Below are 66,609 nucleotides of genomic sequence, written 5' to 3'. Positions count from 1 at the left end.
GGAGAATGAGTGCGCTTCCCTGAACCTGCAGGTTCCCAGGGGTCCGAACCCCTCTCTTCCATGAGGGGTCTCGAGCTAAGTCGCTAACTAGCCAACTCAATTCGGACCACAATCACCGCACAAGAGTAAGAAGCCACGTGGGGGTTAGCGCAAACAGAATGCGTAGATCGAAATTGGAATGTAACATCCTTAGAGGCGAACTGAGAATAAACTTTTCCTTTATAACTAGATGTACATGAGATGTGCGATGTAAGCCAGAACACGGGTTTATGAGGCCGGAGCTGTCCGGACCTCCGGGCCCCCAGTCTTAGGTACTACGGTACTCACCCTAGGGAGGTAGAGCATGCAGGCTTAGGGTACGGAACCAGGCTAAGCGGCTACACGGCTCCGGACCTCCCCGGAGGGTGAATACGCTTCCCTGAACCTGGTTCGCAGAGGTCCGGACCCCTCCACGGGGGAGGCTCACCGGACTGGACCACACGGAAGTACTACATAGTTACAAAGGAAAAGATTTTATTCCCTGCTGGGCCTCTAAGAGTAGGACTTACAGAGATGTAGAGTCGGGGGTACGACCGGAGTCGGCTTTCCGCCGGAGAGAGCCACTAGAGCCGGCTTTCCGCCGGAGCGGGCTTGGTGCGACCGGAGTCGGCTTTCCGCCGGAGCGGCTTGGTGCGACCGGAGTCGGCTTTCCGCCGGAGCGGGCTTGGTGCGACCGGAGTCGGCAGTCCGCCGGAGCGGGCTTGGTGCGACTGGAGTCGGCTTTCCGCCGGAGCGGGCTTCCTCTCATGAGTGAGGTATGCTGTGAGCTGGGATTTGTCGCTCCGCCGCTCGCAGCTTGTGAGGGGGCCCTTGACGGGTGCCCTGACTCTTGCCGGCGGGCGGCGCGCGCCGCCGCCAACGGTGGCTGCTCCACAGGCACAGTTGCCCCTGGAGCAGGAACGCGAGAGGCATGTGGCGTGGAGGACGCCACCCCCCTCCGTCATCTCCACGTCGTCCACGCGAACCATGGGGACGAAGAAGATGATGAAATGCGACCAGCTAGCGCCCCTACCTGGCGCGCCAAATGTCGTGGTGCTGCAAACCACGGCCGGGTGGCGGAAGGCACCCGCCCTAGCCCAGAGGGTGTGTACTCAGGGGGTAGCTAGTCTTAGATCGATCTCCCTCAAGAACACGATGAACACAGCAGGATTTAGAGTGGTTCGGGCCGCCGGAGCGTAATACCCTACATCCACTGTGTGTTGTATTGCCTTCCCACGAGAGTGAGAAGTTCGCTAGAGCTTGAGTCTGTATTGTGGAGATGATGTGTGTACCTCTCGTGTTCTAGCGGGCGTGCTCTCCCTTTTATATGTCCAAGGGGAGCACGTACACTGAGCGGGGCCCCGACATGTGGACCCGGCGATGTATTATAAACTACACTTTGGCCTTCAATGGCTCAGATCCGGAGATCTTGTCGTCGGCTTCTGTGCGTAGCTTCTGACCAGGGATGGTCTTGAGTTGTCCTGTCAGAGTAGAGTCTAGCCCTTGCAGTCGCGCGTCGAGGTCACGATGAAGCGCCGAACTACTGACTCAGTCTACTGTAGCAGCGTGCACTGTTGCTTCAGTCGGTAGCTGGTCATCATGACTCGTCGCTCATGCGCGCAGCGCTGAGTCTTTAATGCTTGTCTCGGTATCTGGCGATCCACAGTGTGGACTGACAAAAGCTGCCCCGTGCCCAGAGGCAGCAGATCCCGCCTCAACCACTCGCACTTAATGCGGGTGGGTGAGGGAGCTTCCAGCGGAAGGCTGGCGCCCGCGCCCGCGTCTGCGTGACACGTGGCGGCTCCGGACCCCACCCGAGCAGCTTGCTGAGCCGAGAGCTCATGGGGGTCCGGGTAGGCACGTGGAGGTCCCGGACCCGCCTGCGGGGGTCCGGGTCCGCGGCCACAGGTGCTGAGCATTTCCACCTCTGGGACACGTGGTGACACCGGACCCGTCCCCAAACGGGAAGCGGGTCCGGGACCGTTGGTCCGGTGAGATGGAGTCGGAACCCAGGAGTCCGGCTGCTCAGCTCCTTAGGGCGTAGTTACGGATAACTACGCGAGTCTTGGCACAGTAGGAGTGGGTACCCCAATTGTAGGGTACCGACAGTGTTTTTGGCTCCGCAACGGATAGGGGAGCCGAGGAGGCGTACACCTCACATATGCGATTGGAAGTCATCACACAGCACTCCCTAAACTGCTAGAATATTTTCCATCTTTGAAACATTTCTTAACAGAGCTTTAAAAGAAAAGTTATTCTAGCTGGAAACATTGGCCTTGTTTTGGTTTGTTCTAGGGTTCCTAGAACATGCAAGTCGAGAAAGGTATCTTGCATGCATGTAGTACTAAATAAAATTTATTTGCAAAATCTCTTCAGGGATGGGTGTAACTTTTCACGGCGAATCTAATGATGGTAATTAATCGATGATTAGCTACAGTAACCATCTTCTAATCACGCGGTCAAAGACCTTATTAGATTCGTCAGGGTTCCTAGCACAGGGGTTCTAAAGTTGGTTTTATAAACTGCCTTTGTTTGACACCTCTAATGGACGCTCAAACCCATTCAAGGATTCCTAGAATGGAAACCAAACAAGGCCTATAAGAGAAAAGAAATGTTCCAATAACAAATTGTACTTGTTATTAGGAAAACATTTTCACATAAAAATATTACATTAGAATGTATACATGTCAAAATAGCTTCTATTCGTGTTGATCCTATGAGCCTATTTGGTAGGTAGAGCTCCTCCTGCTTCTGATTTACTGTAAAAAGTGATTTTTTAATGATTCTATAGCTAAATTTTAAGTAGATTCCGGTTCCCACCCCTTTACTTTCTCCAAATAATCAATTGAAAAGATTATATAATCACTATAGAAAACTGTTTTATAGAGTTTCTTCTAAATTCAGTCCGTAAGCTGCTCTATGGCCACAATCGTTCCGACAATATAAAGATAAATATTCCGTCTTACGTGATAGTTTAACTAACAGTCACACGTGTGACTTCTAGTATTTCTAATTTTTTTTAGTACACCTAGTATTTCCAGTTGTATGAGCTCTATCGAACAAACCATTAAATCTATCAATGGCCCAAGTCTCTGAGCCTTTCAAAAAAAAAAAATGCTGCAAACAGGCTTTAAAATTATCATGGCCCAAGTTCCCTAAGCCTTTTATTTAATTAATGTGTTCCAAACGGGCTTTAAACTTATTGTGGCCCAATTCCCCTAAGCCCGCCACACATTTTCTTTTTCGTGAGGCTCGTCGACAATGAACTAAAATCCGAAAAACCAGCCTGGCAGGGTGAAATTTATAACACTTGCCGGCCCATGCATGTTGCCGAGCGTCAAACATGCACTCTTCAGCAAACAATCACACGAAGCCCAATAATTATTATTTTTTATTTCAGAACAAATATTTTGTATTATTAGAATAATTAAAAAATTGTTTCAGAATAAAAAAATTATTTTAAAATAAATTTGACTATGGGCCAATTTGTTAGACTAGTTTAGGCCTAGAACACACAATTTGAGGTGGGGAGGGAGTGTTGCTATGGATTAGCTGGGGTAACACACGTTACCCTCGACAGCCCCCGATATTAACCCTAACGTAAGTTCAAGCAAACCTGAAAAAACGGAATCGCTCGAGTAACCAGCAATCAAACCATCGCAAAAGGTCCAATAACTATTTTTTTGCTGGGAGTCACACGGATGACCACAACAGCGCCCAAATAATTTAGATTGCGCGTGACCTCGATACGAAGCATCGCGGAAGGCTTCTCATATTTTCATAATTTACTTATTTAATGTGTTAGATATTAATATTTTTCTTTATAAATTTGGTTAATCATATTTTTGTAACATCCCGAAAATTTACCAAATCAAATCACGCGCTAAATAATTTCAATCGTTGAGCTCAGTCCATCCAAAATCATTCCCCGCCCGATCTCCCGAAAATCTGGTCCCGATATCCAACCGCTGTCCCGTCTCCCTGTTCCTCCTTGTCCCGTGCGCCACGCCCGACCGGCGCACGTGCGCGACCGGCCGCGGTTGCCGCCGCGGAATCCGCCGAACGATATCTCTTTTCTCTCTCTTTTCCTCTTTTTTTTTTCCCTCCCCTTTTCTTTTTCCTTTTTCCTTTTTCTTTTCTTTTTCTCCCTCCCTCTCCCCTGCCGTGCGCCACCGAGCGCCGCTCGGCTCGAAGCTTGCCCCCGCGCGCCTCCCCCTGGCTGTGCACCCCGCCGCGCCGAGCACGCCTCCCCCTCGGGCCGTGCACACGGGCTCGCACACCGCGGCTGCCCCCTCCGCTCGCGCCGCGCGAGCCGCTGCTGCGCGCGCACGCGCTAGCCGCGCTCGGCATGCCGAGCCGCGCACGCCGCGCCGACCCTGCTCCCCGCACACGCGCGCGCCCGCACCCAGCTGCCTCCATGCGCTCCACGCGCACCACGCGGCCGCGTCGCTCGCCGAATCGCTCGCCGACTCGTCTCGTCGCCTGGTCGCCTCGCCGCGCCGTCCGCCGAGCCGCACAGCACGCACATCACCTCGCCTCGACGCTCGCACTTGCACAACTCGACGCCGAGCTCCACAGCCTGCCACCCCACGTGCCCGCTGCCCGAGACGTCGCGTCGCCGCCGCGAATCGCGCCGCCGACACCCGCAAGCGGCCGAGCGCCATTAATAGCACCCCGCCGAGCTCGCCGGCCGCCACCACCGCCTCGCTCCTCCTCCACCGCCTCTCCCGACCTATAAGTAGAACCTCCGCGCCGCTCATTCCCCCCACAACCGCACTCGCCACCCCTAGCCCTCCTTCCAAGCTCCCAGTGCCGCCGCCACACACAACCATGCCCGCCGCTCGCCGGCCACCGTGGGCGCACCTCCTCGCTCCACCCCAGCCCAAGGTGAGAAGAGCAGCAGGCTGTCCTCACTCCCCTCACCGTTTTCCCCAACCCCTAGCCTCCGCCGGGGCCCTGCAGCGCCGCCGCCGCACCGGCCAGGACCGGCCGCCGCCCGCCGCCGTGGCGCCGCCTCTACGGGCCGCCACCCCTCAAATCGAGGAGGGGAATCAATGCCCCACGCCGCCCTCCTCCTTTCCCCCTTGTTCCCGGCCGCCGGCCCAAGGACGCCGGCCCAAGGCCGCCGGCGCCCAGCGCCCTTCCTCCTCTGTTTCCCGTGGAGGGAGGAGGAAGAAGAGGGCATTTTGCCCAAAAACCCCCTGGCCTTCCCTCTATTTCCTAAAGAACCCTTCCACTCTCTAGTTCTTTTACAAAAGAAACCCTGCCTACTTTCCTATTCACAAATAAACCCTCCACCATATAAACATATTTATAAATAAAACCCTACTCTTTTTGCAGAATGACCCAAACATTCCCCAGAATTCTAATCAGGTCCTTTCACTAATTACAAACAAGTCCCTGGACCCTTGTTTAGACCCTAAACACCCCGTTAACTTATCATTTCATGTGCCAAACAATCTCCGATCGACCTGAAACTTTACCACGCCAATCCTAACATAGTTTTGGCCATGCCATTAGGAAACCGCCCAAAAATATTACTTCTATCTCCATATCTTAATGGTTTCCGAATCGAGCTCAGTGATAAAACTTTTATTTCTTTTTCTTGATTGTGTGTTTGTTTGTATGCGTCGTAGATCACGGTGTGAACGAGGGAGAACCCGTCGACGAGCAGTATTGCGAGCAAGTGAACGAGGACCAGTTCCGCGACCCCGAACCCGAAGGACAGTACCTCGATTAGGACCTCCCAGAAGGCTTTGAAGACGGCAAGTTCAATCCCGCTCTTTGATGCATGTTTTGTCCTAGTTTTTATAAACACAACCTATTGGCCTATTTTATAAAATTTCATATGTTTTGCCTGCTGAAAATATGGTTGGATAGCCATCCCTTGATTTTTTATAACCATTCCTTGACTACCTAGATTAATGTCTGAATGTGAGGTGTTTGGACGTTAATCGCTGCTAGAACGCTTAGGACCTTAAACACGATACGACTTGTTTTATAAAAAGAAAATGTGTGAGTATGTGGGAAGGGAAAAATGTGGAATTTTCGAAAGATAAATTTAGACGGGATGGATGACACTTCTGTGTGATTTGCCAAATGGTGTGCTCGTGCCTGTGTGGTAGAGTAAGGAAGGGAGATATCCATCTTGTCACAACTAAGGACCGAGTTGGTGTGTCATCTCACCTAACTCCATTATCGTGCAAACCACTCGACCGTTGTATGGGCAACGGCTTAGCATAAACCCCACTAGTTAGTCTGATAGCCATCAGGAGAGCTGAGAGCAACGGGTGATCAAAGAGAAGGGATTAGCTCTGTGTGACTTATGCCCCGGTTACAACCTCTGTGATAGGTCAATGACCTCTTGGTGGATCCCGTGATGGCTAGTCAGGTTTAGCTAAGGTGTGTAATGGCTTTGTTGGGATATGCACCGACACTACGGTGATCGAGCTGTGGTACCCCGCTTGTGGGTAAAGTTGCACACCTCTGCAGACTTAAAATCTATTCGAATAGCCGTGCCCACGGTACTGGGCGAGTTACGGTGTGGTCACATAACTAGTGTTTCTTCTGAGATTAGATGGGTTGGCGTGATTTGTTTTGGAAAAATGTCCGGCAGTTGTGCCGTGTATTACGGCGGATGAGGAGTCCGGTAGCAACTTAAAACTTGGATCCTGTGTTACTCGAAAAACTTGCTTTGAAAATTATTTCTTTTAAATAAACCCTTGCATAAAAATCAGCTTTCCGCAAATTAAACCATAACCTTATCCTTGATTTATCCTGTGCATTATATTCTGTTTATACCCCCTCCGTGGGTGTGGTTGGACTTGCTGAGTACGTTTGTACTCACCCCATTCTTAATTTTTACAGAGGGAGACCCAGACTTCGTTCCCGATGACGTCGAGTAGAGGTTCCGTCCTGCACCCAACCTTGCCTGTGAATAGGGTCACCCGCAGGAAGTTCCGTATAGCGCAAGACTCTGATGATCCCCTCTTCGTAGTTAATATCGTTGTGTGGGTGTTAGTTGTTATCCTCGCGATAGTAGCGCTTCACTTCCTACTTCCGCGTAGAGTTGTACGGTGATGTACCATCTGATGTAATAAAAATGTTATCAGCCTCCTGAGACTGATATTGTCACTTTTAAGTCTTCTCTTATGAGGGGACGCTTCAATTTTCTTAATGTACTTATTTAATGTGTTAGATATTAATATTTTTTTCTATAAATTGGTTAAACCTAGACTGCGTTGACTTAGAACAAATTAAAATGGCTTATATTTCAGGACATGGGGAGTATGCAAGAACCGACTTCAATCAGCAACAGAATATGTACAGCACTTGCATATTTTACAGAGCCTATAGCACAATGATGTGTGATCGCATTTGCACAAGCGCACAAAAAAGGTAGGCTTGGTGACAAATCTTCACAAAGATTCAATCTGAACTCAGATCACCTATCTATATTCCTCTGGTCAGCCTTCTCTTGACCTGAAAGTTTCGGGCTTTGTGCTATCTCGTCTTTCGATGAAGCAGCAGCATCTACGGTGTCTGGCTCAGTCTCAGATAGTGATAGATAAGGGTTTCCTTCTTCCATAGGCAGTGTCCTCTTGGAGCCCTCAAGAGCAATGCCCAGAACAATGTTGTCTTCGAAAGCAGGTCTAGATTCTTTCTTCGGATTAGCCATGGCCACGGAACCATCCTGGCGTTCAGTGGCCTCAGGTTCATGTGTCTTCCCTTTACCAGTTTTAGAAATTGAAGTAACAGGATCTGAAGATGATGTTACTGGCATCACATTATCACTCTTGCTGTTCTTCACCACAGCATCTTCAGGTACAGATTTTTTCTGATCATGCTTTTCAGAGTTGTTTAAACTAGCGTTTTCAGGTGAAGCAGACTTGACCTCTGCCGAACCATTTGTCTTGACTTTCTGCTCCTCACGTGATGATACCGGTTGAGGTTTGGCCTTATCATCACTGACCCTTGCAGATGTATCAATCAGAAGTGGACGCCCGCCAACACGACTATACATGCCCTCTCCAAAAGGAATGTTATCGAAGTATGCATTGCCATATGACTTCTGAACCGTTCGAATTTGGGTAGCAAGCCTTGCTTTGTGATGGCCAACTATTCTAAGAAGATCCAACATAACAGTTTCCTGTGTAATTTGGAACATAGAAAAAAAATCTTATTAATTAATTTTTAGTATGGCATGACACCTAGTTTATATTAAATTCAGCTTAAAGTCCCGCTGAAATACTTTGATTTAAATGCATGACATGCTGAAATGGCATCATAAGCTTCTAGCCTTCTACAAGGAAGTTTAGTCAAGATTTAAAAAAAGGCACAGCCCAAGAATAATTTGAAGAACAGGTGCTAGAAAATAATGGTTATGAGTGACAGAACATATTTGTTCAGCATATACCATAAGCATATGACTATAGAACATATCCTAGTATTTCTTGCAAGAAAAATATGTTGCAATGCATAGACTTAATACCTGGACATTGAGATACTCCTCAAAACGTGATGTCTTCACAAAACAGGATATGTAAATCTACAAGAAACACAGCAAAAATGAAATGAACCGAGTTGGTGGTGAATGTGAAACATTGAAACTCAAAGCAATAGAATGAAAGATATAGTATTTAAAGAATTTATAAAGATAGATAAATGTGCATGAAACTAGGATATTGACACCATTTGCATGGAAGCAAGCAAACAATTTAATTGGAACCAAAAGGAAAGCAAAAAAATGTCGATAGGATGGTGGTTTTAATGCTATTATTCCATAAAGCAGGCCAACTAAAATATCAGAGCTGACTGGATTTCATGCTAAGGACCTATTTGGACAAGGAGGATATCATAAAGCAGGCCAACTTAAATATCCGAACATGGTCAGATTTTGATAATGCAAAATATTTGCTGAAAAGATAAGGACCTGTTTGTACAGGAAGGGTTTGGAGCAAATTTGCAGATTCAGTTTTAACATGCACTAAATACCAATCTTTTAAAAATCAGTAAAAAGTCCAAAGATAACAATAAGGAGAGGGAAGTCTTTTGCAGACAGCTCAATATAAGGCTATTATGCCTAAAAAGATGTACCAATGCTGACCACACAGTTCTTAGTGAGAACTGATCGTGTGATACTGTGATAGTACTTAAACCAAAAGATGGAATTACTCATTGTAAGGAATTACCATAAGTGCTTGATTTTTTGGATCAATTTTCTCAAAGAATACTCTTCTATGCAGCTTCTGTTGTTCTATATGTGGATTTTTCGCCAACACTTTCCTCATGTCTGCAACAATAATCTGAAGAAAATAAAGCATGGCTAAGATAGAGTATATTTAATACACTGGAAAAAGGTTGAATAGACAAGAGATATGGATTATGCCAAGTAATCCATAGTGGTGCTTACCCCAATTTTTCCAGCATCCATGTGGCTTATAGCAAGATAGGTCTTAATACGCCAATGGGTCCTCTGAGTGTTATTCCTTAATATAGAAACTGTAAACTTATGATTAGGAATGTATATAGCTTCTCGATCATCACCTCTAATGATTGTTGGAGACCACCAACCAACATGCTGAAAATCAAATCACTTTAAGTTAGTAATCTTTTTCCTCAAACATGCAAGAGAGATGTGTATCATTATATTAAAGAAGAAAGGGTAAGACAACCTTGACCTAGCACCTAGTCTCCTCCTGGAGCTAAGGTAATCAGGTAAGAAATGTCATTTTGCTAACATCTCCGATATACAAGTTAGATTAAATGAAGATGTTAGAGAGACATGTATAGGCTGGCCCACGGGCCTCTAGCTTAGCCGGCCTGCTGGCCATCGAGGCTGGGCGCCACACCTGTGTCCAGGTGCGCCCCCCCCCCCCCCCCCCCAGGATATGCGTTGGTTAGGATAGGCAAGGATCCCTCTGATTGGGTTGTTACCATACGTGGCGGCATCCTTGTCTATATGTATCTGTACTGTGCTCCGCACCCTAATTAATCTAATCATCTTCCGGCAATACTCGCTTACAGAAGAATTGACAAGATCTTTTATGGGGATACAACTGATATTAGTACAAACAAATAATACCTTAAATAATGCTACAGATAATATCATAAATAGATGGTGTAGTTTTAGCCATACAATACAAAAAATAGAACCAAATATTTTATATTTACACAAAAGATTGAAAACTTGAAACAAGGCATGATAATACTGACCTCGACAATGCCAGAGAATTCAACACCATCTATCTTTGCATTGATCCATTCATTGACTACAAATGGGCGTGTGGCATTGATCATGACACTCGAGAGGAAGTTAGTGAAAATCTGCAACAAATTATGATTGCTATTAGCACAGTAGCACAAAGTAATCCTATCAGCAGAATGTGTTGTAGTACCTCACGACCAGCAAGTGTAAGCAGTACTGTCCCAAAACCTCCAGCAGTTATCCACTTCTGGGTATTGAAACCCAGCAACTCCATAAAGAGAGAAACAGCAGCAATCCAAATACCAGTATAAAGAGCTTTCATGGTAAAATCAAATCCCATCTGCCAGAAACAATCTCACATAAGTAATACTGCAACATGAGAAAAAGTGCAATATGTGATAAAAATATTACGAATACGAATACCTTGTCTTTGTTACTTATTCAGATTTGGTAAGGTTAAATACCATACAGAATGCCCAGAAGTATAGCAAATCGAGATTAAGGATGCTAGCAAGTAAATGTTGGACATCAAAATTATGTGATCGGAATACACAATTCATTCAGTAAAATTTCAATCACTAATTCTATATTATTATCAAAAGGAATCAGTGTCATCTCTCTATAATCATACCCCCCACTGAGTTTACCTCCACTCGGCCCCTCCCATTTCTGTTACAGAATTGTGGACTGAAGAAAAGAGGGTTCAATAACTTCTAAAAATATACTCTCATCCTTATATCTGTCAATCCAAACAAACCCTGTATACTGCACTAAATTTATAACAAATCTATGATATGCTTATAGGTTGCCCCTTTGGATGCAATGTGATGGGGTAAGAGTCAGGATGCAAGTGGGTCAGATTTGGTCCAACCATTTTACTACCCACTCTACCCCAATAAGCAAAATTTAAGTATGGGTTGACCCAGAAAAGAACATCACCCAGAAACCCACTGGTTTACCCAAAATGAATACTCGTAGGCATATTCTTCCTCACTGCCGAATCAAGTGCAGCTCCTTGATCCTTTCTTCTTACTAGCTTCTCCCTCCTTTCTGTCTTGCAGCAGCACGTAGCATTCATGCCCCCAACAGATACAAGTGGAGGTGCTGCTCAATCCCTGTTCTCTAATCTCTATCCACGCCATCTCTGCTCCAAATCGAGCCAAGCAGTAGCACCAGCTCCTCCCAATCATTCTCCCTCACGGTCAATCCAAAGCCACGGCCTGCAAATCCTGCTCCTTAAGACCCAAATCAATCCATCAGATCCGATCGAAGCAGTGAAGCCCAATAGGACTTGCTGCTCAATACCACTGGCTCGATGACTCCTGTAATTTTCGAGCCGTAGCTGCACTCCGATTGAAGATCGTTCCCCATAGAAGTACCATCACAAGTTGCCGCTTATCAGCTCGATGTCGCGCCAGTGCTGAGGAGACGGAGGAGAGGCGCAAGGAGGTGGACAGCAGTGGGAGGGGATGAGTTCAGAAGGGAAGTGAAGATGACTGGATCTATTTGGGTAACTCAACGACCCACTGCGCTTGATCAAATATGACACAACAATTTATTAGGTTAACCTAATGGGTAATTACACTACAATTTATATTTTGGGTAATGGGTCATTGGGTTGACCTGTTAAAACCTGCATCCTGAGGTAGGAGATTTAGGGAAGAAAGAGATGACAGCAACATCCAGAAGCGTAGAAACAAAAAAATACTGCACGTCGCTTAGGCCATGTACAATGGAGGTGCTTAGATGAGAAACCGGTATGCACATCAATCTGCAGACTATTTCAGCATCCATGTGCCTGGGTAAAAAACTCCCTAACCAACTGCTCCAAATGTTGCCGCGCCGCAGCAAGAAAATCCTGTGAACCTGGGTTGAGATTATTTCAGCACCAGGTTGCATTGTGAGGATCAACTTTTATGCCCGTGCATAATCGTGTAACAACAATATATCTTTAAGCACTCATGTCTAAGCATCTTGCATTGTACATACTGTGAATTGGCCAAGAGAAATTGTACTATAGGTCCGTAAACTAGCATGATTCCATCTAGCTAACTCAACTCAAACATTAGACTATCAGATACTGGACTTGCTAATAAGTTAGCTGACTTTCTCACAATTTCTATTGACTAATAAGTTAGCTTGAGGTGGCAACTAATTTTATTGGATGATGAATTGCTGATGTCCTATTCATGGAACTTTCTCTAGCAGCTTACAGCTCAAAAACGTTCGAGAAAAAAAAAACTCACAGCTCAAAAAAGAATCTGCGGGCCCATGTCAGCAGTGCACAACAGCCGGACATATGACTTTGATGGTGTATTTCACACTTGTAAATGTTTTGTTGGTTTATTTAGCTGCACCTTAAACTTTTTAGTGCATTATGTGTTACATATGAAAGTTTCTGTGTTTTGGGTTGCATGCTATTTCTTTCAAAATGCTCACTTCTTATAACTTTCAAATTGTTGCATCTATTGGAGTCGATCATTCCCAAGATCTAATTCGAGTTTCTTATTATGTAGTGGAAACACCTCACAATCTTCTGTTTTAGGCTTACGCTTAAGGGAAGAAACGTTCTTGGTGGATGCAGGCCTTGGTACCCCCAAAATTTGTACGCCTCTTTCTGATTCTCTCTGATGCCTTTACCAAAGGCAGTGACACTACCATAGATTCGGCTGTCTTGCTGGTTCCTGGTTATGACTTGTTTCAAAAAAACAATGTTGGATCCTGCATCTCCTGAACCATCATTTGGGGATCAAGAGATAGGGATCAAGAAGATGCATAAAGAGTTTTCTACATAGCACAATCGGTTCGCCAAGCATTTGCTATGAGTGAGTGAATGAATGGTTGGCAGAGGGGGAGGGCCCTAGTGAATAAAGAGAAGCAAATTGCATACGGAAAAAGGTACAGTTCAAAGAAATATGGTAGATTGTTATTATATAAGGATCTTACATTTCTTGTATCATTGGGATGACGCATGTCCACAAGAAACTTCTGCACCTGCTGAATCAAGCTAAAAAGAAGAAAAAAAATGTTCGTGTCAAACAAAAAAGAAAGAAAACCAAACATGACCGAACCAACTCAATCATACAAGGCAAGAGAACATAAAATATACAGACCCCTTCAACATCATGCAAATCAGGGTAGCAATCACTAATGTCGATCTGCACATCTTTCCATTGCAATATGTGATATTTAGCGTAAGTAATATTTCAATGGCTTGACTATGTCTAGAGATGTTCGGTAAAGCAAAGAAAATAACTCCACATGAATATATCCTTGGTTACTTGTTTAACAATGTTGAAATTAAACCCTCCGATCACAAATATAAGTGGTTTTAGGATTTGTCCAATGTCAAACTTTTTTAGCTTTGCTCAATGATCATCAATACCTAAAAATACAAATAGTTTGCAACATAAGGTATTACGGTTGATGCTGTTAGATTCATTATGGCCTAAATTGTAGTTCCAGCATGTGCTTTTGCAATTGACTCAGCTATCTTGAGCACTTGTCTATATAAACTGTCTAGAAATGTTGTTATAGACTTTGCCACTACCTTGAAGTAACTTACATGAGCATGACTGAATATAAAGCTACAACTTACAAACAACACCTGAAGTTTTTTTAGAATGTAGCATGTGCACCTTGTGAGAATATATGCAACGGCCAGGACAGCTGATAATGATCTCACGAAAGTTATCAGGCGCGTTTTCACAGCTTGGCTTGCTGCTGTAGGCAACACAACTGGATCCAAACCCCTGTAATACGTTGCATGGACAAAGAGAAAGATAAGTAACAGAAAACAAAAATACAAAAGGGTTAAAGCCCATTTGGACCACGTAAATTTTGCAGGAACTGTAGGCAGGGAAATTCCTATGGGAAACAGGAAGAATTTTCACATTACAAACAAGCCATAAGATTGCAACAATGAAATATCAAGCGGATAGGGTTGCCACTGCAGAAAACATATGGTGGAGCTATACCTGCATATTAGTGTTGCTCCTGTCCAGAGAAGTAGAGGTTGAAGGTAGGATGAAGAAATTAAATATGTAGGGCTCTTCTTCCAATTGCCTCCATGCTGCAAGGTCCATTATGAACAGTTGCCATATTTTTAGCTAGCCCAATATATGATCATGTAAATCAAAAGAATGGTTGCATGTAACAGAAACATACATCAAAACGGTTTCTAATATCCCTCATTAGTGGCAAAAACCCCCATAGAGCAAACAAAATAATTCCAATTGCAGGGACCACAAGTGAAGTAGCAGGATTTGCAAGTAAAGTATCGCATGACCTGTCAAGGCAAACAAAACAATTACTACAAAAATATGAATAATTACATGCAGATGTGATATTAAAGTGGACAGTTTTTCAAGTAAATAAAAAAAAGAAGCTGCTCCACATCCTGAAATCTTTAGTTTTTTTAATAATGTACAATGCGCTCCTGCAGAAGTGGGTACAATGGTACCATTCCATGGGAAGATTTACATTTCACTCACTAAACCATAAAAGACAAGTCAAGCATTAACCTAATGAATTTGCATATAGAGTGTAATAGTAACTTTAAGGAAAAAAGGTCTGGAACAAAAAAAAAGGCAACTAAACTGTCTACGGAATGTAGCCAGTGCAAGAGCATGACCAGGCTTCAAATTGAAATTCCAAAAAAATAGCTACTAAACTATATTGTCTAACTTGTAATGTAGAAATGCAGACTAATCCATAAGTTACTTTAGTAATGAATATTTTAAAAATGGACTACAACATGATATATATGTGTCATCATATGCCAAAACATCAAATTTAGTACCATTGTTCTCTTATTATCTAACTTCAACAGGATACTGAAGAGGGAAGACCTCAACACTTGTAACAGGAGCCGGAGGTATAGGTCATCGCCCTACTAAATGCATATTATTATATGCTCCCCTTAGCAACACAGCGTGAGATACTAAATTACAGACATGTCACATGTGGTACTATGTACTCTAGACAATTGTTCTCCAGTGTCCTGATTAACTGACATTGTAGTCATGCAAAAATAGAAGGATCAAAATTACTGTATTTATGTTCGCTCTACCACATCAGTGTGATCATGGATGTTGGGAACTTTCTCCGTGTTCAGGAATAAATAAATAATGGTATAAGGGGAACTACCTAGTTAGTGCTACTGATGCGCTCTTGACAAGAGGATTTTCCTGCAGAGGAACTGGCAATGCAAAAGTCCTAAAGCCCAGAGATCTATATTTGTGAGGTGTATAAAGAATGGGCCTGTAGTTACTCTCCAACACATTAGGACCCCAACAGTCTTGTCTCTGCAAAAAGAAAAAAAGAAAAGAAAAAGGAGTTACTCCTAAGATCTAATATGATGGGAGCAAAACCAGTGAACTTTTTGTCAGTATAACTTGGACACCAGCATCCTAAAGATTTGTCCAGCTGGACACCGAGAAGCGACAACAGTGTTAGATTCCAAGTGGTACTTAGTATGTGCAAAAAAAAAAGTTTGCCAAATCAAAGAGACAGAGGCCCACACCCGAACCAGACTCGATACCTGCAGCCTTGTCCATGTAACACTGTTCTTAACCGTTGTACTGCCACAAATTTAGAAAAACATAGAACTAGTTCCATACAACAATAATACCATAGAACTGTTACCTTGGAACAAATGGCAACACTCAAGTTAGGATGGAAGGAAGAGAAGGGTTTATATTGCACACTATATTCTAAAAAAAAAGGGCGTACCCAGTGCCGTAGGCTTCCCGCACTGTGCGGGGTCTAGGGAAGGGTTGTCTTTAAGCCCCAAGCCTTATCCACACAAATGTGCAGAGGCTAGGCTCGAACCCGGGACCTTCCGGTTACAAACGGTAGGCTCTACCGCTGCACCAGGCCCGCCCTTCCAAAAGGGTTTTCAGTCATACAGCCTTTGATACCTAAATGTAGGTTTTGTGGTTTCAGTCTCCAAGGCATACATTTGAAAATAATATTAATTCCAATAAGTTAATAAAACCATAAAATACAAAATACAATATTTTGAAGTAGTTTTGGAAAAGAAAGTATAAATGTTATTTACTTATTTTGATGAAGTCAACAAATTTTCATTCCAAACACCCAAAAGTATATGTACAGAGAGCTATAGATGAGTATGATTTAATAAAGAATGTTGTTGCTTCGTTAAACGTATGTGATGGATGCTGGCACTGCTAAATACATGACAGTTATAAACATCAGTTACTTCCCAGTTCTCAACCTTTCAACAATTGATCAGAAGGCATGCAGATGGCCTTTTGTTCAAAAACAAAACTTAGCAAAATATTGTTCAATCATATTTCCCAGTGAGTATGACTTCCTTGCGATGGCATGTTGCTGTATGCTCATGTACCTCAAAATCTCAAACCAAATACACTCAAATGCCTCTTCTTTCGGACTAGGTCTAAAACAGATCAGCAAATTTGTACAAATACCTCTTCTTTCGAACTAGGTCTTAGATAGATCAGCAAATTTTGCAAAACAGAAATAGGTTTATAAAGTAATAACATGATATTCACAGAGTTGTCTGTACAGCTACAATTGAGAAACAGACAATAATAGTTAATTCCCCAACTCTTCTGCAATATACAAAATTGGAAGAATTATTTTCTCCAGCTAAACTGATTGTAGTAAATTACACAACGAATATTTAATATGCCCAACAAGGGAGTGACTTTTCAAATTTCGAAAACAAAAGAAAAGGGGGAGAAGGGCACACAAACAGTTAGACGTCTTCCACTAGAGCATGATAAAAGAAGTATCACTAGTCACTGCTCCCCTTCTAAATTGGTCTTAGAATGAATGAACTGTGCTGTTAACTTAGCAATTGAAGAAAAACGTACATCAGCAACTGAAGGAAACGAAGTGGATGACAAGGGAAGAGAACTCCTCATCTCAGGGCTCTGTGTAAAAGAGGGATAGAGAGAAATTTGTAAAATGGAAACAAAGAAGACTATGAATAGCAAGAAAGCAGGGGGCAATATGTACCCTAAGTTTGTTCCTTTGGCAAAATATGTCAGTAGCAGGCACTCTTTGAAACAGGTGGGATGTCAAACCAACTGCCATCTCAAGCAAAACTCAAAACGAGTGAAATTCAATGACACCAAACGCCAGTCTTCTATCAGTCACTGATTTGCCATATGTGCTAATGTACGCACCTGAAACATAAAAAAAAACTAGAATAGCTTATTTTTTAAAAAACTGCGAAATGTCAGTTCAACTGGTTATGATCTTGTTCACATTATAGAGTACTTGGTTTGCTCTGCTCGCAGAGATGGATCATCAGCAAGCCAATGGTTATGGCAGAGGGATAAGAGACTCAGTACTTCTTGAAACTATTACGGGATGAAGAACTCACTATATTACAATCATACAGCAAAAGATTGAAGCTGAAATTTCAATAGCGCTATGGTTGTCTTATGCTGGTGGCAATAGGTGATCTCTGGCCATTTGGAAATTAGACCCTCAGATCCTCAGGTATGACAATCCCACAAAAACGCTGTTCGGCTGCACTAGCTGCAGCTGCGGCTGCACTACAACTGCAGCAGCCGCCCGGCGGATGCAGCCAGCGGGCACTACTGCTGGTGAGCACACAGCTGGGCTGATGTAGGGCAGCCGAACGGCTGCAGGCAGACAGAATCATCCCAGCTGGCTGCAAATAGTGTAGCCGAACGGAGGTAAAACCATTAATACAATGGCAATGTGGGGACAGTGCGTATATTAACACTGCCTTGTGATATTTGGTTTGCTTCAGGCCTTCCCCACAGAACTTTAATTCCCTACAGAACCATACAGAATTTTTGACCAACATGCCGGGTAGCAAAACTTAGTCTAGCTAGCCAACGCACAGCTACTTGGTTTGATATCAAATTGCTCAAGCGCAATCAACACTCTATGATTTTAGCCGTGCTAAAAGTACCAGAGGTGGCAGCTAGCTGAACCAAATTCACCTAAGGTTAGCTGCTGCTACACTCTACAGTCTACCGTAGTCCTCCGATTGAACTACCTACAAACGCAAAGGCTCCTAGGGCCAGGGGCGAACAGCACGAACCGCAAGGTGTAGTCTAAACTCTAAACAGCTGATTACCGAGGAAAACGGCTGCAGCAAGAGCTGCGTACGCGCAGGCGGCCCGAAACACCTTACCTGGGCAGAAGTGCGGGCAGGACCGACGGCGCCGGGTCGGGAAGGGCGGCGGCGAGAGGTCCGGCCGCCGAGCCCAGCGGGGGAGGGGCAGGGGTGGCGCCCGGGGCCCCGGCGCTGCGCACGAGCTCGCCCTCGCGGGGGGGGGGGGGGGGGGTCGACCGGTTCCTCCCGGAGAAACGGAATGGAGGAGGCGAGCACTGGTTGGCTGGGGGAGGGGAAATAGGAATCAGGAGGAGGAAGGGGAGGGAGAGGAAGGCGAAGGCGAAGGCGATAACGCCGTCCGCACGCGGCGACACAGCGAGGAGGGCGCGCGAGCGCGATGGGCCACGCCACGCACGTGGTGCCCTATCGGCCGCGCGACGAGTTTATGGTTTGGTTTCTCCGCATCCTTTATCCCCCCCTTTCCTCCTTCCTTCGCCGATCTCTCTGTCCATTATTGACTCGTCGGGTTTCCTTTTTTTTGTCAGGGTGCGGCACTGCGGCGTGCGTGTCCCGTGTCCGTGTGCCACAAGGAACGAATTTCTCTTCCCTTTCTCATTGCGCGTGCAGCGGAAAGATCGAGCGGCTTGATATTTTGCTCCGAGGCCTGGCTCGGCTTATACCCATTACCATTACCAGGGCCCAAAACCTGAAGTGCTGAACTCCCGGGCCGAGAACTCGGTCACAAGGTAAAACGGTCCATAACCAATGTTCAGTTTGCAACTCTAGGCTCTGACATGTGGGGTAGTTAAATGTTTTTTCTCCAAAGAAGCAGTGTCGAGAATTTGCCTTCAAAAAGATTAAACTAAAGTTGGGCGTTTTCTCAAAAAACTAAAGTAGGGCGTGATATAGGTGCATACAAAGAACTTAAATACAAAAGAACTGTTCTTTTTTGTTTTTCTGCGATCATTCAGGAATCAAAGATTTCAGTAGAAGAGCCTCGTTAGCCCCCGGGGCGCCTTATAAATATAGTTGTCGTGTAATGGATCCAAAGATTCATCATCACATAAAAAAGCTAACATACTTCAATTATGAATCCCAACTTTAGCTCAAAAATTAAATTCTCTTCACAAAACTTTGAGGCCATGAGTTCCAGGTGACGTTGGTCCAGGCGTCCAGCGGTGGCAGCGTGAGGTGTGTGTTGGAGGAGAGGCTACGACGCGCGTTGAGCGATGGGAAGGAGGGAACTGAGATCAGGTGCCCCTCGTGAAGTCTGCTTGTGTTTTAGGCCACACACGGACACAGTAGAGCGCGGCGTACCACCACCGGCCTAAGGCAAAAAAAAAAAAAAGATCAACGGTCTAAGGCAATTTGACAAGTATGTCATCTTGTCCCGTGTTTTGCAAGTATATCAGGTTGGCAGCTGGCACGATGCCGCTATCAGACGGACAGGCAAAACCAGCCCGAAGATTGGGCCCGGGCAAACGGGCATATATGCTCGGGGGGACATCCATGTTCCCCACGTTGCCTCTTGGGTCAAGCGATGAAGCGACGCAGCAGAAAAGAACAAACCAAGATCACATCACTTGCGGCAGCTTTGAAGGTTCAAATCTTGGGAGGACAAGAAAAATCCGGTGCTCAAATCCTGTCCACAGCACTGTTTCAACTGTGGATAATATCGATTTTTAATCCGTACCATCAAAACTGTAATTGGTTCTCAAACTCTCGAGCAAACCACGATACAAGGAAACACCAGCATCAAAGCATGTAGCTGGTAGTCAGAGTACATGGCAACCGCCTCAGCTTCGCTACTCCAATGTCAACAACTCAGATTTAAAAGAAAAATGTGATCAGCCATCTAAGCTACTCCATGTTTGCTACAGAACTGTTGAGGTTAGTAGAGACTAAAGCGACGTCCAAATAGCTCAAGCTCAACCGATCCATATGGCAACAGGATCATCAAACATTCACGCATGTACGAGGATCCCATCCTAATGACAAAACAACCCCACAACCACAAGCATATGATGAGTGTATATTTCTGTACCAGAAAAATCTGCAATTTCCTCATTCTGATCCATCAGGGAAACGTTGCAGCGCATCTTGCTTTCCATTCACATAGAATTCAATAACAGCTTTCATCCGGTCTAACTTGTCTGGATGGTAGTTCAAATGCACAATCACTGGCTTTAGCTTCTTGAGCTGAGCATCTTTCCTCACAGTCTTGAAGAGAACTTTGCTGTTCATGAATAGATAAATATCCATGGTTCTTCTGGATGCATAAAGGCCTTCATAACCTGGATGAGATGGGAAGAACAGTTCCTCGTTGAAGACTGCTTGGTCCCATGCCTTCTCATGAGAAAGGCGGTCAGCTACTCGATCCAGAAGTTCAATAGAAGGAATTGTTGGCCTTATATAGAAAAAGCCAGAGTTGTAAACCCAGATACGCATTGTGTGTGCATATCTGGCCCAGCCCATAGATGGCTCATCAAACACATCGTTGAAACCATAAGCTGTCATGTTGTTGTGGCCATCACTCATGGACTCTACATCAGAATCTCTGTAAAGGTGATCGAATGGGTTCCTCAGGAAAATAATATCAATGTCAGAGAGGAGAATACTATATCCAAGCTGCAAGAACTCCCTTAAAACACGAAACTTGAGTCCAGAAACGGCATGGTTCCCACCAGTTTTTGCAATGTTGTCAATGCCTTCATCAGGATCACGCCGGTAGACCGGAACGCCTTTAGATTTGCAGAAGCTTTCTATATTGTCATCCAATGCCACAACTAGGAAGTTTGGAATACCAACTCGTTTGATATTGGTAAACCAAACTTCAAGCATCTCCCTGACGTTGGAATTTGCCAATGCAACAATAAGTTCTTTCTTGACAGCAACCTCTCCTAGTATCTTGGCCAGCCTGGGATTAACAGATTCATCAGGCATTACTGTTGGATTTGTTCTCAAGGCCTTGACAGTTCCGAAAGGACCAGCCTTGTACAAGGTCTCATCTTTTCCTTGTCCAGCCAATTGAAGTTTCATGGATAATTCATTAATCTGCCTCCTCAGTTCAGCATTCTTTCTCTCCAATGATGCCAACTGGGACTCAAGGTTGGTAACTCGCCCTGATGATTCGCAGGCAGCTGTGTCAACCTAATGAATGAGCAGAATTCACATCGTATTAATATTAGAATTTAACTACTCTTCAGGATCATACATATAAACAAATACAAATAAAAATTTAAAGCTACAAAACACAAAGAAGAAAACAAAGGTATTAATGATGATGCAAGTGTGCACAGCAGTTAATTGTGTGGCTATGTTGCTACCGTAACAACACAGACAAAGCAAAATAACTTGGCAAGAGAAACAACTACGGGGTTAAGTCACAGTTCAGAAACAGTATCTCCAGGAAGAAGTTGTTCTGGTCATCTATGTATCTTCTTAAAGTCTAGTTTGATTTTCGGTTAAAACAATATTTTAGACTGAACAGACCCATCTAGAATGCCAATTATTGCATTACAAGTCACAGACTAGAAGAAACCATTTATAAGATACATAATAGCTATTCTTTATATACTGCATGTCTACATTTTATTTTTGTCAGTAAAAGAGTCCTGTTATGTAGCAGAAATATTTATTATCTTTACAAATCAACAATACATGTATAGCAAAACATTGTTGTTACTGAACAACGATTGATAATTAACTGACATTAAAGAGCAGATTAAGCGGCCAATTAATTCAAAATATCAATGCATTAGAGCAGGAGGAGAGAGATTCATTTGGGCCACATGTGTCGCTAAGACCCAATTAATGCACAGGGATGGTGCTCAAAGGGCCCTGCATGAATTAAGTGTTCTTTTTTAGAACAACAGATAAACAACATTCTTAAATTGTGGAAACATGTTTGATATCTTTTCTATTTAGCATACAAAATAATACCAGACTTGGTTCATATTGGGAGTTTAGGACTCTAAAGTCTAAACTGAGCTCAACTTCAGTCCAATCTGAACAAGCTCTTAATGCCATCCAAGCTGGACCTTGATTCCTGATGTGCACAACATGAGCAGTATTGAAAACATGTAAATGGGGAATGTCATGACCAAAGTTGATTGCTCGGCCGACCTTCCTGTGTCCCATACCTCACCTGAGGAACGAGATTACTCTATCCTGCCTGTGATGAGTGAATTGTCAACCGTGCGGTGTGATCGTGCGCTTGGTCTTTGGATTGCAGGTACACGGGTGTCGAGTGTCGACGGGGAGCTGCCGTGGAGGTGCTGTGGCCGATGGACCGTGCGGTGGACGGCGGTGAAGGGCAGCCGGGACCGGAGCTCGGACCGGGCGGCAGCTGTGGCGTCCACTCCTGGATCGAGGGCGCAAGCGGCGGCGGAAGGCGGGTTTCTTGGTTTGAGCCACAAAACCAAGGAGGCGGACGGCGGTTGAAGACGCCAAGTTGTGGAGGTGACGGGCGTCGGTCTCGGGACTGACGGAGGCGACGGGCGTCGACGACGTCTAGGGCCTCGCTGCGGGCGAGGAGGTAACGGGCGTCGGGCGGCGTCTAGGGCCGTCAGAAGGCCGAGGCGGGAACGGCGTCTAGGGCCACGGCGTGGAGGCGGGAATCTTCCCGCGCGTGAGGTTTTGGCGGTTTTCTCAAAACCGACCATCGACCCGGGTTTCGCGGACCCCTCAAAACCGCGGACCTGATCTTCATCAAGATGGCGGCATCGCGGAGAAGACTTCGTTTCGAAGAAAGAACCTCGGCCGTCGATGAGATCGTGTACAAGGGGTGCTGTAGGCCAACCGGTCTGACCGATCCCTGGCACCGGTCTGACCGGTCTAATCAACCGGTCTGACCGGTCCAGCGTACCGGTCTGACCGGTCCAGCGTACCGGTCTGACCGGTCCCGCGGGTATAAATACCCCTTCACTTGTGTTAGGTTAATGGCGGCTTTTGTAATCTGTCCGTGGACTCCTCTGTTCTCCAGGCCGCCGCCCCTGTGTCTCCCTCCCTCTGTTCTTCTCTTTAGAGTAGATTTGTTATGGATTTGTGAGACTTTGTATTGGATTTGATTGGGAAAGGAGGCCCTATCCTCCTTGTGCCCTCTGGGCTTTTGAATCAATCCAATCCCGTCCTCCTTGTGCTCTTTTGTGATGGATTTTCGTTTTGATCCATGTTATCTAGTCGTCTGACTAATCGCGATTAGTCGCGATTAGTCGGGCTTATCGGTCCAGTGACCCCGATAAGGGACACCGAGTAGGTTTGGACGACTAGTTTTCTAGTCGTCCGACTAGTCGTCGACTAGTCGCGATTAGTCGCGCCGATTAGGTTGGAAAACGATCGGGCTTGAGATTGTTTTGTGGGCTATTTGAATTGTGGGCCTGGGCCGGTGACGGTTGGCAAGGTGGCCCATTAGGTTTTTGGTATATAGAGGCTGAGACAGAGTTCTGGACAGTTCACAAATCATCTCTCACAAGTAAGTGAAAAATCGACCATCATTGTTGCCTTCATGCTTGCTTTTTATTAAGTAATATGCAGTACATATATCATATCGGTCCTGGGACGACTAGGACCGACTAGGCTCGACTAATCGGCCTGATCGACGACTAATCGCGACTAGTCGTCTGATCGGTCCCATGGCGACTAGGTCCGACTAGACAATTTGAAAACATGGATTTTGATTTTGATGCACATGATCGAGACGGTTCTTTGAGCTCTTTGTAGTGATTCCCATGTTTCTAGCCTCATGCTAAACCCTCTGGAATCACCAGTGCTTTAGAATTGAAGTTCTTGAGCTTTCGAGAAAACCCCAACCCTTCTTGATCTCCCCTCGAATTCTCGAGTTTCTTTGATCTTTAGGACGAGATCTCTTGGGGATTTGTTCACGGATTAGGGGCGAAGCTATCCCCCAAGTTTCATCGATTTTCGTGGTCGTTTGGTTGAGATTCATCGTTTGAAACCAAGTTTTCGGGGGTTTTCTGGGTGCCACCGGTCAGACCGGTAGGCAAGACCGGTCAGACCGGTCTGCTAGTTTTTGAACAGCCAAGACCGGTCCAGTGAACCGGTCAGACCGGTCCAGGCAGTTCAGTTCTGCAAATTTCCCGATTCGCTTCCGATTTGCTTCGTGCTTTCACTCGCTCGTTCGAGGCCTCTTGTGTTGGTTCAGCTTTTCCATAGCTATTCCAAACTCTGGTCAGAACGCTTGAGGGCTTGGGTGATTTTCGGGATATAGGCCGACGGTTCGAATTTCGAAGAAATTTTGATCGGCTCCCATTCACCCCCCCCCTCTGGTCGCCGGCTTCGGTCCCTCATCACCTAGTTAGAACATAAGTTGCAGGTGAAACCATGAGCTCTGGGCATTAAGACTCATTTCAAAACAATTATGTCACTATGCCCTGCCAAGGCTTGCTGATGCAGCCTCGAGCCCTCGACATACAAAGTCAACCTTCCCTATTCTAACAGCTACAACGCTCCAGCGCTCAGAAGATTTAGCATCTCTACAGGATGTTGGAGCTGCATGCCTGGTTATCAAATATTCTTACAGTTAGTTTTGCAGAGGTATACTTTATGCAATATTTGGGAATGGACTGGAGGAGGTTTAGCAAGGATTGAATCAAGAGCACTGCAATAATTTTGGTACTGTGCCAATGAGGAATAGCCGAATAGGTAGGTCAAGTGATCTCCATGTAGCTAAACGTAGTAAAGGTTGTGAACCATGGGTACAATTCCTGTGAATCTCAAATTGCAATGCGATCTGGGCACATGTAGCTATCAGAATCATCGACCTGCAGCCAGGTTTGTAAATACTCCTATCAAATGGTACTAAAAATATGAAACAAAAAAAATGTTGAGAACGGAACCATTCCCACTAGGCCGCAACAAATTCTTATCTGATGCCAGAACTCAAACTCCGTGCCCCCAGCTTGATACACCAATAAGAAACTACTTGTTTAATCTCTCATCGAAACCATCCTTCAAAAAGGGTAGACCAGTACTATTTTTGCTAAGGCTAATCTAGAGGACTTCCATGGATCTATTTATTGCATGCTCTTAGAAATAGAGCCCTGACATCGTTCCTAGTTGGTCCAAGGTAGAACGCTAAAGTGATTCCCAATCACTTCTCAACCCACCACGAGCACAGTAACCACCGAGATCTCCATTTCTAACCAGATGCAGGAAGAAACGAGAAAGAAAGAGTGAAAGAGCAGTACGTGGCGCGACCATTGGAGGGCAGAGGCAGACGGGCGGAAGAGGCCGTCGGGGTAGAGGAAGGCGCAGACGCAGCCGAGCGCGATGCCGACAGCGACCGCCACCGCGATCCGAGACCCGCGCGACAGGGGTTTCCCGCCGCCGCCCCCGCCGCCCCGTAGCATGAGGGGGCCGTCCCGCCGCCCGGCTAAGGCCATCCTGGAGATCTCGCCGTCGGCGGTGGGTGAGATTGCAACCGGCGCTGGGGTTTAGAGCTTTTTCTTAGTGACGAAATGATGGGGCGAGTTGGTGGATCTTCGCCTCGTGTTCGTGTACGACCATTCATCTGCAAATCAATGGCCCATATCCCATCAGTGTTTTTTTTCTTGAAAGTGCCATTCCGTGGATATTGCCGATGCTGATGCTGTGAAATATGCCAGGTGCCCAGATTAGTTCCCTTTTGTTTCCTACATTATTCGTCACATTGAATTTTTAGACACATTCATAAACCTACGAGATGAATTTTTTAAATCTAATTAGTCCATGATTGAATATTAATTGTCAGATAACAATAAAATGTGCTACAGTACTAAAACCCAAATTTTTCACGAAACTACTATGTCTAGACCAAACTGTGCCACAAACATGAAGTCATGCTGGAGCTAACATTTTGCTACTATAAAGCTCGTGAGAAGCCTTCGAGCCATGATAAAAATTCTCAATTCTCTGTGCACTACAATAAAAATAATAATGTCATATGAGTCACTGCTCAAGTTTTTGCCCCCCGCACAACTGTAGCTTTACGTGGAGAGACTATTCCCTATGGGTCATTATAAATTTTCTCAATTCCCTCTATGCCACTAAAACCAAATTTGCTCTGGACTCATGTGCCACTAGCCCACTACTGTTACTTCTTCTGGGTGGAACGGCAACTAACGGTGGTTTAAAATGTCCCTTTTGCCCCTTCTTATATGTGGACCCCGCGCGTCAGCCGTCTTGCATCTCTCTCCCTCGCTCGCTCTGCCCGTTCCCCTCGCCTCCGCCCTCACGCCGTCGACGCCCCGCCCCGACCCCGACCCCACCCCGCTCTCCCTCCTCTCGGCGCCCCTGCTCCACTGCCGCTCGCTCAGCTGGGAGGGGCGGCCTGGCCTGCCCAGGCCACGCCATGGCCCGTGGCGAGCTCGGGGCCACGGCCGGCAGTGGCCCAGGGGCGAGGTCGGCGGCGTGCGGGCGGGCGGCCTGTGGCTCGTGCGAGAGGACGGCGAGCGGGGCGGAGCGGCGCAGGCAGCGCGACGGCGGCGGCATGGCCATTCCGGCCAGCGCAGGGCTAGGCGGCGGCACTGAGGGGCGGGGCGAGCACCAGCGCGGCCGGGCGGTACCTGCGCGCGCGGAGGCGCGGCCCGGGGCCGCGCGGGCACGGCCCGCAGCGTGCGGCGGCGGGAAGCAGGCGGACCAGCGGCGGCACAGCCACGTTTTGGCGGCGGCGACGCGTGGGAGAGCGGAGAAAGGGGCCGGGGAGGTCGAGAGCTGACCAAGAAGCCGATTCTTGGGGTTGCTTTGGGGTGGGAAAAGGCCGGAGGAAGGGTGTCGGCGTGCGACCAGAGCTCCGAGCGGCGGCAACAAAGGGCGGGTTGGGGATCTTCAATCCCCGGCCCTGTAGGCCATGGCCGGCGTCGGGGAGAGGCTTGGGGCGTAGCGCAGAGGGTGAGAAAGGTGGGGATGGAGGCGATTTGGAATTGGCGGAGGGAGTGCGTCCACCGCCTGCACGAGTCCGGCGAGCTCTGTCGCGTCCTCGAGGGCACCCCCGGCCAGGTCAAGCTCGGGTCAAGGGGACGAGGGTAAAATGGGAACTTCATCCTTCTCTGATGCTTCACAACTAGTCTGACAGGGCAAACGTGATGGAATTGGACGGTAGTGGCACATGAGTCCAGAGCAAATTTGCTTAGTGGTTGTGTGGGAGCATCAATTTTTCTAGTGGCACAGAGGGATTTGGGAAAATTTATAATGGCCCATAGGGAATAGCCTCTTAGGTGGAACGGTAGCTAACAACAGTTTAAAATGACTCTTTTGCCCCTCTTACAGGTGCCCCCACATGTCTGTAAAACAATTTTGTCGCATACAGTTTTTTGACGAATACTTATTGGTTGAGTTCATGTTGTCCTTTGTTATTTAGGTAAATAGCATTAGAAAATATAAAAATTGCATTTAGGATGTGACCAACAATAAATCAAAGATGAGTCCAACCATAAGATCCATATTTGATAAATTACATTTCACGGACTTGTATTACGAAAACTTGAAAACAAATATCTTTAGACCGTGACAGTAAGGAACATAAACTAGCACCGACCATGATATACGGAGCATAGCGTGTACAAAAATACTGGCAGAACAAACTACTAATGGTTGATTTCATCAACCATATCTCTCTGCTCGATCAGAAGAGGAAGGGCAGTGTACTTGTAAGAACAAACAATCGGAGGACGAACCCTGGCTGGAGCGGATCACACTGAGCTGGGAAAGTATATATGTTGTAAACATGCATGCATAATAAGCGTGATGTCCTGAACATTAGGCGACGGCGGCCACATAGTTGGGCAGCTTGTCATTTCCAGGTCGAGAAAACACAATCTGCAAGCGGTGTGTATAGAACAACAGGCAGTCAGAGTCTGGCACAATATAGTTTGTTAAGTCTAGAGTGAACAGTAACAAGTGAATACATACAGTACCTGGTAATTTCCAAGCGTGCGCGACTTGAAACCAGCTGCGGTGTAAAGGAAATAGTACTCCCATGTACGGATGAACTTGTCATCAAATCCTAGGGCCAAAACTTTGCTGCAAACCAAAAAAAAAAAGTGAGTACAATCAACTATGCCATGTAGCTTTTCTGAGATGGAGAGGTGTGCTTACTCTCTGTTGTCCGTGAAGTTCTGCATCCAGCGCATCAGAGTCGGGTAATAATGGTACCCAATGTTCTCAACGTGTTCTACGCTGCATGCAGACAAATATTTATATATATGTCCAAATTAAACTGATCAATTTGTAATTGTACGCCAAGCATGCCTTAGATGATCAATGTATGTAGCCTTTTAGATACGTTATTAGCACAAACTAATCAATGTTAGTATATATAACTAGCAGCTAGCCAGTGCTAGTGAGTACGAACCAGAGCCTTGATGCATTGGACATGGCAGACGTTATTCGAGCCAGAGAAGGCACGCAGGCGCCTGGGAAGATATATTCCTTTATGAAGTCGGAGCTCCTCCTATATTCATCATATCGCTCCTCTGGGACTGAGCTGAACTGCTCATATAAATTTATTTATATAATTCGCAGATGAAAATTAGTTATGGTCAATTCAAATGTAAAAACGGATTGGAGCACGAGCATGTATACGGTCAATCCGCGAAATAATTAAATGGATGCACAATCGATATAGTTTTTTTTATGATGAATAATGGCACGCACCTGGAGGACAAACATGCCATCTTTTGCCAGATGGTACTCGCAGGAGCTAAAGAATTCGTCCATGTACTCATGGCCAACATGTTCAACCATCTCGCTGAGTAATTAATCAAGAGAAGAGGACATTTCTGTGAGCACTACTTGCTGATTACTCCTTCAATCAATATTAAAAATTGTCAGAAAAGTACTCACCAACTTATAATCCTATCATATTTATGGCAAGTCGGTATATGACGGTAGTCGCACAGCAGGAAAGTTACATGGTCCTGCAAAAATAGTAGGATTATTTGCTACCTCAAAACTTTTACCATGCTGATTAACAAATACAAATCTACATGTTACGCTAGAAAGGTAAAGCGCCGACCTCCAAGCCAGCTTCTTTCACTTTCCTCTGGGCATACTTGAGTTGCTCTTCAGACAGCGTGATCCCAGTGTATTTACAGCCTGTTCGCTTGACCACCTCTATTGCTAAAGTGCCCCAGCCACTTCCAATCTCAAGAACATGGTGGTCTCGCTCCACATTAGCCTTCAGCGAAATGGATATGCGTATTGCAAGATTGGGGCACCATCAGGTCATGTATATGCATATATATATTATGCAAGTGGCCAATTAAGTCAACACACAACACACACACACACACACACACACACACACACACACACACACACACACACACACACACACACACACACACACACACACACACACATCATGTGACATGATGGACAAGTGCAAGAAAGCACCTGATCGCATTTTGAAGATCATATGTATTACCTTGTCGATTAGAACTCTAACTTTACGTAGCTGAGCTGCTTCTAGGCTCTCGTCCTCCACCTACCATTAAAGACGACACCCAAATAAGCTAGTCCAAGAACATACTGATATCCACAAACACAACTCTACATAACTTATGCAGATCAAATCACAAGGTTGACAAACCTTGAAGATGGCAGAAGAATAACTCATTGTCGGGTCCAGACAAAGGGCAAAGAAATCATTACTCTGCACTCACATATGTAAAAAGAGAATAAAACTCTTTAACAATTTGTCAATTGTTTGAGATGGATAGGAATGAATGATTATTGAGACGTAGAATTAGGGTGTTGACAAAAAAATCCTAAGCATATATCTTTGTGTTGATGGGAAAAATAAATTAAAACAAGACACGTGGATACTTACGAGATCATAGTGTTCAGAGATATTTCGACGAGCTTGTTTTACAGTATTCTTCCTCGAGACATGTGACAGAATATATTTCGACGATGCAACCCCAGCGGTTAAAAGCAAAGGCGTCCACCAACCCCTGCTTATATAGCTTCTGCAAGAGACATTTCAAGGAGTTTGTCATAGTATATTCAAGTATGATACTTCACTTTGATAGCTGTTCAGATGAATTTTGTGGAAAATTTATCGTTCAGGACCTTCTGCTGGCGATGTTGCTCGAACTCTTGTGCGCATCTCTATTAGCAATGAGAATCTGTATGGAAATGGTTCATGAGTTCAGTAATACAATAAAAATGAGAAACAGTTGTGTGAATCTGTAGGTGAGCATCATCGAACGGAACAGAACATGTAGTTTTACCAGAAAAAGATTTAGAAGGCCTTCTCTTTGATCAGCAAAAGAGAAATAGCCATTAATGTAGGCGTCTGCCAAACCAAGATCTGCTTCTGTTGCAACCTGACAAAACGCCAAAGGCAGGCAAGAGTAAAACACGCATCACAGAGGTGAGATATGACCAAGAAATAGTAGAGCAGAGCATGGAAAGAAGTAGACTTCCAGCAAGATATAGGAGAGGAGAGAACCTTCCAATAGAACCGGGGATCATGAATTTGCATGACAGATTTCATATGGCATTTTTTGCACGCTTTACCAAAACTGAATGTAGTGCCTCCTTCCTCAATCAAGCTAATCATGAAACTGAAGTGAGAACCATTACTAGACATTATTGTATCATATATGAATTCAAACAATAACAAACCTCAAGCTACCAACGGAAACATATTGATCGAGAAATCTTGCTACCACAAGACGTGCCCCAGCCTCGGTCCATGATGGGACCATCACTTTTGGGTTCACCAGAAGGTCACATTTCTTTCCAAGTAAACCTGCAGCTGCTGCTTTCCCAGCCTGCATCCATAATTATTCCACACTATAAACTGATATATAGTGCTCATATAAATTAAATATTTGCAAAAAAATTTGCTGCTTATATGTTTGAGCCTAGTACAAAAGGACAGGCTGTGCAGGGAGTACCTTCACACTATCCTCATGGAATCCATAGCCTGTTATACAACATGAAAGGGACATTTTAGAATAAGAAAACGAAATGCAGTAAAAGGGAAGGTTGTACTGTAATGAGTGTACCTTGGTATGACTCACAGAACCATAATCCTCGCTTTCCCTGGATGTAATTGAGCTCAAGAGAAGCCTTTGCAGCAGCCACGGAAGGATTAGGATGGCTGGTATTCCATTTATACAATACATGGTCGGGGACGCGAGTTGGATTTGTAGGACCGAGAAATGCGACCAGAGGGGGGTGAATGGGAGCCGATCAAAAATATCGCGATCGAAAACTTTGGCTCAAGTTCCAAGTGCGCACCTCAACCCTAGAGTCCTAGGCGAGGTGTGAAGTAGCTACGGAGGAGCTACACCAACACAAGAGAGCCCTAGGAACGAACGTGAACAAGCGCGGAAGCAAACACGAAGAAACAGCGCAAGATTCAGCACGGTATACTAACACCGGTTGAACCGACGTATAGAACTTGAATACGTCGGACTAACCGGTGGTACAGAGCCGGCAGCAGCAGCAAACAGCAAGCACCGGTTGATCCGACGCCCTGGTTTGAATAGCGTCGGTTCAACCGGTGTGTGACGCCGGTTTAACCGACAAAATCAGAGACTGACGTCGGTGCAGTTGTCCAGAGGGGCAACAAAACACACCAAAACCATGCTGTGAGCACCGGTTAAACCGATGTGCACCAATTGTCAAAGCCGAGTGCAGAGCACCGGTTCAACCGGCGCTAAGGAAAGTCAATACTCCGGTTAAACGACCCAAAAGAGCACACACAGAAGCAACACCGGATGAACCGATGCTCTAGAGAGAGAAAGCACCGGTGCAATCCAACAACACGCAGAAAACCCCAACGAGTGAGAAACCTACTCACCGGTTGAACCGACGACCTCGAACTCGAGCGTCGGTTTAACCGGTGTTAGGATGAAATTCAGTCCACGCCCAGAAACTCTGATTTCCGCTCGGCTCGATCCAAAACTCAAAGTTCAAGGGATCAAATCAAGTCCAAATCTTACCAAATTTTGTCGGCATGATCACAAAGAGCTTGTGAGCATGTCCTCGCAAGGAATTGACGAATCACTCCATGGTTTGGGAGGAATCGCAGGTTTAGTGAACAAGTACGGGGTTTTCTCAAAAACGTGAAAAGCTCAAGAACTAAGATCCTAACGAGGTTGTGATTTCTAGAGGATTTGCACTAGGCAAGAAGGGTTAGAATCACGTCAAAGAGCTCAAAGAACTATATCAATCTCGCACTTCATGATCCAACAAACGAAATCACAAATCGTCACAACCAAAACATGAAGCGAATGAGATTGAAAACTTACTCAAATTTCCAGAGGGCAAAAGGAGGGAAGGGCCTCCTTTCCCACGAAAATTCAGTACAAGGTCTTCACAAATCCATGGCTAAAATCCTACCTAGAAGAGAGAAGGGAGGAAGGATATGGAGGGAGAGGAGGAAGAGAAGGCGCCTGGCTCTTTCTGTTTCTCTGTACAGCGCGAGGAGAGGGCGGGTGCGCCCCTGCCTTTTTCCCTTGTGAGCTGCTGCTTTGCCTCCCTTTCCTTTCTCTCCAAGTCTCCCACTAAAAGACTACAATACCCCTAAGTGCTGAAATAAAACTAGAAGACCCTTAGGGGCAAAACAGGAAAAGAGACATTGAAGACCATCTGACGGCTGCGACGACTTGGAGAACTTTGCTTCGACCCGACGCAATCTTCCCGATGTCGCCACGCGTCCTTCTGGAATCTTCGCGGGGGCAGTTTTGGGAAAACTTCCGAAACCGAGTTCGGGTGCGGTTTTGGAGGAACCGCGAAACCTTCCCGCGCGATGTTTCCGGGCACACCCGCCAAGCCCGATGTCGCCACGTGTCCGACCTCCCGCCGGAACCCTAGCGCCTTCGTCATCCCTGACGCCATCGCCATCTCTCTCCGACTCGGCCGACGTCGACGCATCCTAGCCGTTGGTTTTTCCCGAGCTACCAACAAACTCCACGCCGTCTCGCCTTGGCGCTAGGAATGGATCGCAACGCGGCCCAGCAGTGGCCCAAGCATCTGGGCCGCCCTTCTCCACCGCACAGTCATCCGGTCGGGCCTCCAACGCCACCGCAAGGTCTCCCGCCTCCGCATGGTCGTCGAGCTCCCAGCCACCGCAACGCCGCCGCATGGTCCATCGGCACGCGCCTCGCTCTTGTCCAAACCATCTCGCTGCAACCGCGCCATCCGTGTACCTGCACACCACAAACCAAGAACTGGCGCAATCTCCACAGAGTCGCGACTACACACAGTTAGTCCACTCCATGTGTTGGCAATCACTCATCACACCAAGGAGCAGGCCTCCACTGCCTCTCAGGATTAAGTGTCACAAGAAAAGGGCTGGCAGATCCAATGTTCTGGCAGTTCAAAGAAAGCAGCAAGACACCACACGATCATCCATATTAAAATTAATCACGCTGATTGGTAATAAATATAGATAGTTGCCGTCGTACTTCTAGCTAGCTACCTGAAGCAGATTTAGCCAGTATGTAACACACACTCCCCTGCTTGTTGTCCCCAGGAAGTTCATAGCACTCCATGCCGACGACCTCCGTGGCATCAAACTTGCATCCCGGTGGAGGTATACATGGCTGCAAGAGAGAGAAGGGAAACATATATGGGACAAGTATACCGGACCATTCCTCACAAATACCGCAAAAGATATCATACACATTTGATTTAGATTCTTGTGTAATAGCATGCAGGGTTACCTGTTAGTATAATGAAATGCACCTAGAATTCTCAATTCATCATGTGTTGCTTCAGCTCCAAGTAGTTTTAGAGCATCCGGTGCGCGGACACTAAACATGACTAGTTGAATACCCCGCGCGTTGCTGCGGGATTTCAGGGCAAAAATGTTGAAGTTGAGTGTGTTGAAAAGATAGAGTTATGATTTTGCAGTCAATTTTAGCATTGCAGATATATGGCATGTTTGTATATAAGAAATGCTTAAATATGGAAGTTGATGTACATATAAGAAGTTCTAGTTACATAAACCGATAAAAAGAGAAATCATAATAGTTATGATAAGGATACGTAAATTTTATTCCGGGAGGAAATGGAAATATCCGCATCATTTTGTGAAGCAAGAGATTGGACTTTGTATTGACTCTCTTGGATAACTGAAGTTTCTGGATTTTTTTTTTAAAATTAAGTGTGACCAACGCAATTGTGTGAAATGTTGATAATCGGAAAGAATATATTTTGTTTAATAGTTTTATTAGTACCTATGTTTCATTGGACCAATGTAGATATTTTGAATTGGTTATGGATTCTCCACCATCGTGATCTGTATTACTGTAGTATAATAGGATGTTAGAAATGGGTGTGACAAAAATGCATGAGGGATGTCAGCACTTACATTATTTTTTTAACATTTTGTTGCTAATTCTGTCATAAAAATTGTTCATATGGCAATATAAAACCAAGTAAAAAGGTAAGAAATCTTAGTGGGTTGCGGAAGACCAAGATATGAGCTTTCATTCCGATCCAATGGTTGAAATAAAATGATGATGTGGCTTCACCACAAGTGAGAGAAATAGCTATTAATGACTCTTAGTGGGTTGCACTTATATAAGATATATAGATTTGGTCGTACATCTCCTCTGAACCATCAACCTCCAGGACTTTGTAACCTGCTGACAGAAACATATAAAATTGTTTCCATCAGTGAATGAATAGAGTAATTTACAATGGGGTAAAGAGCATGTCAGAAAAAAATACATCATAATTTACAAGATGATAGTACACATCACAAACCATGTTAGAAAAAATCCATCATAATTCTTTATAATTATTTTGATATGTTAGGATATTTAATAATAAATTAATCATTGCAGTTCAAAATTGTCTGAAAAATAACGATGAAAAAATTATACCAATTTTTTTAATATGCATTGTGATGTCTACTACTACTTGCGTAAGGAGAAATAAAAAAACACAAATTGAATTATGGGGTAAAATAAATTAAATGGCATAATTTAGGGGGTAAATTGAACCAAATTATAGTTTATGGGGTTATTCAAACTTTGACTATACTTGAAGGGAGTATATTGAACTTTTTCCCCAAAAGAAACTATTACCCCTAGTAACAGAGGAAGCAAATTCCTAAGAAGTAGAAAAACTGGGTACCTCCTTCTAAACTTGAAAGACTTGACTTCACACCTGGTCTTAATTTGGCAACCCATGCTCATCAACTCTTCTCTTACCTGCCAGTATAATGTTTATACAGTGATCAATCATTGCATCGTAAATACAGATGAGAGTACAACTATTTTATATGGAAGCTTCTTTTAAGGTGGAAAAGATTCAATGCATGCTTTTTTAAAAAAAAGATTCAGTACCTTGTTCATGTAGGACTCCGATCGGCCCTTCACAGTGTGCCACTGGGGGCGACCAAACAACTGAATGCACGCACGATCCCAATGAATGAATTAGAAGCCGCAAATGAACGAGACTAATGAAGAGTTATTCAGATGCACGGTGAATCAAGAAAGAGAAATGAATAATAAATACGAAGGCACCTCAAGAAGGTGATTGTCACGGCAATGCGAGAGCACAAAGGAAGCGGGGAGCCCCAACACTCCTTGTGACGGACAGGACCAGCAGATGCACGCACACATCGGAATCTGCAACGAATATGCAGTTTTGTCACCAATTAATTCAGTACTGGCAACAAGCCCGATACGAAGGAGTACAGGTAGAGATAAGAAACTTGGTAGTAGCAGTACAAGGTAAGCATCCTGGAAGAGCTTGGAATAGCCATGCACACTAATGAACTGCCCCAAGGTTTCATTGCGATCAAGGTCAGGGTTCCTTTCGTGGTACTCCAGGTACCTGAAGTTCCAAAGATGGCATAGCAAATAAACTAATCAATCAAGTTTCATGCATGGATATTAATTAGGGAAAAATCCGGTTTACACCCTTTAACTATCGCAAAAGTCCGATTTTTAACCTTCAACTACGAAACCGGACAACATAAGCCATCCAGCTGTCGAAACCGAACAAATTTGGCCCCTAGAGTGGTTTTGAAGGTGATTTTCTATTTTGTGAGAATTAAAAATATTCATTTTTACACTAAAAAATTTATAAGTAATTCATTTAAGTCAAAAAATTATGAAATGAGTATCAAAAGTTTTCTAAAAATGTAACCTATCTATTGTCACAAGACTTGTAAGCTATTCAGATCTAATTTTTTTTATGTTTATAATATTTAGTTGCTTGCAGTTATGCCTATTATTTTTAATAACTAAGATTCAAATGGAGCAATAATAGATAGGTTACATTTTTAGAAAAATTTTGGTAATAGTTTCATATTTTTCTGATGTAAAGTGAATTAGTTTTTATTTTTTAGATCCAGTTAGATTTATTTAATTTTTATAGAAAATGCAAAACCGCCTTCAAAACCACTCTGAGGGCCAAATTTGCCCGGTTTTGATAGTTGGATGACCTATGTTGTCCGGTTTTGTAGTTGAAGGTTGAAAATTAGACTTTTGCGATAATTCGAGAGTAAAAATTAGACTTTTCCTTATTAATTATAGATAGGCAACAAAATGCACAAGCGAGACGCAGAAGGTTAGCTCACTTGAGAGCATGGTTCTTGAACTTGAGTATCTCTACGATCACGCGCCAGAAGCTGGGGCTAAGCGAGTTCCTCTTCTGCGCCAAGAGGCTGGATATGCCACTGCGAGTGCCCCACTCAAAGTCTCTATTCCTGTCTAGCAGGGTGCTCACTGAGAAGGACATGTCCGATCTCTCTATCTCCAGCCCGAGCCCTTCAAACCACTCCATCATGTTTGGGCTTGTCACCTGCACTTAGTGAGAGAGAAAATCCAGTAGAAGAATATCATTGGGTGGTCGTCTCTAGTGCTTTGTTAATTTAGTTTTGTCTAGTCTATATTCATGTTTATGCTCTCGTTCTTTGAAGTCCCTGCTGGAGTCCTCAAAAAATTAGATTATTTTAGATCACATTTTTTTCTAGCAAAATGACCAACCCAAGGCATATATGTTTGGAGAATTAGCCTTTGGGCTAATTTGAGGACTAAAGTTTAGTCCTTGAATTAGCCCCGTAAAATTTAGCCCCTAGATTTACGTTGATTGGATCCATGAGCTAATTTGAGAACTAAAACACATGTCAATCATTGTCTCTACCTTCCATGCATGAGGAGAGAAGAAAAGTGATTTTTTGGTGAGATCTATGCCAAAATAGCCTCAATAATCATCTCTTGGAGAAGCTATTTTTCTTTGAAAAAGATCAATTCACTTTAATCCCAAATAGTTCCGGCTAAAACGGACTAAAAAGGAAATGAGCTAATTTTTAGCCCCTGATCCGAACAGAGCCAAGGAGTGGCCCTGGCAAGCCGTGCGTGGTCTAGGTGGAGTGGTAGATATCGTGCAGTCCCCCGAGCACCTGATAGTGGTCGCCCTGATGGGAAGATCTGGTGTTTTCCTAATCCTATGCACGACTAACCTTGTGGATACTTGTATAGGAGCTGGTAGAGATCGCACTAAGCTTCTCGAAGATAACGTTGATAGAGCTCATGATGGAAATGGCCTTAGAGGGGTCCGGGGTCAAACACAGCGGCATCTATTCATTTTGCGCTCCGTTGCGCGCCGTTCCATCGCGGAGGTTCCTTTCCCCCTATGCCCCACCGTTCCATTTGTTTAACTTCCCCGAGGCCCATAAGCCGGACGGCCCACAAAGATTAGTTGGCCTGTTTCTCTTTCTTTTCCTCCAGCTTCTATTTCCATTTACCAATTCCCAGTTAGGGCACGCTCAAAAAAAAATCCCAGTTATGTCACACCCTGAAATTTTTAAATTTCAGGATGTGATTAAAATTAAAAATAAAACAATAATTTTATCATAATTTTAAAATTTTCCCAATATTTATTCTCTTTACAGGAAATTTAGTATAAGAGAATAAAATAATTTGTTATTTTTCTAAGACTAAACGAGGTTGTTTTGTTGCATTCATGCTGATTGCATTGTTTTATATATTTGAGTTTTCAATTTGAATTTAAATTCTTTGAATTTAAATTTGAATTGAATTGCTTGTTGCTAAATTAGAAAGTTTTTCCTTTCTCTTCCCTTACTTTCAGCCCAGCCCATCTTTCCCCTCCTTTCCCTTCCTTTTCTCTCCACTCTTTTCAGCCCGGCCCAGTTTTCTTTTTCTTTTCTCCCGGCCCAGCCCGACACCCGCCTCCTTCTCCAGCCCGACGCCGCTCCATCACCCGATCTGCCGCTGACAGGTGGGGCCCACCTGTCAGGGTCATCTTCCTTCTCCCGCCCGCGCCGTGCCTCTGCTTCTGGCCCCGCGCCGCGCTCCGCCTTTGCCCGTGGGCCTCCGTCCGAGCAGGCCGACCCGAGGCCCCCTCCAGCTCCGCCCCGCGCGCGCGCCGACCCGGACCCTCTTCCCCACGAGCTCGCAACCAAACCGGACGCTAGTCCGAATCCGGCCGTCGTACGCGCCCCGCAATACCCCGAGCCCGGGCCCGCACGCCGAGGTCCCTCGGGCCCTATAAATAGCATCGCCCCGCACCCCCTGGATCCGCACGCCCAGGCCGCCGCCTTTTTCCCCCGCACAGAACCCTAGCCTCGCCGCCGCCATTGGAGCTCTGCTCGAGCTCGGGCCGCCGCCGAACGACCTCCTCGCTGCAGCCCTTCGCAAGCCGAGTGTCCCCGGAGATCCGTGCCACGGTGAGGAACCCCGTCGACCGTTTCCCCCCTCCTTTCTCTCTCCTGCGCACGCGCGCACGATTCACCGGAGCTCTGCTTTGCCGCTCGCCGCCGCGCACCCACGCCCGGCCTCCACCGTGTCTCGCAGAGCCCGCAATCGGTCTCCTCGCGTCGCGCACAGCCTCCCCGAGCCCTGTTCGAATCAAGCGCCGGAAGGCCGTTCCGGCCTACGCCGGCGAACTCGCCGCCGCTCCGTCATGCGCCGCCACAAGCCCGCTCCGCTCGTCTAGGTCCTGCGCAGAGCCCCTAGATGGCTTTGCCTTGACGCGCGCTCGCTTCCAGTCCCAAACCCGAGCCGAGTGCGTACCGGAATCGCGTTTACGTGATACGCCGGCCATCCTGCCGCCGCACGCCGCCGCCAACCTCGCTGTCGGTTGCCTAGCGCCGCCGCCAGCCGCCCCAACAGACCCCAGCCGTCCGATCTGAGATCAGTGACCCAGATTAGATTCAAACCAAGTCAACTAGATTAGTTACCGGTCAACCTAGTACTTTTGCAAAAGAACCCCTCAGTTTCTAGGAAATCAACCCACGCCCCGGTATAGTTCAAAAGTATTTACAAAAGAGCCCTTTTATTTATGTTTTAGACCCTGACCTTTTAGGAAATAGAACCCGCCGTCCAGGAAGTGTAGTTTTGCTTTATAACCCTCGCGAGTTAGGTTTAATTTCATTTTAGTCCCTGGTTTCTTTAGGGCTAGCCCCTGGAAGTTTAAATCTATCGCAAACAAGTCTCTGGAATCTTGTTTTAGCCATATCTTTCACGTTTTAACTCTGTTTTCATCGATTTTTGCGCTCACGTGATCCTTGTGACGTGTGTAAGAGATTTATCACCTTGTTATCCTCTGTGAGCACACTTTGTTGTGTCTTATGAATCTTTTCTGTTAGTCCTTAATCTTTTGGTTAATCGCGACTAGATCCCTGAAGCACTGTTTAGTCCATAGAATCGCCATTTTAGTTCCGTTTTCCGCGTTTCTTGCGCCCTTGTAACCATAGCAGCGAGCCCTATCATTTAGTACATTCTTTTAAAGCTTTTCTTTGTTTTGGTGTATTGTTCTTAGTTGTATCTTTTGTTTGTTGATTTGTATATTTGCTCGTTGATTGCCCCGAGTAGAAGGATCGTCGTTTGAAGATTGAAGATCAAGTTCTCCGAGTGAGCAAAAGCGAAAGAGCAGTAAGAGTAGCTTTTCATTGGTGAAAGGCAAGTGACCCTAACCATCTTTCTATCTATGCTTATATACAAGAGTATTATGATTTAATTGGAACATGGAGAACCACCCAAGAAAACCGTACGACCACAATACTATATGGCTCTGATCTTAGCTAAGTAATTAGATGATCTATATATCGTGCCTGGGGCGTTTGATTGGTGGATTTTGGGTTATCGATATTTGAGGAGCGGGTGAAGGAAGCTTCGTCTTCTGAGGTATCGCAGAAAGCAAGGGACCAATGCGTACATATAGTGATTCTTTGTAAAGGCCTCGCAGCGTCCCTATGCAATCACACCTCGGAAGTGTGGTATTGTGCCTGATCAGCACATATGCGTGGTTGGGTTCAAAGTTCTTCGGAACTTTTACGCGAATTGTGGTGAAAGTATACAATCTCTGCAGAGTTAAAACTAACCGGTTAGCCGTGCTCACGGTCAAGAGCGGCTTAGACCCTCACATGATTAATAAACTTAAAGATGGATTTAAATCATTTTCTGGTTATTTCTTGTGGCCTTGCTGAGTACCAACCATAAGTGTACTCACCCTTGCTTACTGCTGCTCAGAAGAAAAAGTTGCTGTAAAGTCTTTTGAAGATGATGCCGAGTTCTAGGCGTACGCAACCCCCAGTCGATTGCCTGTGAAGTTTGGAGCCTTCGTTTCCAGGGTAAGCTGTATAACTCTGATATTCTTTTAATTATTGCTTTTACGTGATACTATTACTGATTATTCACATATAATGTCTCTATATGTATGAAATTTGATCCTAGCATACATATAGTTATGCATTCGGTTTTGTTCTTAAAACCGGGTGTGACAAGTTAGGGCTTCTATTTCTAGTAATAAAAAAATTAGAAATGGAAGAAAATATTTGGAACATGTTTCGAACATTTTGAAATGGCACAGAACCTTTTTTCTTTTTTTGGAACATTTTAAATGTTTCGAACATTTCAAATGGCACACAAGTTTTTAATTATTTTTGGAACATTAATTTATACTCCCTCCATTCACTTATTTCAAAAACTAATAAGTAAGATGTTTTTCTTGATCATTGTGTCAAGATAAAATATAGCTATGAAAAGTGGATGGAGGGAGTAATTTTTTAACATTCAAAATGGTTTAGAATTTCTTTTTGCTTATTTTGCAACATTTTGAAATATTTCGAACATTTCAAAATGGCACACAATTTTTTAATTATTTTTGGAACATTTATAAATTTTTTAACATTTAAAATGGTTTAGAATTTTGTTTGACTATTTTGAAAGATTTACAAATGTTTCCAAACACTATGAAATGTTAGAGAACTTCTTTACGTAATTTGGACCATTAGGAAATGTTTTAAACGTTATGAAATGGCACCGGAACTTGCTTTGGTGCACGAGTCCAGTTTCAGCCCGATGACGAGGTAACAGCTTCTGCCATAGGTCCACTATAATTCGCACGTTTTAGGAATAGACCTCCCTAAACACATGGTCAGCACCTTGTAGATGTAGATATTTTTCCACGGTGGGAGGCTCCTTTATCTTATTGTTCCCAAGCAAACAAAGGCCCAGGTCAAAGTCCTGTGCCTGAGTCATAGAAATGAGTTCCTTGGAGCGAGGCTACCTGCCTCTAGGGGTGGGACCACAAGTCAGGCCGGTGTTGTCATACCACAAATGGGGACAACTAGTGTTTCGTCGTGCCAACAAATTCGAGATCTTATATGGTACTCCATATGAAGGGGACTCATTCTTACAAAGGATAATTAGTAATAAAGAGAAGGTAGAAGCACATCGGGTAATAAATAAAGGTGGTCTGGCTCTTCCTTCATGAGGACGAAGCCGCAGGACGGGACTACAGAGCAGGTCACTGACGTGTGGGGCCAATGCCACACATCAGTGATCCAACTGCACTCTGCAGTACTGCAGAGGATCTTCTTCCAAAATAGGAACTCTAAACTAAAAACTTATACTAAAGCATATCAGGACCGATAATCCGTAAAATATCAATAATCTTTATAAAGACGTGCAGAATTTCAAGAGCAATAGTAGTTTCAATCGCATTTATGAAATGTAGTTCCTTGACCGTGCAAGTCTAAAGACAGCAGGTCAAGACAAGATATGACGCACAAATGGAAGTCTTAATTAGTCGTCTGTAACTTGGCTTAATGCATGGATGTTCGCACCCGGTTGAAGACCATGAAGCCGAGGTCGAGGTTGACAGGACCGCTACCACCGTCGTCGACGGCCACGGTCCTGGCAACATCCCCGCCGAGGTAGGGCTCCTTCTCGTAGAGTCACCCGCGCGCCGCCGCTCCTCGCCGGCTCGTGCGCCGCGGACAGCCCCGTTAGGCTGGTTCCAACGCCCGTCGGTACCGACCCCCGCCGGTCGGTACCGACCCGGCTACCGACCCGCGCCGGTCGGTAAGCGCGGAAACCGAGAGCGCGGGGCGGTAGCGCTACCGGCCGGGCGGTCGGTACCGACCGCCGTTGGAGCCGCGCGCGGTCGGTACCGACTGGTCGGTACCGATCCGGCCGGTCGGTACCGACCCCGCGTCCGGTCGGCTGCCACGCGGCGCTCTGTGATTGGCCAACGGCTGTCACGTCAGCTACCCGTTGCAATTAGCCGTTTTTGACCGTTTGGACTCCAAAAAATTCGAAAAAAATTAGCTGTGGGCTGAGGCTGCAGGCTGACTGATGGAGCGCTGGGGTCGAGTGGGCTGGCGAGAGCTGACGTGGCGCTGACGTGGCTGTGGCTGTGGGCTGGGGCTGCAGACCCGCTGTTGGAACCAGCCTTACGCCGGCACCCACCACCGCCACCCTCATCATCCCTCTGTTCTACTTGCTCTGTCTGTGCAAACTCTCGTTAGGGCGCTGGGCGCTAGAATCTTACTAATTTGAAGTAAAAATTTTGTGTTGGAGTCTTGTTAATTTGAAGTACTAAATTAAGTCTATTTACAAAGTTTTTTGCATAGATGGGTTGTAAATCGCGAGACGAATCTAATGATACTAATTAATTTATTATTAACCCATAATTAGCGGATGGTTACTGTAGCATCAATGTTGCAAATTATAGATTAAGTAGGCTCATTATATTCGTTTCGCGATTTACAGCCCATCTATAAAAAAAAATTTGTAAATAGACTTTATTTAGTATTTCATGCATGTGTCCCAACATTCGATGTGATGTTTTTTTTTTTTTATGTTTCCGGGGTTTACTAGGGCCACGGTGCAATGCAAACAGACACAAGCGACGGTACATTTATATGCTGACTCGAGATTGCTGGCGTGCACATGGCCTGGGTCCACCGAACAACTCCACTTTGTGAAGCAACTAACTGTGCCAAGTCATTCATAAGTATTAGGGAATTATTAAATAGGGATGCTAGATTTTGGCCCTAGATGTGGTGATAGGGCTAAACTTGGCCTAATGAGAGCTAATCTAGTGCTAATGGACTCTGACGACTAATTATCTATCATCTAGGTAATTAGATTAGCAATTAGCTCATGTTTAATTATACAATTTGTATTGGCATGTAAATAAATGGACTAAGGTTTATTAGCCTCTTGGATCCAAACACCCCCTAAATCAAAAAACCATCCATATTATATGATGAGAACCAAAGGGTTGACCGTAGTAGCACGTGCTGATATTTTCAATGGAAGTAATGCACGACATCAGCGCCTAGCTGGGGGATGGTTAATTTATTAGCAATTGCTAAATCATAATTCCTTTGAGAGTTTGCAACATGATACCATTCACATTACAAGTTTCATATTTTAAAAATTAACTAGAGAAGTGCTGCGTCGTTGGCGCCCCCAAGAGGCCCATTGCTTATAACGTTGCTTTGCAGACTTGGTCAAATTTGATTTGGATTGTTAAATGTATGTGAGTGAGGTGTGGAGCGTTGAAATGTCCGTGGATCGTCCATGCGTCCATAGCGAGAAAGCATGTATGTGGTAGTTATCATAGATGTCGATGTTGTGTTATATGCAGTGTGTAAGTGTGGGAGACGATTTAACCCATCACCGATACACATTAAGGGGGTTGGTTTCACAAAAGTGTTGGGGGTTTTCTGTGAAAATGTTCATGGAGTGCAGATTAATTTTGCCAAAAGTTGAGGGCGCTTTATGTGAAAGAGACGTAGGAAGAGTGCTGGTTGATTTTACCAAATCCAGGGATTTTCATAAAATTGTCGTCAATAGAGTACGTGTTGATTTCGTCAAAGTTCAGGGGAGTCGTTTGTAAAATTGACATTCACAAAGTTTGGGGGTTCTTTTACAAAATTATCATCCATGGGCTATGGGTTGATTTCAGAAAAGTTTGGGACTTTTTTTTTTTTTGCAAAATTTACATCCCAACTGTTTCTAGGCATCGGATCGGCCGATCCGACGGCCGAAGTGATTTGAGGGTGATGTGGGCACCCTCCGGTGTAAGGGAATGCACCAAAATTAGTAGGAAAGATTAAGTTCTACCTGATTTCATATCAAGAGTTTCACGCAGGAGCTAGCTTTGAGCGTTTCAAAGCATGTTTGAAAAACCTACCCAGCACAATTCCAGTACAAGATTCAAGATGGCACTATGCTGCTGTTTCCAGGCAAGCTCTACAAGTATAAAAAGGAAAAAACGCTAATAAATTCAACAAGAAAACAATAAATTGTGATGATATAAGCTTGGTGCCAAACTTTCATGTTGTTGACTTTGTCAGTAATTCATAACCAGTGGCGGATCCTCCTCAGTCCCCCTACCCTCAAGAAGTCCATGGAAGCCCCCTAAGCCCCCTCCCCCTACATTTCTGGTCGTGGTTGAAAGGAAGGAGGGAGGAAGAAGAAAGCGAAAATGACCCCTCAAACCGTATTCAGTTTCTGGATCCTTGTGTTCTTGACTATCAAAATACTATGGCCGCCCTTAGCCATGGTATCACCTAATAGCTACTATCTGGCATTTCAACTATACTTCCATTAGTATATTTGTTTTTATTTAATCCCCAAAGGGACCGCATAACTGTAACACCCCGGTGTTAATTTTGATGCTAACATTGTGCTTAATCGCTAATCGAGACTAATCATCATCATTAGCGCTAATTGAGTTCGCAAAGTAACTTCGATTAAGGTACGTTCGATCTTGTTTTTCTCCCTAATCCGAGCTCTAAATCAATTTTTGCCCAACATCAATGTTGTAGAACTTTTCTTCCTCTGCAACTTTCATTTTGGCCAAAATTCAAGTTTCAGCATGAAATTTAAAGAAAATCTTTAATTTTGCTTTGAATAGGACATTTTCAAATGCACCCGAGTTTTGAAATTTTATCTTTCAAACCTTTGTTCAAATGAAAAAGTGCCTGAAATAAAAGTTGAAGACCTCAAAATTTTGAACAACTTTCGTATTCAAAAGCTTTTCATTTGAGGCCAAGAATAGGGAGAAAAATTGAGTTTATAAACTGGAATTTTGAAACTTCGTTTTAATTACGAAAATGCCCTCACTCCATCTCCTATCTCTGTTCCTCGCCGTGACGGCACCGCCGCCGCCGTTCATTCTCGACGTTTGTGCCCACGTGTCACCGTGCCGACGTCCGCGCCCCCACCTAAGGCTTCTACGACGTTCCGGTGGCCAACTCTGGTTTCCCCACTTCCTCTCCTTCGTCTTCGCGATCGAGCTGAGCCGAGCACCGAGTTGAGCTGCCGCCGGCGACCGCCCCGGCCGTTCCTCGCCGCTCCGCTCGATTTCACCGCGCCCAGAGCCGCACAACCCCTCCCTCCACCTCCTCCTACCCATCCCGTGCCCGTTTGACTCGCTCCCTGGCCGAATCGGCCTCTCGACCGCCGGGCGCCATTGTTGCTCCGCGCCGGAGCCTCGCCTCTCCGTCAATCCCCGTCTCCCGACCCTCCTCCGTTCGATTCGCGCCCACGGTGAGCTTCCTCGCGTTTCCCTCTAGCTCCCCGTCCCTTTTCCCCCTCCATTCCGGCACCGACCTCGCCGGGGCATAGCTGCACCGCCGCCGCGGCCATGCCGCCACCGCGAGCGCCCGCCGCGGGACACCCCTGTGCGGGCCCCCGCAGCGCTGCCGCGCGCCCCGGACCCGCCCGATCCCGCTGAGCGTCGCGCCGCCCCATTCCGTGGCCGCCCTGCGCCTCCACCGGCGGAACGCCGCGCGCCGCCGCCCTGCTCCGCGTGCGCCGCCGTCCCAGGCCCTTGCGCGCCGCCGCCGCCCCGCAGGCGCCTCCGCCCCACCCTGCGCGTGCCTCGCTGCTGTCCGGCTGCCCTGGCCGCGGCCCGCCCTGCTGCGCCGCCGGCCGGACCTCGCCGGCGGGGAGGTGCGCCACCGCCGCGGTGCCGCCCATGGCCGTGGCCGGCCACGGCGCGCACCCGCGTGCAGGCGAAGCAGGGGAAGGGGGCGGGCTGGGCTCCCTAGCGTGTGGGGCCCAGTCGTCAGCCCCCCTCTTTTACATTTTGTTTCCATTTTCATTTACATTTATTATTCGACTGAAAACTTTGAAAATCTCTAGAAAAATATGGAAAAATGAGAAGAATGCAAAATAAATTTTGTTAGGTTTATAAAATCGAGATCTTCAGAAGAAAAATACTTGTGCTTGGAAAATGTCACTTTTGCCCTTGCTAAAATTTCAGTTTCTGTTTAAACTAGTTTATTTAATACCGGTTGTTTCGTTGCTCTAAAAATTATGAAATTTAATCAGTAGATTACTCTTTGGATGTGTAGTCCACTGAAAAAGTTTCAGGTGCATAGCCTGTGTACATATTGTGGATCTATTGTTGTTTGATTTCCTTTTCTTGAGTTAAAGTAAATACTTTTGTATATCAATAAATGTTGATAATTTATTTATACACTCCTTATCAGTAGTTTTTCATGATAGAAAAGTTGTGCTACTAGATCATTGCGGTTTGTTAAGTTTTAGTGTTTAGCTAGTTCCGAGCTTTAGTTTTTCTTTATTTTTTTTCACCGTAGGCTAAGCAATGCCTTTTGCTTCCTTTTTGTTTGTGGTGCACCTAGCCTTCTTAATGCAAGTCTAGTAGTGTTGTTGAAAGGAAACACTTCAGGCTAAGCTCAGTCGGAAATTAAACCTGCCAAGCAACACCAAGTCGTTTTCTTTATCGCTAGTTTTTCTTGGTTGTTCGTTAAATGATTGCCAGTCATATCTTCTTTTACTCGCATTGCATTGCCTCCTGAGTGCCTTGCACCGTTGTAACTCCTGCATGGCATCTTTTCATACGTGTAGATGTCACAAACGAAGCGGTTTACGAGCTGGTTGCTGAGCCGGTCCAGGAGCCACAAGCAGGAGCACAGCAGGAGGACGCAGTCGAACACGCTCCCGAAGAAATCGCTAACCCCGCTGACCTGCAAGGCAAGCCCCGGAGCATATCCCTTATTTTATTACTCCATGTTATATTAAAGTATTGTGCATTTACGTTGAGGAATTGATTGGAACCATAGATGCATAATCTTGAATAACCAGTGTCCTTACTAGTGCAGTTATCGTTAGCACCGCTATGCTTAAGTAAACCGGTAGAAGATGGGTGATTTCCTGTCACCCGCGAGATATAGGGTTGTTACTTCAGGCAGTGTTATGAGAAATAATGCAATGAGAAGGGAAATTGGAGACCGGGCGGAGGTAAAGTTGGATATGATTATTGATTAAGGAAAGTTGAGTCTCCGCCTGCGTCGATTGAGGACCGTTCCGTTGTTGGCCCTTTGACTGAGGATTGAACAGTACTAACCGCATGCCGGAAGTAGGAGGTAGTCGAAACCGGTAAGCTCAGTACCATATGCGCACCGGTAGGCGGACTTGATACTGTCTTCACCAGTGGAGCTAGTACAGAAACTCATGGCCGACCCTTCGTTGGTATCGGTGGGGCTAGCAGTCCCGGGTCGCAGGGCAGTTCGCCTATTCGGTGTGCATATGTGAAGGGTTGGTGTGTATAGCCCGACGGGGCATATACGTGCCGTGTTGGTTAGGTCCACCTTGCAAGGTTAAATCGGATCGATTCGCCGTGACTCGCGGATATGAGAGCCTTGGTCAATGCGTCGCATCGTAGTAAGAATTGAAAGGACAGAAAGAGAAAAGTTGGACTTTTGTTGATATTCTTGAAAAGATAATATGATTAACCATGTGTGCTCTAGAGAACTAGGCAAACCTAGTTTCTAGCTATCAACACAATTGGAGATAAAATATTGAAAGTAAGGATCCAGTTTTAGTAGCTGTTCAGCAAAATAACCCAAAGCCAAAGAGCTGTGCATGTCTAGGTAATGGGCTAAGTATACCCATAGACGGGTAAGCCTTGCTGAGTATTAGAATACTCAGAGTTTGGTTGTAACCCTTCTGAGCAGGCTATCTTCCGGAAGACTTCGAGAAAATCAGTGCGTCCTGGAGTGGTCAGCCTCTTCCTCCAGGTTGGACGTTCGAGTGGGTTCCGCCTTCTCCGTGAAGTGCAGGCAGGTGAGCCTCACATCAGTGGGCAAGATGTGAAGCTCATCTTTTGTCATCGACGTTATCTATCGTACGGTATTTTGAAGCTTGTTTCAAACTGTTTGTTTTTTTTTCCGCTGCGTTTGAACTCTATATTCGAAATGTTACTCTGGCTTGTAAAACTTTATTGTAAATTAATTTTGAAGACTTTTGTTTAACTCTAGTTGTAAGTTAAGTTTGAAAACCTTGGTTGCTTGTAATCACCTGTGCTCGTCTTTTGGCGAGAGTTCCTGTGCAATCGATCCTGGTTAAAGCAGCAGTCTGGGTGTACTGGTGAAGTGCAGTAGCGGAGGTTTAAGTTAAAAGGTTAATTAGTGCACTTGATCGGTATTATTTGGACTGTTCTGTGACAGCTGGTATCAGAGCTAATTGCACTGGGGGTGATTACTTGAGTGCTTAACTGCAAATTTTTTGGGTTTTTCGAAAAGTTGACGCTAGATGCGCTAAGGAATAGGATAGATAGTTCGTATGCCCTAATTATGTGTTATAAGTTAGGAGGCATCTAAGTATCTATTCATTCCAGCACTTCCAGCATTTACTTCTCGTTAAACCTTACTTTTGTGCACAACTACTATTCTGTAACGACGCACCTACGCTGAGGTAAGCAAGGTAAGCATTCTGGTAGTCCTTAGAATAACTTACGTGTTTCATACGTGCGCGGGTCCCGTATGATGAGCATACGAGGAGGAGATAAGGCTCAATTCAAACGAGCCTGTCGCTATCTGCCGCCTGATATGGAGTGCGGATTTCTTACCGTGTGATTGTGATCACGGCCATCTCGTAAGGCAATGTTACGAGATGTAAACCTATCATGCGGTTGGCCATGACCGTGACCCTTGGGACACGTCTACCCTTGGATGTCCCGTAAGGCGAGTGTACGGGAAGTGAATACGTTGTTATGACGTATGCAGCGCTGCCCATTCAGCGTCGAACGTTTGGGTGCCGTCTCTATAGTGGACGGTAATGTATGGGTGAATATGTGGGAAACTGCATATGCGTTACCCGTGTGTGCTGGCACGAAGGGTCCAGAAATGGATATTTATATCTCTCTTGTTGTCTTGGTTTGTCTGCAGGAACACTAACTTCGTTAAGCGCGTTATGAAATCCTTGATCGTAGGAACGACTAATATATATAGGGAGAGTATGTAATTGTGCCACTAGTCGTCTTCGTATACCATATTTGGTATTTGCTTGGGTGAGAAACGATAGAACGTGCATGCATCTTGGCATAATCTTGTGTTTGATTGATTGTCATGCTTGTTGCGTCGTTTGCTAAAATGTGATGCTTTTACCTAAAGGTTCACCTAGATTTTGTGTTGTTAGTAGTGAGACCTATACAATCTGCTAGTCTGACCCTGGTTGAGAAGATCTTTCTCAGCGGCTTTGGATCATGTGAGAACCTTTCCAGTAGATCTTAGCTTGTCATTCAAGTCAACCTCTTGATTCATGTCTTGGACCAATTCCAACAAGCCACTGTTACTTTCTGTGGCAAAGCCTTGAGTTTGCCAACAAAGTCCTTCAATCCATCGTTCAATGATCGGCCTATCATTGATTTCGTAATCTATATTGTTAGCTATTTTGATTCTAATACCGGAACTTTGTACATTCCATTCTTGCTCAGTAGTTTGGATAAATTAAAAAGGTTTATGACAAAATAACTTTTTGAATATAGTCATTGCAACAATCATGCATCACGTCATTGGTCAGTGCATGGTGTTGCATCATCGTCGAGAATCCATAGGTTGACTAACGGGAATGCGTTCGAGTGTAACATCGTGGGTTGTCCTGGATTCCCTCTAACCTATCTTGACTCTTCTGGCCTGTTGGGTTGCTACTCTTGTTTTCTCTTGTGGTGGTGTTTAGTTGCATGACCCTGATGCCGCGACGGAACCTTGGGCCTCATGTGCACTACAGCCACATGATTGAGCCACTAGGAGCGCGCTGGTGTCTAGGTATGTGTGATGTAACTCACTGCGATTCCCTTTTATGCAACCTTACTAGTGTCCTATCTGTTGATCCTTCCTCGAGGGTATAGAGCTAACAAGGTGTTAGTCACGAGAGAACGGTTACGGGGTACGGACCATATGCATCATCAACTCATGCATGTGTGCATCATGCTTATGCATCTCATACATGCATACATCGAGAGCATTGTCATCCTTGCAGCATGGAGTATGCATCATTGAGCCAGCATTATGGCAATTGCATCGTGTCATATGCACCATTTCATCCATCTTTTTATTGCACCGACATTGCAATCGTCCATCTCAAGTGTGCATCATTATCATGGTTATCAAGCATCTGCACACTGAGTTGGAATATTTTTTGTCATTATCCCTTGAATGTTTTGGCATAAATAAATATATTTTACAGCTAGCATCCTGCAACTCAGTCAGACAATAAAATCCTGAGCAAGGATGTTCCAAAATCTCCTCCTAAACCATTCTTTTGTGTTATCCTCGCTTGACATTCGTAAGCTTCATGATGAATCTCACCGACATCTTTTTCCTCTCGTTGTGATCTCAGCCCAGTGAGAATATGATCACTTCGTCTTATCGCCATACCTTGTTTTGTTAACTTTTTCCCTGCTGGACTGAAAAGCTTTACGGGACTGCACCAACCATTCTAGATGAGGAGCTGTGTAAGAATTGAGTTCGGATGTTCACTTAAAAGCATTCATCGTCATCAGGAGGCGTCCCTAACTGCATGCAAAGAGGAAGTTCCTTTCACCTTAGTAGGAAATTCTGATTTTGGACTGCATGTGTAACCTTGAGTTCCCTAAACCACCTTGCTTAATTTGGGCTAGAAACTCGTGTATGCAATGCTGTGTGTAGCTTTTTATGTGTATGAGGTTTGTGTGGGTCCTCCTGAAATAGAAGTGGTCCTATTGCTAAAGATGTCTCCACTTTATTCTGTTTCTTAGGTGAATAATGGAGTATGCAGCGGGAAGTAGTAGGAAGGACCCTGATCAGGGGCACATCAACCTTCTACCCTCCGACGTCGTGATAATCGAAGCACCAATGAGGCAATTTGAGCCTTGCCACTGTCGCAAGATGTACGACCGCCCTTGTCTACGAAGCAGCTCCAAAGAAAAGAAAAGTGAGCACAATGAAGTACTTGAAGAATATACTAACCCCAGACCGGAAATAAATTGGAAGCAAGAAAAGACGCAGAATGTTTATTCAGACTCCTTAATGCCACCATCGCGACTTCTGATGGAACTTAAAGATCACCAGGTCGATTGTCGGACTTCCAAGCTAGGCGCAGGCAGCATAGACTTGAGTGGATGGGAAATTACATGCACAGAATTCTCTCCACGTGGTAGAAGGCAAGTTAGGAGTACTACTGATGTCGACCCAGCTATAAGAGCAAGAACTCGTTCACCTGTTCGGAGATCAATGAGGTCAAAGAAGAAATGTCGTTGCACCGGGTGTCAACCTTGTTTCAAGTGTGGTGAATACGGCCATTTTATCCGGGACTGCCGTTCATCCACTTGGAAAGATCCACCGAATTCGGTTAACACCTCTAATAATCAGAACTGGACAAGGATACTATCCGATGTTCGTATGTCAGGAGGCGACTCAAGCCATCTACTTCAGATGTTAGCTGCATAGTACGAACCACCTACACAAGATCAGAGGTCAAATAAGCAATGCGATAGAGAAAAGTCCTGTACACAGTACTTTCGTGAAGAGATAGTTCATGCTGAATGCACTACCCCCAAGAAAGATTCCGAAGGTAAGTCAGTTGGGGAAGGTAATTTTTTTTTGGATAGTGCTAATATCCTTGGTTAACGAACATCTTCCCTCCTTATCTGTCACTTACGCGTGTGAATCTCGGGACGAGATTCCTTTAAGGGGGGAAGGCTGTAACACCCCGGTGTTAATTTTGATGCTAACATTGTGCTTAATCGCTAATTGAGGCTAATCATCGTCATTAGCGCTAATTGAGTTCGCAAAGTAACTTCGATTAAGGTACGTTCGATCTTGTTTTTCTCCCTAATCCGAGCTCTAAATCAATTTTTGCCCAACATCAATGTTGTAGAACTTTTCTTCCTCTGCAACTTTCATTTTGGCCAAAATCCAAGTTTCAGCACGAAATTTAAAGAAAATCTTTAATTTTGCTTTGAAGAGGACATTTTCAAATGCACCCGAGTTTTGAAATTTTATCTTTCAAACCTTTGTTCAAATGAAAAAGTGCCTGAAACAAAAGTTGAAGACCTCAAAATTTTGAACACCTTTCGTATTCAAAAGTTTTTCATTTGAGGCCAAGAATAGGGAGAAAAATTGAGTTTATAAACTGGAATTTTGAAACTTTGTTTTAATTACGAAAATGCCCTCACTCCATCTCCTATCTCTGTTCCTCGCCGTGACGGCACCGCCGCCGCCATTCATTCTCGACGTTTGTGTCCACGAGTCGCCGTGCCGATGTCCGCGCCCCCACCTAAGGCTTCTACGACGTTCCAGTGGCCAACTCTGGTTTCCCCACCTCCTCTCCTTCGTCTTCGCGATCGAGCTGAGCCGAGCACCGAGCTGAGCTGCCGCCGGCGACCGCCCCGGCCGTTCCTCGCCGCTCCGCTCGATTTCGCCGCGCCCAGAGCCGCACAACCCCTCCCTTCACTTCCTCCTACCCATCCCGTGCCCGTTTGACTCGCTCCCTGGCCAAATCGGCCTCTCGACCGCCGGGCGCCATTGCTGCTCCGCGCCGGAGCTTTGCCTCTCCGTCAATCCCCGTCTCCCGGCCCTCCTCCGTTCGATTCGCGCCCACAGTGAGCTTCCTCGCGTTTCCCTCTAGCTCCCCGTCCCTTTTCCCCCTCCATTCCGGCACCGACCTCGCCGGGGCATAGCTGCGCCGCCATCGCGGCCATGCCGCCACCGCGAGCGCCCGCCGCGGGACACCCCTGTGCGGGCCCCCGCAGCGCTGCCGCGCGCCCCGGACCCGCCCGATCCCGCTGAGCGTCGCGCCGCCCCGTTCCGTGGCCGCCCTGCGCCTCCACCGGCGGAACGCCGCGCGCCGCCGCCCTGCTACTTGTGCGCCGCCGCCCCAGGCCCTTGCGCGCCGCCGCCACCCCGCAGGCGCCTCCGCCCCACCCTGCGCGCGCCCCGCTGCCGTCCGGCTGCCCTGGCCGTGGCCCGCCCTGCTGCGCCGCCGGCCGGACCTCGCCGGCGGGGAGGTGCGCCGCCGCCGCGGTGCCGCCCATGGCCGTGGCCGGCCACGGCGCGCACCCGCGTGCAGGCGAAGCAGGGGAAGGGGGTGGGCCGGGCTCCCTAGAGTGCGGGGCCTAGTCGTCAGCCCCCCTCTTTTACATTTTGTTTCCATTTTCATTTATTATTCGACTGAAAACTTTGAAAATCTCTAGAAAAATATGGAAAAATGAGAAAAATGCAAAATAAATTTTGTTAGGTTTATAAAATCGAGATCTTCGGAAGAAAAATACTTGTGCTTGGTAAATGTCACTTTTGCCCTTGCTAAAATTTCAGTTTGTGTTTAAACTAGTTTATTTAATACCGGTTGTTCCGTTGCTCTAAAAATTATGAAATTTATTCAGTAGATTACTCTTTGGATGTGTAGTCCACTGAAAAAGTTTCAGGTGCATATCCTGTGTACATGTTGTGGATCTATTGTTGTTTGATTTCCTTTTCTTGAGTTAAAGTAAATACTTTTGTCTATCAATAAATGTTGGTAATTTATTTATACACTCCTTATCAGTAGTTTTTCATGATAGAAAAGTTGTGCTACTAGATCATTGTGGTTTGTTAAGTTTTAGTGTTTAGCTAGTTCCGAGATTTAGTTTTTCTTTATTTTTTTTCACCGTAGGCTAAGCAATGCCTTTTGCTTCCTTTTTGTTTGTGGTGCACCTAGCCTTCTTAATGCAAGTCTAGTAGTGTTGTTGAAAGGAAACACTTCAGGCTAAGCTCAGTCGGAAATTAAACCTGCCAAGCAGCACCAAGTCGTTTCCTTTATCGCTAGTTTTTCTTGGTTGTTCGTTAAATGATTGCCAGTCATACCTTCTTTTACTCGCATTGCATTGCCTCCTGAGTGCCTTGCACCGTTGTAACTCCTGCATGGCATCTTTTCATACGTGTAGACGTCACGAACGAAGCGGTTTACGAGCTAGTTGCTGAGCCGGTCCATGAGCCACAAGCAGGAGCACAGCAGGAGGACGCAGTCGAACACGCTGCCGAAGAAATCGCTAACCCCGCTGACCTACAAGGCAAGCCCCGGAGCATATCCCTTATTTTATTACTCCATGTTATATTAAAGTATTGTGCATTTACGTTGAGGAATTGATTGGAACCATAGATGCATAATCTTGAATAACCAGTGTCCTTACTAGTGCAGTTATCGTTAGCACCGCTATGCTTAAGTAAACCGGTAGAAGACGGGTGATTTCCTGTCACCCGCGAGATATAGGGTTGTTACTTCAGGCAGTGTTATGAGAAATAATGCAATGAGAAGGGAAATTGGAGACCGGGCGGAGGTAAAGTTGGATATGATTATTGATTAAGGAAAGTTGAGTCTCCGCCTGCGTCGATTGAGGACCGTTCCGTTGTTGGCCCTTTGACTGAGGATTGAACAGTACTAACCGCATGCCGAAAGTAGGAGGTAGTCGAAACCGGTAAGCTCAGTACCATATGCGCACCGGTAGGCGGACTTGATACTGTCTTCACCAGTGGAGCTAGTACAGAAACTCATGGTTGACCCTTCGTTGGTATCGGTGGGGCTAGCAGTCCCGGGTCGCAGGGCAGTTCGCCTATTCGGTGTGCATATGTGAAGGGTTGGTGTGTATAGCCCGACGGGGCATATACGTGACGTGTTGGTTAGGTCCACCTTGCAAGGTTAAATCGGATCGATTCGCCGTGACTCGCGGATATGAGAGCCTTGGTCAATGCGTCGCATCGTAGTAAGAATTGAAAGGACAGAAAGAGAAAAGTTGGACTTTTGTTGATATTCTTAAAAAGATAATATGATTAACCATGTGGGCTCTAGAGAACTAGGCAAACCTAGTTTCTAGCTATCAACACAATTGGAGCTAAAATATTGAAAGTAAGGATCCAGTTTTAGTAGCTTTTCAGCAAAATAACCCAGAGCCAAAGAGTTGTGCATGTCTAGGTAATGGGCTAAGTATACCCATAGACGGGTAAGCCTTGCTGAGTATTAGAATACTCAGAGTTTGGTTGTAACCCTTCTGAGCAGGCTATCTTCCGGAAGACTTCGAGAAAATCAGTGCGTCCTGGAGTGGTCAGCCTCTTCCTCCAGGTTGGACGTTCGAGTGGGTTCCGCCTTCTCCGTGAAGTGCAGGCAGGTGAGCCTCACATCAGTGGGCAAGATGTGAAGCTCGTCTTTTGTCATCGACGTTATCTACCGTACGGTATTTTGAAGCTTGTTTCAAACTGTTTGTTTTTTTCCCGCTGCGTTTGAACTCTGTATTCGAAATGTAAGTCTGGCTTGTAAAACTTTATTGTAAATTAATTTTGAAGACTTTTGTTTAACTCTGGTTGTAAGTTAAGTTCGAAAACCTTGGTTGCTTGTAATCACCTGTGCTCGTCTTTTGGCGAGAGTTCCTGTGCAATCGATCCTGGTTAAAGCAGGCAGTCTGGGTGTACTGGTGAAGTGCAGTAGCGGAGGTTTAAGTTAAAAGGTTAATTAGTGCACTTGATCGGTATTATTTGGACTGTTCTGTGACAATAACTCATCATGTTCATATTCTTTCCCTCCTTGATCATAAAGTCATTAACGGCCCAACGTACCTGTTTCCAAGATTTTCTGCCGTAGCATGCAACAAGTTGTTACAAGTAAGCTACATAAATCGAAACAAAAGTTAAGGCAGGATGCAAAATGAAATTCATACAAGCGAAGTAAATAATAAAAGCTGCCAAATAGAAATACATTATTAATTATCACCACTAATCCACTGTGTTACAGTACACTAATTAGATTGTGACGGCTCTAGAAACTAATTAGGGGCTGTAGCTTTTTACATCATTGATGTGAACCACATGGATACGCAAAAATCACTATCACTCATTATTCCTAGTTAGTGATGGGTTTAGCCTAAATACATCAATAATTACGATAGCAGTGATGTATTTAGCCAAGACACGTCACTAATTGGGGAGAGTTTGGCCAAAAAGCGTCACTAATATATCATCGGTGACGTGCTTAGCTAATACTACCTCCAGCTTAAAATATAACAATTTTTTGACTTGGTCAAAGTCAAATATTTACATCTTTGACCAATAGCATATTAAAAGAATACTTCAAATAGAAAATGTCACATGTTGTGATAGCTGGGTTCATTATGAATAAATTGATATCACTTTTATATTGTCAATCTTTATAACTTTTTGCCATCTACTGTAGCCTCTTTTGAGGTCAAGGCTGGATACTCTCTTTCCCATTATCTAAAAATCTAAGGTCAAAATTTAAAAGATTTGGCTCGAAGAAAATCTAAAATAGCTACATTCTGAGATGGAGGTAGTACATATCGCTAGCGAGGGTCACATCAACAGACACTCTCCAACGATGAATGAAAAGCAAAAAAAAAAAGAAATGCAGACGTCCATGGCCATCATTTATTTGCATTCCGACATATAAAATTAACATGCACTTTGATTTTTATATATAAGATCAATCAAAACAAGACTGTAGAAAGCATTTCTTGTACAGCACCAAATAACAGTTGACCCTACCAATATCTGAATCCTAGTCAAGCTTGGCGGCGCCTCCTGCAATGATTTCGCCAATTTCTGTAACTCCTTGCAGCTTCATATCCAAATCTGTAACACGGAGTTGATGAATTTGTTAGGAGTAGTGTCTTTTCCAACAAACAGTGCTATAGAAACTTTCCGAATTTGTAAAAGGTGTCGTCCCCAATGTATGAAAGGAAACTTTTGTACCGTTCGTTCGTTCGATGCGTCTCGGCCTAGCCGCCAGCGACGTCTTGGACGCAGGCGTGGGCCTCGGGTCAGAGGATTGCCGACCGGAAAGGCATACTTAGCCGCCCGGCCAGGCTTGTCGGGTGCAGCGGCGATATGCTTGGTTAGACTATCTCCAAAAAAAAAGAGACCCAAACCTAAAAATGGGTGCGGCACAGTATTTTTGGGTGGCAAAACACCCTCCAAAAGGCGACGCAAACGAGCGACCCATTTTGGGTCCGAGCCGACGCGCGACGTATGTTTACGTCCTCCGTCCGTCCTTTTGCATCTCCACAGAGCCGAGTCGGGCCCACTGGAAGGGGACAGCCGGAGCTACGCGCGCGTTTTGCGTCGCGGCTGTTGGAGACTAGAGATTTTGCGTTGTGTGACATCTCTCCTGCCCGCGACCCAAACACACGAATGAGTCTCGTATTTGGGTTGGCTTGTTGGAGACAGTTTAGTTGTTGACCATCAGCTGGGCCGGCTGCTGCGATGCAAAAAAAAAAACAAAGGTTGGCTCCACAGATACAAGAAAATTCGTTGTATCCGGCGGATCTGGGTCGCGCGGTGCTTGGGCAATCCTGCTAGCGAACGTGCGGTGGAAAAATGATGCTGGTGCTCTTCTACATGGACAACCAATTACTACAAACTCTAGTTGATCTGGTTCATGGGCCTGGACGCCTGATGCGAGCCATGCTACCATGGACAATGAACCAATCACGCCCATAAATCACTGCCGGGCGCACGGTCTCGTAGAAGTGGATCATAGGACTTCGCAGTCCACCAGTAAGACCAGTAGGTACTATGGTCTAGCTACAAAACAGCTTGAGTTTCGCCACCAATTCATATAACTAGTTTTTTATTTACACATCATATATATTAGTTATCTAAAATACATATTTAGTTATCTAGTTGTAATAGAATTTATTTTGCATCACATCTTCATATGTCTCTGATATATATTTAATTGAACTATTTGTTTGTGAATTGGTATTCTTATCTCTTACTTTTACTTTTAGTAATGACATACTTGGATACTTTATATACAAATTTAGAGGGTTATTTGTATTATTTTATAATGACATAAATGGATAATTTACACAAAAATTAGTGGGGTTCGGGAGTTTTCTCGACTTGCGTGAGAGGTTGTCTTCTACTTTAATTACAATGCCTTCGTGGAGATCTTACCTTGGCGGTCAAGCTGTCAATGGTTTGAGATCCAGACTAAATCCACGCCAAACTGATTTTATTAAACACACCCACATAAATCACTCCAAACTACCCCATATATAGCATGTGAAAACCAAACCACACAGCCTCATCAATAGAGAGGATGGTGGAGATCTGGAAGTAGTGCAGGAGTATATGTTGGTACTTTTAATGGCTACGCGCTATTAATATCTATAAGATGATAAACACAACTAGTCAAGTATGCTGGAGGATGTGCACATCAGCCGTGTAAAACCGCCAAGAGAGATATAACAAACGATTTTGATAGTTCGCGGAGCCTGGATGCCCAATTTTGCAGTTAAGGAAATAAAATTAGACTTTTACGATAGTTGAGGGAGAGAAATTATACTTTTTTTCTAAAAAGTTTGAGACCAAACGGTCAGATAGGAGGCACGATTTTTTGGCCCACCCAAACACAGCATGGCTCGGTACTTCGTGCCATGCTTGGCCCGTCATCACGGCACCACGGGCAGCACGACCGGCACGGATTTCGGAGTTGGGCCTGAAACGGCCGATTAACACTTGCTTCACTTCAGCCCATATATCATATATCAGGCAGTCCAGCTTGCTGGGCACCTCTTCTCCCCCACAAATTTATCTGTTCCACTCAATACAGACGCACAGAGCCACGCACCAACATATACTCTCTGTCGGCTTCCTTCATCCTTCGCATGCCTCCTTGCCTGTCCTTCCCGGCTGCTGTTGTAGTGCCATGGTGGTGGCACACTGGAGGTGGGGTCGACAATGAGGCAAGTGGTGGTGCCCATGGGGCGACCGCGACGAGCAGGGTGAAGGCGGTGGGGACGACGCGCAGGCCACGATGGCGCGCTGGAGATGGAGACGACGAGCGGGCCGCACCGACGCGCAGGTGTCAAACCTTAAAGTTTCAATTCTGAAATGTGAATATATATTGAATATAATTATCCATCTTTTGAATATTTTGAGAATTTTTAGTTTTTCTAAAAAACCATTCTCATTTTTCTTGGAGAAAATCTAGTATTTTTGAAAATTTCTGAAAATCTCTTGTCTTGAATTCTAATTATTTTAGCTGGACTCGTCCGATTCCAAAATAATTATGAGATTTTTTAGAATTTTGGCACAATTTTGGATATTTTTACATTCAGAATGCATTGTCTACATATTTCTTAATTTTGCTTTTGAATTGAAAAATGAATATCTAAAAAAGGGAGAAATCCTTTTGGTCGCACCCGACCCAGCTGGGTCCGCGAGCCCTGGTGGGAAATCTATTCCCCACATATGCAACGCGACCGCAACGCGTCGTAGAGGGGGGTCCCACTCGCCAGGAAAAGTGCACGGTGAGAAGGTGAATCGCCCGTCAGCCCCCACGGACGCGATTAGGCCAGAAGGGCCTTCCAAGAGGACCCCGCGCCCGTCCGGGCTGGACTGGGCCCGGGCCGCTCGCGGCGGCCCGAGAAGGTCCCTTTCCTTCTGAACGAAGACACCCGCCCAGTAGAGAATCTTTTACCGAGCGGGCAAACCCCCGGATTACTGCACCGCATCGCCGTAGCCTGCGCGAGGCCCGAAGGAGGGCGCGGCTTCCCGTAAAAACATCATGATTACGGAGGAGCCGTGCAACGGTGAGCCGGTTGGATAGGCTTATCTCTAAGTCGCGTCACATCAGGGGTAAGTGGGCGGTGGCTGGGGCCCGCCCCCAGTTACTGCACGTCCCGTCGTGGTAACTCCTCTACCGACCCCCGGCCGCCTACCCGGAGTTGACTCAGATCACCCCGGGTAAAAAGCAGGCCCAGCGGATCGGAAGAAGGTCACCCCGGGACGCCCCGCGGCACCACGGGCCGCACCCCGGGGTGCCGCGTCCCTGGACGGCTCCGGGTGGGCCCGACAGACTGGCCTCTCGGCTGACAAGAAGCAGAGCAAGTTGGTGGACGGCGCCCGCCCTAGGTGTGGAGCGTTCACACCCAAGGGAGAATATTCACAGTATCGGTTGTATTCTATAAATAAGAATGTCCCAGGACATGTAAAGGGATTGGCTCCTGATCCCAGATAACGAACACACAAGAGCAAAAATAGTAATCCCAGGAACTCAAGAACACAGGACGTAGGGTATTACGCCTAAACCACCATCTCACAAACCTGTCTAAACCACCGCCTCACAAACCTTCCCACATGAAGATCTCGCTGCATGTTACACCCCTGGCCAAATCTCTAAACGGGGATTCCCCGAAATCCCTGCCGGCGGTACTCACCCACCGTCACTGTTCTTCTTCCTCCTCTCGACCTCAGCTGCCGGCAAGCTAGGGGAAGGGGAGGGGGAGGAGCGGCCGCTGGCGAGGTTGCCGGTGGCCGGAGTAGTGAAGGGCGGCGGCGGACTTTAGGTTCGGGGTTGCCGGGGTTCCAATGGCTACTAGATCTAGAGGAGGGGGTCGGGGGCGGCGTCGGCCCGGTTTAACGTTTTAGCTCTGTTTTAGTTCGTTCTTGTTGCATTAATTTTATTTTAGCGGAAACTATAGTTCGTTCTTGTTTTATCATAGTTTTTGTTTTATAATTAAACTTATAATTAATTTGTTTAATGAACTAGATTTTCTAAATTAAAAGCAAATTAGAGTTCTACACCGGTTTTTCCTAATTAATGTTGAGTTAATTAAATATCAACTTAATAAATGTGTGTTTTAATACAATTTGTTTAGTTCAACCATGGTTCATAAAATTTAACGCTAGTTGCTCTCATCTATCTTTTATTTCTTACTTGAATATTTAGTCAATATAATTTATATATGAACTTAATAAATAAAATGCGATTAAGTTATACTTCGTCTTTGTGATATAAATTAATATAGTGTAGTTATAATCTGGATATTTCTTTTAAATAATGTGTTTTTATAATTAAAATAAATCTAGCTTATAGTTTCTTTCTGTTATAATATAAATCTTTCTATGGTTGTATCTTTCAATCGTAGTTCCGTTTTCAACGTTTCTTGCACTTTAACGATCTTAGCTTAGAGCCCTACCCTTTAGTGTGCTCTTTTAATATTTTTCTTTTGTTTAGTGCTATTTTTTTAGTTGTGCTTGTTTTGTTTGTTTCTTATATGCTTTTGCTTGATACTTGTCGTGAGTAGAAATTAAAGGAACCCAGTTTGACGACTTTGAAGATGAAGAAGAGTTGAAGGCTCTGAGCTGCTATTATTTAATTTAAGGCAAGTATATTCCTAGATCATATTTCTGTCCTAATAACATTTACTTATTTTACACTTGCATGCATTAATTTGATGGGTCCCTATTATCCTTATTGTTCATCCATGTTTTGGGTAGTTTGCTTAGCTGCTGAACAATGGTTATGGGTAGTTGAAAACAATACTTGATACAAGATATTATACCTTTTGAAACAATGAGACGAACTGGTGAAGTATGGAGCCGTCGTTTCTAGAGTATACTATATGTATGGAACTTGATCCTGTCATACATATATTATGCATTCGGTTTTATTTTTAAAATCGGGTGTGACAACAGGTGCTGAGACGGCGAGCTAGGAAACAAAGTGCAGAGAAAGCGGCGGGCGGCACTCCCATCCCCACTTTTCTTCTCTAGTAGGCAGCATGGCCGACGGACGCGTTGTCGGCAGGAGCGGGCAGTTGGTTGGCGCGGTGGTGTCGGTAGGCGCGACAGCTGGTGGGTAGCGGCCTCCTTCGAGCGTGGAGGCGGTATACGGCAAGGGCACAACGAGTGACATGGCATGGCCCATTAGCAGGATAGTGTCGTGCCTAGCCTGGTGAGTTCGTGCCCGGCTCGCTCGGCCCGGCCGGGCAAACCAAGAGGGTTAACCAGTGTTTGGATACCTATTTACATTGCTTTGTTCGTGCCTGCCCTTCTCAGTGGTACTCATGGCTATCTCTGTCTGAGTACTGTTGTAACACTTGTTATCACGCCTCTTCACAGACCACACCCTTCAAGGCTTTATATGTCTATGATCCACATCATTTCAGTACTGTTCCAACTACTGATGTTACTGTTCCTGAGTTGTCTGATTGGCTTCAACACTGTAATCTTATGACTTGTTGAAGAAGCACCTGTTCATAGCTCAACAGTGCATGAAAAAAACGCTAATCAAAATTGAAGTGAGGGTCTTCTTGTGGGAGATATGGTTTATCTTCAGTTGCAGCCTTACATTCAAACTTCTGTTCACCGCCGTTCCAACAACAAGCTGTCATTTAAGTTCTTCGAATTCGGCCCATATGAGATCATGGAGAAGCTAATATCGGTGGCTTACAAGTTGAAATTGCCTTCCACTAGTACCATTCATCCCGTGTTTCACGTCTCCCAATTGAAGAAGGCCATTGGTTAGGGTCATTCTGTGAGTAATGACTTACCTCCTTCAGACTCTACTCTGCAGATCACTATTCCCATTCTGCAATGCAGGATGTGATCACTCGCTGCACCACTGCTGTGCTGCAAGTTTTGGTTCATTGGTCGCATCTACCGGAAGCTCTCGCCGCTTGGGTAGATGAGATGGCCTTGAAGCAAAGATTTCCTAGAGCACCTGCCAGGCGCTTAAGGAGGGAGGATTGTCACCAGCCGTGATGATCCCGACTCAGCTGGGATTTTTTTCATTTTTGTATTTAAAAAAAAATTAAAATTTCAAAAATATATGGCGGTTTCGAAAAATTTCAAAACTATACCCCTGTCGCCCCTTGCCTGGGCGACAGGGGGCCTGTCGCCCTCTGGCTGGGCGCCAGGCCCATTCTTGCCGGGACGCATTGAACAACAAATTTGTAAATTAGATATAAAATTGTAGAAAAATCGGAAAAATACAAACTCAACTGTTCTGGATTCTATGAAACAAGATCTACAACTTTTGTTATATAAAGTTTTTTATTTGATCAATGTATCTTGCTCTATTTTAAATAATAGTTTACTCAACTGTTCTGGCCAGAGTGTTGCATATTTAAAATAGAGCAAGATACATTGATTAAATGAAAAACTTTATATAACAAAAGTTGTAGATCTTGTTTCATAGAATCCAGAACAGTTGAGTTTGTATTTTTCCGATTTTTCTACGATTTTATATCGATTTTACAAATTCGCTGTTTAATGCGTCTCGGGTGCCAGGACCTAAATGTAATTTTTTTTACATTTAGGTCCTGTCGCCCAGCCAGAGGGTGACAGGCCCCCTGTCGCCCAGGCAAGGGACGACAGGGGTATAGTTTTGAAATTTTTCGAAACCGCCATATATTTTTGAAATTTTAATTTTTTTTAAATACAAAAATGAAAAAAATCCACTCAGCTGGCGACCCTGAAACTGAGCCCATGAAGAGTGGCACAGGCATGATGAGGATGGCTCGGCCCAATACGCGTGTAACCGGCCCAGAGTAGACCCAATAAGATTAGCTGGCGGTGCACCCACACCGCGTAGGCGCATCCGCGCCAGCTGCAAGGCACCCAGGCCTAGGGGTGCCGCCGCCGCAGGCAGGGCTACCCAGGGGCGCACAGGCATTCATGCCTGTCCTGTAATTTGTTATTTACAGGTCTAAATATGTAAAGGAAGAAGAGTTCAAGTGTCACTATTGATTTGAAATCTTTCTTGCAAAGAGCTGGTGCGAAAAAGAAAATTCTTGATTTGAAATCTTCCGTGCAAAGGCAGTGACACTACTGATTTTTGACTAATTGTTTGGTCACATTCATTGAAAATGTATTCTTCTTGCAAGCGAAGGATGAGGACATATCATCAAGTATTTTCAATCCACGAAGGAACGTAAAATTATCTTGTATATTTTGTAAGCATTCTTATCAATGCCATTTGTTGTTTTACAATTTTATCTTCTATTTTGTTCAGATGTTCCCAGTTTGATATGTTGATCAATTAGTACATCTATTATCTACATGTTAAAAAATTTCAAATTATGAACAATTCGTATTATCGATACTCAATTATGTGCTACCCACCTTTAAATCTTGAGCCCACCCCTGATTATCATGTTGACATGTCTTGATTTGTGAAGGCTTAGAGGCCCGGCCCATTGCATCAATAAGTAATACAAAGGTATCGACCGCACGACCTAAGAGCATCCGCAAAATCCTCTGTACAAGGAGTCGTATAGGTAAAAATAGATATACTCCCTTAAAATCAGGATCCAACAACCTCTATCCATATTGCTCCCTTCGGTATCCCGCTCGGCATCCCAGCCCCCTCTCTCAGCATCTATACTGAGCCTGTCGCCCTCGCCATACCCTCCCTGTGTGGTCCTGCGCAGTCCCCCTTCTCTTTCCCGTGCATAGGAGCCAAGCCTCCGCAAGTAGTCACCGAGCCCTCCACGGCCGGGAGGCGGTCGCTGTTGGAGAGATCCGCCCACCACAAGGCTAGCTAACGGTGGAGTAGGGTGGACCTGCATCCCGCACACTCATGGAGGAGCCAGGGCGCCTGGCATAGTGGTGCAGGGCTGCTCACTTGTGGCTTACGACGAGCGGTGGCATAATGGTGGTGGCGGCTCTATGAATGAGCGTGGAAACTCGCGGGATGCAATGGAACACGGGGAGCACGAGCACCAACACATCACCTGGGTTTGATTTGAGATGTTGGACATAGAAAACGGTGGTCGGAGCTAGGAGTTTGACAGTGAGATGGAGTGTCGGGTATCAATATTAGGAATACCCAAAGCCATGGGATCGACTGCTGGACAACTCAGTTAGGCCGGGAGGTAAAACATGACGGATTATCTCATCCGACCTAACCCGGAGGGCTCTGCCTCGCCCGACCTCTGCGGGAGAGCTCCACCTCGCCCTACTTCTGCAAGGGTACTCCGCCTCATCCAACCTTTGACCGAGGGGCAACGTTGCATCCTTAACCAAGAAACATTGAAATAGATTTGTATGTATGTGTGTCTATGGGTATATGTGCATAGGTCAGAAACCTTAAATAACTTTTAACCCAATGCAAGTATGCATATGAAATTGAATAGGCATCTCACTAACGTTATGATAAACCAAATGCTAGTTGAGGTCAAAGGGAGAAAATGAAATGACGAGTCATCCAAATCACAGTTTTCGAATATCTTTCAAATTTTGAGCAAATATGCTTTGAAAATAATTTCTAAAACATAGCTCCAATGAACTTTTGCCTAAAACTAAGGTGGTAGGGTTTCAAATGATGGAAAAACTTTTATGTTCAAAGTTTTTTTCAAGTTGCTATACAACAGTCGAAGAAAAATTTAAACTTAAACTTGAATAGGGCAATATTTTAAATTTGCAAGAGTTTAAAATTAACTTTTAAGGTAGGATTCAAATGAGTTTGTGCCTGAAACGAAAGTTGTAGGGTTTTGAATTTTGAACAACTTTCGTATTCAAAATTTTTCGAGCTTCCATTGAAAATTTTGAGAAAATAAATAAATAAAGTCAACTCTCTCTCCCTCTCTCCCTCCTTTCCCCCTCCTCTGCTTCACTGCCAAGGCAGAGCTTCAAAGCGGAGCAGAGCAGCAGCGCTGCACGGCCGCCTGCGCCACCAGGCCTGCACCGCAGCTTGGCCGCGCCTGCTACCGCTTGCTGTGCCGCAGCTCGGCCATGAGTGCCTCCCCGCACGCCACTACATGCCACAAGAGCCGGACAAGCGCTCGGCGACGCACACTCGACGCTGCCGGCCATCAATGCCGCTGGCCGGCCACTACCCCGCGCCCTCGCCCCACCTCACCCCAGGCCCTTTCACTTCGTGGAGAAGCCTCGCCCCTTCCCTTTCCCCCTCTGGCTCCCAAGAAAACCCGAGCCGAAGCCCTGCTACCGCCCAGAACGGCGCCGCCGCTGCCATTGCCGCCGCCCCTCCCCTAT

General features: G+C 45.4%; 2 protein-coding genes and 1 pseudogene across 2 annotated transcripts; all 3 read right to left on the bottom strand.

The window, feature by feature from the left end:
• Positions 1–7,299: 7,299 nt before the first annotated feature.
• Positions 7,300–18,556, bottom strand: LOC120651965 (mechanosensitive ion channel protein 2, chloroplastic-like). Its single transcript, XM_039929613.1, has 14 exons — positions 18,387–18,556; positions 17,231–17,400; positions 17,086–17,145; positions 15,374–15,531; positions 14,393–14,513; positions 14,203–14,297; positions 13,864–13,977; positions 13,172–13,232; positions 10,416–10,565; positions 10,234–10,344; positions 9,431–9,598; positions 9,210–9,323; positions 8,510–8,566; positions 7,300–8,167 (listed from the first exon to the last, which is right to left on the bottom strand). Exons 2-14 carry the CDS (start codon positions 17,306–17,308, stop codon positions 7,463–7,465), a joined length of 1,992 nt encoding a protein of 663 aa, XP_039785547.1. The 5' UTR covers positions 17,309–17,400; positions 18,387–18,556; the 3' UTR covers positions 7,300–7,462.
• Positions 18,557–19,940: 1,384 nt separating this feature from the next.
• Positions 19,941–25,824, bottom strand: LOC120651964 (arabinosyltransferase RRA3-like). Its single transcript, XM_039929612.1, has 2 exons — positions 25,517–25,824; positions 19,941–21,458 (listed from the first exon to the last, which is right to left on the bottom strand). The coding sequence occupies exons 1-2, from the start codon at positions 25,709–25,711 to the stop codon at positions 20,373–20,375; spliced, it is 1,281 nt and encodes a 426-aa protein (XP_039785546.1). The 5' UTR covers positions 25,712–25,824; the 3' UTR covers positions 19,941–20,372.
• A 1,926-nt stretch (positions 25,825–27,750) lies between these two features.
• Positions 27,751–43,018, bottom strand: LOC120651963 (annotated as a pseudogene).
• Between the last annotated feature and the right edge of the window lie 23,591 nt (positions 43,019–66,609).

Source organism: Panicum virgatum, chromosome 9K, assembly GCF_016808335.1.
Source record: "Panicum virgatum strain AP13 chromosome 9K, P.virgatum_v5, whole genome shotgun sequence".
In the NCBI taxonomy this organism is placed as follows: Eukaryota; Viridiplantae; Streptophyta; class Magnoliopsida; order Poales; family Poaceae; genus Panicum; species Panicum virgatum.
Note: the sequence above shows the minus strand (reverse complement) of the source record. Positions and strands in the feature narration are given on the sequence as shown.

Excerpts from the sequence above, each read along its gene's own strand:
- LOC120651964 (XM_039929612.1), bottom strand. The coding sequence starts at position 25,711 with ATGGCCTTAGCCGGGCGGCGGGACGGCCCCCTCATGCTACGGGGCGGC. Across the intron at positions 21,459-25,516 it reads CCCTCCAATGGTCGCGCCAC|GTTGACACAGCTGCCTGCGA; the intron begins GTACTGCTCTTT and ends CTCATTCATTAG.
- LOC120651965 (XM_039929613.1), bottom strand. The coding sequence starts at position 17,308 with ATGGCAGTTGGTTTGACATCCCACCTGTTTCAAAGAGTGCCTGCTACT. Across the intron at positions 15,532-17,085 it reads CGTTTCCTTCAGTTGCTGAT|AGACAAGACTGTTGGGGTCC; the intron begins GTACGTTTTTCT and ends TTCTTTTTGCAG. Across the intron at positions 13,233-13,863 it reads GTTGCATATATTCTCACAAG|CTTGATTCAGCAGGTGCAGA; the intron begins GTGCACATGCTA and ends TCTTCTTTTTAG.